Below are 52,203 nucleotides of genomic sequence, written 5' to 3'. Positions count from 1 at the left end.
TAAATACTTTCTCAAATTCACACCTATTAAAAAAATTATACCCATTAAAGAAAATTAGGATAAAAATTATACATAAAAAATTTATATATAAAAAATATTATTAAATAAATACAAATTACATTATACAACAAATATTAATTAGAAAATAAATTAAACATCATTAAAAAAATATGCAAAATACCCTATAAAAGTACATTTTTTTTTATATCAAAACAAACATTATTAAGAAAATTTTTCGTTCACGTAAAATAGAAATAGACAATGTATCAATTTACAGAATTTATGTACTACTTTTCCAAATAATCAATTAATGTATTAAAAAGTGTAATATAAACTTATTTTTTTCTTATATTTTTTGTACTGATATAAGAAATCGAGATATTTCTTTATGAAATTTTAAAATCATTTTTAATTTGGTAGTTTTAACGGATTATTGTTTTTTATTATTTTATTTTGTGTTTTATTTTAATAAAGTTGTTTTTGTTATTTTTTTAGTTTTTTTTATTATCAATTTTGAACATTATTATAAATTATTAATAAAAAATTATATAAAAGTCAAATTAAAATATTTATTAAAATTAAAATTAAAGGACCAAATTAAATATTTAAAACAAATTATATATATATATATATATATATATATATATATATATATATATATATATATATATATATAAAGTTAAATATTCAAATAATGAGTTTGTATTGGGCGATGAGTTGCGGAAAAGTAATTATAGGTATGCTTTAGGCTTAGGGTTGGAGAGAATTAAATGCTCTAATTTAAGGTAGCACAAGTCAATTTATTTTTAATGAATTTTGGATAAATTTAAATTTGATTTTATAATTTTGTACTAACCAAAGGATTTGTTCTTTTAGATTTATAAAAAATTTAAATAAAATTAATATTTTTTAATAATTAAATACTTATTTCATTAACTAAAATATTAAAATATTTTTTTATTTTTAATTATTATTATTTTTTTATTTTTAAATCTTTTTATTAAAAATAATTATGACTCTCTCAAAATCATCGATAATTATTATTTTTTTCTCCCTAAAATCAAAATTCAATAAAGAATTGATATTAAAATATTTGGTTGGTCGGACAATATTTGAATTCCAATCTTATTATATATTTAATAAGTTGTATTCTATGTTAATGATTTAAAATAAGTATTTAAATAAAATTAAATAAAAAATCATCAATAACAATAATTTCAAAGATTTTTTATTAAATAAAATTATAAAAATCAAGTTAGTATATTTGTAAAAAAATCGTTAATTATAATATTAATTAATATATTACTGTGGATGGATTGATAAGAATATTTGAATAAACCATATAATTGTTATTGTTATGATGAGATCAAAAATTAAAGCATCAGATATTTTTTTTTGAATCGTTTAAAGATTGAAAGGTTTTCAAATCGATTTAAGTTCACCATAATAAAAAAACTTAAAATATAACCGTTCTAAACAAAATTATTTGAAACAAGTTTTCTAAAAAGAAAATATCACATTTTACTTATTGAAAGATGCTTCATTTAATAATATTGTGAGATGCTTTTCATGATTATTAATTTAAGGAAATGACTCATAATCATTGTTCTATATGAATTTTAGAAATGAAGTATTGAGATTAAGAGATAAAATTTGTTAGATATGATATACAATAAATAACAGTAAAACATAATACAATAGCTTAAAAAAATAATAAAAAATACAAATCCCAATTATTATTACTTTTTTTTTAGATTTATTTTGAATCATGGTCCAAATTTTGGAATAAAGATTATATTTTCGTCGCAATATAATGTGACTTATTGCATCAATTACTAAGCGAGAGACAAGGGATCCTAACTCTTTTGTTGTGCTCGATTATATTTTGATCACAATGCCTTGATATTGTATCTAATTGAAGTAGTCAAACCCTTTAACAATGTTTTCTGACTCGACAAAAAACTTTAATGTTCTAATTCGGATTATTCAAACAATAGCTCGAAATATATGTGGTTAGCTCACGAAAAAATATTTTTATTTATAACTTAAAATCTGACAATACAACCCATGTTCGTTTATTCTAATTCATATTTCCTTTCATTGCAAGAACAAAATAATGTTAGAGATTAAAGATGGAAATGAGAGAATTAATATATATATATATATATATATATATATTAAATTTCCGACTGATGAGTGAAGATTAAGGGGAAAGATCATGATTAATGGGAGACAACGCACAAACAAATCAAGTAACATTCAAACTAATAGTTTGAAAAGGGGTATAATATTTAAAAAAATATATTTAATTAGCTTTAGAAAAATAAAATAAAATATATATATATATTAAATAAAAGGTTCGCGAGAATTCAGCTCGAATTCAATAATTTTAAACTCGAATCAAATATATATAAAATTGACACGATCGCGAGCGTACTCGATTTGTTTACACCACCTAAAGTCAAGTATGTTATGTTTTATGCATCATTCTTTTATGATATGTTCAAAACCGGAATGTTAACCTATCTTTATTGATTTTTTTTTTTTTTGGATCTAATGCAATTATTTATGCCAGGTACTTCTGTTAGGAAATTGTTAATTTTTTTTGGTGGTCATCAAACTCAAAACTACAAAAAGGCTGTTCATAGCAAATTAAAACAATAAAATACATGAACTTTAATCCTAAACAGAATTCAATCTTCTTACATAAAAAATACGTTACCGCGACTAGGAGAGTATCCCACAAAGATATTCATAGGCTTCCGAACATTGCCTGAATTTCACTACTGCCATTTCCTGCACGATCCCATTTCACCAATCCAATCACATTTTGTTTAATTTGATGTAGGATTATTTGAAAATAAATGATCAAAATGTTCTAGATGTGGTCACCTGCAAGGGGGAGCCTTCGTGCTTGTCAGGATTCCATTTCAAAGCCATTGAATAGAACCAATTCCATAAATGATATTATTTATCGTGAGTAATTGATAAACTCTTACATTTAAAAAAAGAAAACCATTACTTACGCTTTTTTGACATCGGCCATAGTTATATCACCTAATGGTGGTAGGCCAAGTACGATTCTTTCTTTACGAGATGAATTCTCAGTCCGCGGAGTGGTTTTATGATATTCATGATCATCGGAAAATTTGTGATTCCAATCTTTTTTCTGCCTTTAATAATGCTTTCGACGTAATTCTTTCATCTCGAAAAAAAAAATCATCATAGAAACGTCCATAATCCGTAAAAGTTGGTTGAAATTTATTCACGGGAAATTCATCTCCTTCTATATCTGAAAAATCTCCCCATCTTCTAGATCTTCTACCTGAAAAAATGTCCATTTGAATACATCATGTATTGTTTTAGTTTATGCATGCATGCCCATATATATATATAAAGGCATAAAAAAATTCTCTCACATTTCAATTTTCTCATTTTACGATCTTCTTTGCTAGCATAATATGACCTAGACCGGTGGATGGGAGTGGAACGAAAAGAGGCCAATTGGGAGGATGCGATGAACGAATTCTTCTTGAGTGGAAAAAAATAGTTGCGCCATCTTGTTAATAATGCTTGAAAATATCGAAAATAGTAAATACCTTACCGCAATATATCGAAAATATCAATTTATAAGGTATACCGAAAAAAATGTAAAGTATGATATAAATACCGAAATTATTGATATGGTAATGATATTTTTTTAAATTTTGGTATACGAAGATATAACGAAATAATATTTATAAATTATTATATATATATATAATACTTATAAGGAAATAAATAGATTTAATACTAATTTAATTACAAAAATATAATTTTTAAAAAACATATAAAAATATAATTATACTAAAATATTATTCAATATATGCAATCTAAATCTAACCTATTATATTTAATTTTTTTTACCAAACTTTTAATCTCTTAAATTATTATCAAATCTTTTAAATTATTGTCAATGATATTTTTGTAATATTATTGCTTTTGTAATATTATTACTCGCGAATGTTAGATATTAATTTTTTTTTCTTTGTAATATTTTATTCTTTTGTAAAATATGAAATAATTTATAAAAGTTTTTAAATATATATATATAAATTAAAAAAATAGAGATACCTATGTTTTATATACTCTTAATAGATATATAAATAAACCACAAATTATTCATATTAATAATATATATAGATATATATAAAACATATACATGTATTATATATATATATATATATATATATATATATATATATATATATATATATATATATATATATATATAACTCTCTCTCTATGATTTTCTCTGTTTTTTTTTTTAATTTATATATATATAACACTCTATATATATATAACTTTCTCTCTCTATAATTTTCTCTTTTTTTTTTTTAATTTATATATATATAACACTATATATATATATAACTCTCTCTCTATGATTTTCTCTGTTTTTTTTTTAATTTATATATATATAACACTCTATATAGATCCATATATATTATTAATATGAATAATTTGTGGTTTATATTTTTTTTATTTGAGATCTTCATAAAATATATAATTTATCTTTATTTTATATATATAAATTTATTATATATATATATATATTAAAAATGTATTATTTTTTACTATAATTAGAGAGGTGTATTATTAATTTTTCTGTGATAATATATGTAAATTTTGTGTTTATATTACATGTAATTTTATTATTATTAAATTAGTAAATTAAAATAAATAATTAGATATTATAATATTTTTGAGTTACTTATAATTTTGAATCCCATAATATTAAAATATGATTACAATTTACATGTAATTTTGTAGTTAATTAATTATAAACAATTAAAAATATTATATTTGTCATGATTTTATTATAATACTCTTATTTTAATATAAACTTGTTTATGAAAAGATAAATTTTATAAAATGTTTATTTTAGTTCTATAATATAATATATTTATTTATATGAAAATTTAAAATAAGAATGAATTAAATTTAAATATTCCTGTAATATCATTTCTATTTATACATAAAATTATATATATATATATATATAATAATAATAATTAAAAAAAATAAATTTATATATAATATCTTTTTATAAATTATTATTATTTTCATATTAATATATATATATATATATATATATATATACTCAGAGAATTTATATATTCCATCTTTAAAAAATATATTATGTAAAACAAAATAAAAATAGTAAATAAGTTATAAAGTTTGATAAATATATGTATACACATAAATATAAATTATAAATATTAATATATATATATATATATATATATATATATATATATTATAATAGAGTAATAAATATAATTACGAAAAAAAAATTATTATATTATAAAATGACATATATACATATAAATTAATGAAGATAATATATATATATATATATATATATATATATATATATATATATATATATATATATATATATATATATATATATATATATATATATATAAATACTACAAATCTACGTATCAAATTATAAAATTAAATTAATTATTTTAGTTTATTTTTGAATAAATAAAATTAAAATAATTAAACTCACGATCAAAACTCAATTAAAACAATTAATTAGATTAATTAATTAAAAAAAATGGTCAAAATAATAAAAATAAAATTATTTGGGATAAATGTTATACTCATTTATCTTAAAATAATTAAAAAAAATATGAATTAAAATAAATAATTTAAGATGAAATGAGGTACCCATTTTATCTCCCACAATTATTTATTTAACCTTAATATATATAAAAAATAAATAAATTGGAAAAATATTTGTCATATTTATTTTAATATTTTGTGTATTTAAAAAATCAAAATTAAAATTAGAAGAGTAAAAAAAAATTAATTTCAAATAAACCCTTAAACTTCAAAATTATATATATATATATATATATATATATATATATATATATATATATATATATAAATTGTGAAAAACAATTAGCCAGCGCCAGTACCATTGGATGAGCGCTTGATTGTCATCTAACGCTCACGGACTATTCGCGTGGCCCGCTGCAACAGAGGGAACACACGTCTGCACTACACCCGATATACTAATTAAACATTAGCCAGAACGCTAACAGAACGTTCGATCGCCAACGCCAAGACGTGCACGAAACAACACCAGAACGCTAAGGATGAAGATTTGTCTTCGATTTTGCCAACTTGAACTCAGCCGTTAGTCAACCATTTCGGCTGATTTAAATGATGAAATGATCACCCTACCACGGTAATCATTTCTCCTACCTCCATAGGGATGATTCATCCCTAAATTGTCAAGTGGCTGGAAGAATAACCAAAACGACATTAATGATTTTTGGCTGATTCGATTCACTTGAAGGCTCCACGACTCAAAGATGCTATAAATACATCCCTTGAGTCATTTCGAATGTAAGAAATCAACTCTCCACCTTCAAATCAATTAAAATCAAAAATCCGTTATTAAAGCTTGAAGTTTTCAGATTTTTCAAATTTTCTATTTGAGGCCTTAAAACTTAGATCTGAGCATCCTAAAAGTTTTCCTAAGGATCAATGAGTGTTCTCCAATCACCCTCTAATTCATATTTAAAGTTTGAATTTGAAATTTTTATATTTTAAATTGCATAAGCTTGCATGCTTGTTGTTTATGTTGTTTTATGGTTGGATATTGATCCTTAAATGATTTATGAACTTTATGAATATGTTATAAACAATCAATTAACCTAAAATAGAAAAACCAAATTTTGAATTTAAAAAAAAAACGTATTTGTTGTCCTTGTGATAATTCTCTTGAATCAAAGCCATAAAACTTCCCAACATGATTGTAAACATGTTGTGCAATTGTTTCGATCATGTTTATCCATCACAATCATTTTTTTTTTATCAAAATCAAAAATTTTAAAATAATTGAATGTTTTGAGTTCTTGATTTGGTCAAAACGAGCAACCCGTGTTCTTTTTTTGTACCAATCAATTATAAGAGATATAAGGAAGCTATTTGATAACTCTTTTTTTTCTCAAAACAACTTTAAAATAAAAAACTCCAATTTTGATCACAAACTGTTTTGAACGATTTGATCATCATCCAAGTTGATTGATACCTTGAGATGATGATCAATATATTCCTAGGATAGCTAGGGTTTGTCTAATTTTGATTTCTGACCCTCCCACTTTTGGGATTTTAATGAAATGATTTTAACCGCCCCCCCACAAAAAAATGTTCTTAGGAGATTTGTGAAGCTACCCAAACCCTCGGATAAAAAAATCCTTGCTAACTGTTTTTTACAATAACTAAAATTTTGTGTTATTGATGACTAATGCTTGTTAGTCTATGACCGAGAAATTGGACTAATGATTTTAGGACCGAAAAATTTGAACCTAGGATCGAGGATTTTGATAGGACCGAGAGGACTGATCGATGTTCTTGAGTTAGGACCGAGAGGTCTGACCCATTTTTTGATCTAGGACTAAGAATTTTAACCTAGGACCGAGGATCCCTGAACCTATGACCGATGAACTTAGTCCAAAGTTAACCCAAGACTGATGGGTTTATACACTCAGATCGATGAACTTAGCCTAGGGCTAACCCATGACCGATGAGTTTATACACCTGAACCGGTAATCTCAGTCAAGGACTGGGAGTTCTTTGCACCCAGAACAAGGGTGTTTTGACCCCGACCCATAAAACGGATCCAAGGCTTAGGACTTCAGTCCTAAGGCCTGTTTGGTTCCACTTTTCAACTTTCAAAATTATTTTTATAATTTTGGGACTTCAAATCATTTTCTAAATATCCCGAAAAATTAGAAAATATTTTAAAAATATTTTTGGAATATTTCCACAAAAATATTGTGATAAAGGCTTGTTTGTGATTTATTTCTAAATCCTAATGCCTTTAAAAAATTTATTTCTAAATCATGAAAGATTACATCTGGGGAACACAAGACAGAGGAGAAAAAAAGTCAAACGGGAGGATGTTTTCACTCCCGTAGAATAAGGCGAACTAGGAATAAAAAGTCGTGTTGAATGGAACAAAGTCCTCACCATCAGGAGCTTATGGGAGTTGGAGTAGAAAGCGGACTCCCTGTGGGTCAAATGAGTGCATACAAGATTTATGAGAGAAGAATAAAGTATCTGAACACGAAGCATCAATGAAAGAATGACATGGTCATTGAAGAAGATCCTAAAAACAAGAAAATATGTCTTTCAAATGGTGCAAACCACAATTGGAAATGGAAGAGGGGTACTATTCTGGCATGATGCTTGGCTGGATAATATTCCCATTATATTCAAAAAAGAAATGCAAGGAAGAAGTTAAAAGAGAATACATCAAGTACTCATTTAGAGACGTCTATGAAGGTAAATGTGATTCACTTCTAAGGCGTATTCTAGAAGGTGATAGAATCCTAAACCTAATGAGGCAAAAACAACTCAATGAAAGAAATGATGAAATATGCTAAAAAATAAAAAAACAACTAGAAGTTCATTATAGGAAAGACATGGAAAATGGTTAGAACAAGAGGACAAAAAGTAGATTGACATAATGTGGCATGGTCTTTAAAGATTATTACTCGTCACCAATTTATTCTCTGGATGGTATACAGGAAAATGTTGACAATAAAAGACATAATTCGAAAATACATAAACATTCCTGATATCAACTGTGTCCTATGTTCGGGAGTTAAGAAAAACATAAACTATTTATTTGGGGAATACTCTTATGTAATAGAAAATTGGAGGAGGTATGTTGCAAACATGAACATCATCAACTTTCCAAGAACATGGGAAGAAATCCAAGAGTGGATGAAGAATAAAACAAAAGAAAGATCCTTCTTTGTAAGTTTTCTGAAATGCTACTTTGGAGTAGTAATCTATAATATTTAGAAAGAAAGAAATTCAAGAACTCACAATGGAAGAAGTAGAACTGATGAAGATATTTGAGGAGATATAACTTCAGATGGAAATGCACTCATTCAATCTTATAGAGGAATCGAAAGGAATGAAGAGAATAGAAAGCTCTACCAGATATGAGATATTTCGTTTGAGAAAGTCACAAGTAGAATCAAAGTAAAAACACTATAGGCTAATTGATTGTTATCGTTGTTTGTAATTCAATTATTGTTTTATTGTCAAATATTGAAATTGTCTAGACCTGATCTAAAAATTTTGTATTTTTTTCCCTTCTTTTGAGATTTTTTTAATAAAATGGCACTAAGCTGTTTTCCAAAAAAAAAAACAATTGCAAGGGTGAATGATGTGGCTGAACATAATGTTGTAGTTTTTGTGTGTGGCTAATTTTAATGTTTAAGTTTCCTAATATTATAAAATCTTATTTAACAGAAATTTAAGAATTATCTAATCTTGAATGTTAGCCGATTTGGAGTAGGAATTCGTTAAAATTATATATGCACAAATTATATCAACCTATATTATTCCAACTTGTCAAGATAATGTAGAAATTTGTATGAATTCCTAAAATACATTCAAATTACCTTTGGGAGTAGGAAGAAGTATCACATATGGCTTGTGTGTGGCTAATTTTAATGTTCAAATTTCTAATATTATAAAATCTTATTTAACATAAATTTAAGAATTATATAATCTTGAATGTTAGCCAATTGGGAGTAGGAGTTCGTTAAAATTATATAAGCCCGAGTTATATCCGCCTATATTATTCCAACTTGTCAAGATAATGTAGAAGTTCGTATGAATTCCTAAAATACATCCAAATTACCTATGAGAGTGGGAAGAAGTATTGCATATGTCTTGTGTGTGGCTAATTTTAATGTTCAAGTTTTCTAATATCATAAAATCTTATTTAACAGAAATTTAAGAATTATCTCATCTTGAATGTTAGTCGATTAGGAGGAGGAGTTCGTTAAAATTATATAAGCCCGAATTATACTGGTCTATATTATTCCTGCTTGTCAAGATAATGTGGAAGTTCGTATGAATTCCCAAAATACATCCAAATTACCTTTGGGAGTGAGAAGAAGTATCGCATATGGCTTGTGTGTGGCTAATTTTAATGTTCAAGTTTCTTAATATTATAAAATTTTATTTAACATAAATTTAAGAATGATCTAATCTTGAATGTTATCCGATTGGGAGTAGGAGTTCGTTAAAATTATATAAGCCCGAATTATATCAGCCTATATTATTTCAGCTTGTCAAGATAATGTAAAAGTTTGTATGAATTTCTAAAATATATCCAAATTACCTTTGCGAGTGGGAAGAAGTATCGCATATGGCTTGTGTGTGGCTAATTTTAATGTTCAAGTTTCCTAATATTATAAAATCTTATTTAATAGAAATTTAAGAATTATATAATCTTGATTGTTAGTCGGTTGGGAGTAAGAGTTCGTTAAAATTATATAAACCCAAATTATATCAGCCTATATTATTTCAGCTTATCAAGATAATGTAGAAATTCGTATAAATTCCTAAAATACATCCAAATTACCTTTGGGAGTGGAAAGAAGTATTGCATATGGCTTGTCTGTGTCCAATTTTAATGTTCAAGTTTCATAATATTATAAAATCTTATTTAACAGAATTTTAAGAATTATCTAATCTTGAATGTTAACCGATTGGGAGTAGGAATTCGTTAAAATTATATAAGCCTGAATTATATCATCCTATATGATTCCAGCTTGTCAAGATAATGTAGAAATTCGTATGAGTTCCTAAAATATGTCCAAATTACCTTTGAGAGTGGGCCGATTTATCACATATGACTTGTGTGTGGCTAATTTTAATGTTCAAGTTTCCTAATATTATAAAATTTTATTTAATAGAAATTTAAGAATTATCTAATCTTGAATGTTAGTCAATTGGGAGTAGGAGTTTGTCAGAATTATATAAGCTCGAATTATATAAGCATGAATTATTCTAATTTGTCAAGATAATATAGAAGTTCGTATGAGTTCCTAAAATATATCCAAATTACCTTTGAGAGTGGGCAGATTTATCGCATATGACTTGTGTGTGGCTAATTTTAATGTTCAAGTTTTCTAATATTATAAAATCTTATTTAACAAAAATTTAAGAATGATCTATTGAATGTTAGCCAATTGGGAGTAGGAGTTTGTCAGAATTACATAAGCTCGAATTATATAAGCATGAATTATTCTAATTTGTCAAGATAATATAGAAGTTCGTATGAGTTCCTAAAATATATCCAAATTACCTTTGAGAGTGGGCAGATTTATCGCATAGGACTTGTGTGTGGATAATATTAATATTATGGTGTCCAAATATTATTAAAATCATATTTAACAGAAACCTAAGAATTATCTAATCTTGAATGTTAGCCAATTGAGAGTTGAAGTTCGTCAGGATTACATAAGCTTGAATTATATAAGTCTGGATTATTCTAACTTGTCAAGATAATGTAGAAGTTTGTATGAGTTCTTAAAATACATCCAGCACTAGAAATAACCTACCCCAATCATCCTCCAAAACCTAAAAATTTATACAACCATCTTCTGTGTAGTTGGCGACGACAAATCAAGGCGGCAAGTACTTCAGTCAACACTAGTTCAAGTCGCCCGATATGATAATCATACACTTAGGTAATTTCTTTTTGTCGTCTGCATATTTTCCCATCAAGTAGACTCACCTGTATAAATACTCTAGAATGATCTCTGTTTCCCACTTTAGGAAACCTAGATGTCTCGTATAGTTGATATTGAAAGAGATTGTTGTTTGGAACTTTTATAAAACAGTTTTATAAAACTACAGGAATGAAAATGAGTTCCATTCTAGTTTAATTAATATTTTGAATATCCTCGGCCTTGAGTTAGGAATTTTCTATACAAAGATGTTGCTCTTCGGAATTAGTGATGGGAGCATCCCCTACTTTATTTATGGTCTCTCTCAGCTTCTTATTTTCACCCATTTGTTTCTCCACTTTTGTTTTTAGAAGTGAATTCTCATGGCTCTCTTGTATGTTAAAGCTCACTTGAACAGTTGTCGGGTTAATTTTGTTTTATCCACTCCGAAATGTTTTGATAGCTTGCAAAATTGATGGTCCAAACTTATTGTCGGGTTAATCTTGATATGAAAAGTGATTAATTTTGTTTTATCCACTATGGCTTTTCTTAGATGATTTTTGGTTTATTTTAATTCTATTTCACCCCAAGTTTTGTGATTTTTCGTTTGAAAGGCTTGGTGTTCTTGCCTTATATGACACCATAAAACAGTTGTGATTTTGCTATTTTGGATACTTTATCTATATAATTGTAACCAAAAGAAGGTAATTTGTCTCTTTTCCGAAAAAAGAAAGAAAAAAAAATTGGAAAAAAAACCTTAGAAAAAGGCCACCTTGGAGTAGAATCAGAGTGGTGAAAATGGGATACACTTTTTCCCTTGAATTATCATTTTTTGTTCTTCATTAAATGGATTGATTTTTATTTGGAATATTTGAAAGTTATTAATGATTCCCTAATTAATAATAGTTCATACCATTGTTGACTGTATAAGATTAGTTTTATGTCTCTTCTGGAATGTAATAGTTGTGAGTGTGGCCTGGATTAAAAAGGTTGAAGGTTAGTGAAAATAGCATCATGGTAATTTAAGTACTTGTAAATTTAAATAATTTTTTCTTTATACCATGTCTTTTCTTTATTTTCTCAATTCCTTTGCTTGGCTGGATATTTAATTTGTTCGTTTGTATTGCTGCAGATGCAGTTGTAAGGATCTTGTAAGGATCTGGTTTGTTGAACTTTATAGTTGGTTCATAGAAAATAACATTTCCTTAATGATAATTTTTTTAATAGAAATGAGTTATGTTCTCTATTTTTAGTATCATATCTTATTATCTACAGGAATGAAAGTGCCCTGAGGTTTGGGTGGTTTTTCTTCTTCTATATGGTAAACACTACTACTAAATAGTGTAAATGGCGCTCAAATATTAATATACACTCTTAGTTATGTTTATATTATTCCTGGCTACAGGTTCATTTTATTTTCATACCCTATTAATGGGTCTGAATTGGTTAATTTAACTACTCAGATACTACATCAATCCTCCTCTCAAAAAAGTTATTCTTGCAGGTTAAGACTTCACCACTTTGGTTCAAAGCTGCTGCTGCTGCTTTCGCTTTCCATTCCAGGTATTACTACTTATTGACAAACTGTATAATTTACTAAAATGAAAATAATCACGTTTATAAAAGAGGATTTATGAACCAGGACGAGGGTCGATCCAAAAATAATTTAGAAAAATATTTGAGTGAAGGATATAATTTGATTTGATTATCCTATTAAATTATTAGTGTAGGGATATTATATATAAGTTAGTTCCTAAAAACTGAGCATTTTACATTCAAAATCAATGATATACTAAACTGAGCATTTTACATTTTACTTATATGTTATGCCTAGAGTATGATGGGATGAAAATTGACTTCTAAAATATGTATTTTATTAAATGAGCTCCCTCAATGCTCAAAAAAATGTTATGTACATTAAAAATGCATCTCAATGCAGATTGTTTTTGTCATATATAAGTTAGTTTCTGAAAACTGAGCATTAATAGGAGAATAAGTTGAATTAATGTTTCATTTTCTTATATGATTATGTTCTTATGCTTTAAATGCAGAGTGTTCCTATAAGCGATATGAAATAGATATATAAAAAAGACATTTGATTGTAGAAGAGGAAGAAGAAGAAGATGATTCTAATGCATCAGTTTCCATATCAGAATCGACAAGAACCGAATCTGACTTGGAGATTCGACGGGCACATAAAAAAACTAAAACACTAAAGGTCACTGATCCAATTTTAAAGTACAAAGCTGTTAGAAGGCAGCCCCCCGGGTACAAGTAAGGATGTGGATACCCTAGTGCAAACAAAAACAACACCACAGTTGAAACAACCAAGTAAGGAACCTTCTTCAAACAAAGTGAACACTAAGACAAAGGTGGCTGCACAAACTAGCAACAATGCCCCTACACTTGTAAACGATAATGTAGTGCATACGGGGTCTAACCCTAACGGTAATAAGAAGGAAACCAAATCGGGTAGAGACAATGCTAGACTGGCACAAACTTTTTTGAAGCAAATTAAAGAGGTGTCTATAAGGATAAAAAAAATACACAAATGATGTGCACGTAGTGAAGTTCAGAACCAAGACACATCATACAAGAACTTCAAATCCTACCATGGATGAGCAGATAGACTTGAGAACTAGAACAAAAAAACGAAAAGCAAGACATCAATCATGGATGGGATAACAAGGAAAAGGGCAAATGCCCCATCTAATGTGGAAATGCAGAATGAGCAGACAATGGTTATTCTCTCGAACACAGGGTTAACAGGGCAATCATCAAGGCCAAAAATGGTTCGCGTTCAACCAAACTTCCAACTCATTACTTCTGAAGGATTTGGAAGTGATATTGAAAGTGACCTACCATCCACAGTTCTTGAAACTCAACTTGACACAGATTTATCCTAACCACCTTTGGATATTGATGATCATCCTATTTCAACAACTGAAGCAGCTGAGTATAAGTGAGTAGGAAGACTACCATTTCATTATTTTATTGTTGGAATTATGAACTTACAAAAAATTTTTCAAAATGCAGCTTTGAGCCAGACATCACCCGAGATATAAATCGAATTATTACATCTTTATGGAGGGGTGCATATTTCAATTGGAACCAGGTCCCCCAAGACATCAAAGATGTTTGGTGGAGACATTTTGCGGTATGTTAAAAAACCATATTTCGATTAATAACAATTACATAAAAAATTGTATGAACCAGTCGTTTAGTAGCCCTGTTCACTACATTTGTATAACACTTTTCGATGGGAACCAACCATGGAACAATTTTTCAATAAACTATTTCGATAAAAAGTAAGTGCCAAGATTAGAAACTTCGTGAATCGAGCGAAGAAAAAAATAAAGAAACCCTCACACATAACAATCAAAGACTGGATTTTAATGAAAGTTAATTTCATGGAAAATGAGTACATGAAGAAGTGTACAAATGTGAAGACTCATAGATTGAAGTACATCAAAGAAGGTGGAGCAGCATACAGTGGGGGATCAATAAATGCCAATGAGCATTAGAAAAGATTGGTCGATAACTAAAACAATTCATTCATTACATTTAAAATTTATGGTGATTTTACTTTACATATACATTTATTTACTAAAATATAGGCTATTCAACTTAAAAGACAGCCCACTATCTTAGAGGTCTTCCGAAGGACATTTCAAAAGAAAATTGGGGGTTGGAGTGTTAAAAGAGCAGAAGAGTTGGCGGTTTGTATTCAAAAATTTATTATTAAACGTTGATTAATTACTAATGCATAGAAGAATAACATCACTAATTACTTTTACTGAAAATTATTGGATGTAGAAAAATTTTGAGCAAGTAAAACAAACTCAATAATCACTACCAGAAGGTGAACGAAAAAACGATTATGATCTTTGGATTGAAGCGGCTGGAGGTCCTACAAATGGAAGAGTGTTTGAACTGGGTTTTGTGGGGAAAAGTAGAAGTTGGAGCACGGGTCCATCAAACACTAAACTTTCTTTGGAGGTTTTCTAGCTGGAGACATGGAATGAAGAGAAAGAATCTTTAATTACAACACAAGAAGTGAAAATTGTAGCTCAAGAAGAGGAAATTAAATCTCACAAGGAAGAGATTGAAGCTCAAAAGGAACGGATAACCGCTCAAGAAGAAGAGATTGAGAATTTAAAGGTAAAACAAGAAAGTCTTACGGAATATAATAAAGAGCGTGACCAAAAAATGAATACAATGAGTGAGCAGTTGACAATGTTAATGAGGATATATGATAACTTAGGTGTATCCATGTTCGGTGGGTTTTCCCTTACTTAGGGAAATTAACACAAATTTATGAAATCATTCGGGTATGCTCTTAATTAACAAACTAATTTAAATTGTTAGATTAGTAATTCGTTACATAATTTGAAACATATCAATACCACATGATACATACTTTTGGCATGCATGAAAATCAATATTTGATGATGAAGGTTCCACTGTATATAATATGTTTGTTTATAAATGCATCCTTTGGACTTTTCGTTCATAATAAAAGTGACATGTGTTTTAATGTGTTATATAGGTTGATTTAGGAAGTAGAGAAAACAATCAAGGGGCACATTTTTTGGATGCATGTTTTGATGGCGATAAATGGATTAGTTTTTGATATGTTCTGGATTAGTCAAATATAAGGAGTAGATGCGTTTTGGATTAGTAGGGTAATCTATCTTTTTGAATTAGTACACTTTCATGTGTTTCTATGTCTTTCATGTTAAACATATTTTGGTTTTGGAATTTAAAATATGTACACGAATGATTTTGTTGTGTTCATATTTCATTGAATTTAGTTATTATAATTATTTTTGCTAAATGGTTTTGAAAAACAAGGAAGACAATTTCATAGTTCGTTCTTGCGAATCAATATACATATTGCGATTAAAATAAGAATATATAACCAAAAAGATAATTTTGAAACAGAATAAAGAAAGTCGTAAAATGAGTGTCTATGAGATTATTCAACGATATTCCAATATCCGTCGCACAATTTCAAATTTAAACGGAAAAATTAACGGAATACATAATTTACTAAATGAAAAAGAAAATTCTAAAAGTTTAACTAAAGTAATGGCTACTTTTCTTTTTTAACAAAAGGAAATGTGAAGCATTTAACTAAATTAATGACTATTGTTCTTCAATAACAAAATAAAATAATAAACTTGTAACTATCTTGAATAGCAAAAAGAAATAATAAATTTTTAACTAAAGTAGTGGCTACTTTCCTACCATGGTTAAAATCAATATTAAACATTTAGCTAAAATAATGGCTATTTATCTTCGTTCACAACTTGAAATATGAAAATTTTAACTAAAGTAATGGATACTTATCATCAATGGAAAAAGTAAATGCTAAACCTTTAACTAAATTAATGGCTAGTTCTCTTTTTTGGCAAAACGAAATATTAAAATTATAAGTAAACTAATGGCTACTTAACTTCAATACCAAAATTAATTAATGAAACTATACCTAAAGTAATGACTATACCTAACAAAACATTTTATTAGGTCAATATGTTAAAAAATAATTAGTGCCAAAATATAATGGTCATGTACGCAGAACAATACTCTAAAGAACAAGTCAGAGAAACAATTTCTAAAAATCGAGTCACAAAAAATTTTCTAAACAAATCGCACAAGTGATTGAAAATTTAGCCACGCGTGAAAAACGTTTCATTATTGCAAGGTCGCAAATAATAAAGGTAGAATGTTGTTCATCGCTAAACAAATTGTAAAATGTTCAATTTGATGAAAAAATAATGACAAACAGAGGGTGTAGCATTCCATTCAAATTTTTGTAGTGTATATTCCTATTCCTAAAATACTCATATTTCTCTAAATCACTAATTAATATATTAATTACACATATTTTCCACTAAATACATTAATTATTTTACTTTACAAATATAAATATATAAAATTAAAATTAATAATACATATATTATATAAATATTAAAATAATATATATATATATTATTATTATTTAATTTTATAAATATAATATAAATATTTAAAATTTTATAAATTAAATAATTCAAATAAATATTATAAATTAAAATAAAATAAATTGCATACACCTTTAATATTATATATTAAAATAAAATAAAATATATTATATTATATAAATATTAAAATAAAACAGATATATTACATAAATATTAAAATAATATATATATATATATTTTATTTTTACTTAATTTTATAATATAATATATAATTAAAACTAAACATAATAAATTAAATAATTTAAATAAATATTATAAACTAAAATAAAATACATAACATAAACTTTAAATACAATAAATCTTAAAATAAATTACATAAATCTTAAAATATATATAAAAGTATCCATTAAAAAACCTTCAAATAAAATAAATTACTTTAAGCCTAAAATATTTATAATATTTTACGATTTTATGTAATATATGTATTTTTTAATATTTATATAATATAATATATTTTATTTTAATATATAATATTACGTTTTATGTAATGTATTTATTTTATAATATTTAATTAAATTATTTAATTTAAAATGTTTAATTTTAATTATATTTATAAATTAAGTAAAAATAAATTATTTGTGTTATTTTAATATTTATGTAATATATTTTATTTTAATATTTATATAATTTTAATATATAATATTAAAGGTTTATGTAATTTATTTTATTTTAGTGTATAATATTTATTTGAATAATTTAATTTAAAATGTTTAAGTTTAATTATATATATTATATTTATAAATTAAAAAAAAAAATATATATATATATATATATATATATATGTTATTTTAATATTTATGTAATATATTTTATTTAATATATGTATTATAAATTTTAATTATATATATTTATAGTTGTAAAATAAAGTAATTAATATCTTAATTACTAATTTAGAGAGATACGTATTTTGGAAATGAGAATTAGAAAGTAAGTATAATCGGAAAATTTGTTTGAAAGATGGGTAGAACATGAATTGGTTTTGCAAAAAAAGTCCTGAATAATTTTCTTTTCATTTTAGATTTGTTTGAAAGATGGGTAGAACATTAATTGGTTTTGCGAAAAAGTCCTGAATCATTTCTTTTTCTAAGCTATATTCCTCTTTCTTTGTTGTTGATTCTTCAGATGGGTGTTGTAACCCCAGGAATTCCCTCTTGTAGCTTAACACGTGTTTGGACGACACATGACAATATGAGGGGTCGTGGGGTGGCTCGAGATTCAATACGTTTCAACCTTGGTTTGCGTCTAAGACATTTTTATTTTAAAATAAAATATTATTTCAAAATATTTTGAAGATACTTGAGAGCATTTGAAAATCAATCATGTAAGAATAATTATTTTTATTCAAATTTTAATAATTTGGGGATCAAATAATAATTTGATTAAAACCCAACTTAAATTAATTAAACACAACTAATTTAAAAGATTATTTATTTAAAAAAGAGAATCGCCAAATAATTTTATAAAAAATCAGTAAAAAAATACGTGTATAAACGTACTTTATACTACAATTTCTATGAGGGGTTCAGTTGGTTACGCTCGGGAAAGGGTTTTCGCGTAATGTCTTTCGCGTTCGTCAAAATATGATTTTATTTTATTAAAACAAAGTTTGACTTTTATAAGATTTGTTTCCTTTCATTAGTAGTTTGGGGGTCCTAAACAATGATAGATTTAGATTGCGTAGATAATTGTACAAAATTATTTAAAAGGGCGTACTTACGATTGCGTTGATATAAAGCTGAGTAAAAACCCTGAGAAATATCAGAAAATTGTTAGAATTTAAAAATAAATTTCAAATGGGACCTTAGCCAAAATATTTGTTTAGTAAATATCCCAAAAATATTTAAATATCATTTTCTGACCTTTCAGGATTATTTGAAAATGGATTGGGTTCCAAAATTATAAAAATAATTTTTGATTTTGAAAAGTGGAACCAAACAGGCATTAGGACCGGAGTCCTAGGGTCTGGGTCCGATTTTGTCGATATGGGCTCGGACGGGCTCGATCTAGACTAGGGTGGTCTAGATCTGGGCTCAGGAGCGTGGGTCCATGGATCTGGAGGGCTCGGTCCTAGGTTCGAGAGGCTCGATCTCAAACTCGGACTACTCGGTCGAGGGACCGGAGGGCTTAGTCCTAGAGTTCAGGAGGCTTGGTCTTGGATTTAGGAGGCTCAGTCATAGGTGTAGCTTCCTTAGTCGTGGGACCTGGGAGTCTTGGTCCCAGATTAGACCTCTCGGTCCTAGGTTAGAAACCTCGGTCGTATTCCTCAGTCTTTGCTCAAGAATATCGGCCCTAAATCTCGGTCCTAGCTCAAGAACATCGATCCTTGGTCTCAATCCGGACTCAAGAATATCGGTCCTTAGTCTTGGTTCTGACCGAGGATTCTTGGTTCCAGTCCTATAGGACTCGGTCGTCGGGGACCGAGTGTTCTTAAATTGGTCAAGAATTGCAAGTCTTGTATCTTTTGATATAGATCATTAAATCATGATCTGTAAGTTGCAATTAACTCATATGATTGTAGAGACCAAAATTCATAACCCTAATCATGATCAATCAATCTCTACAAAGATCAATTTCTCAAAACAGTTTTTAGGTTAAATTTGAGATCTTTTGAATTAGGTCATTTCAATGTCTGATTTTTGTTCCATTAGCTTTGAAATGATGAATATAGTCGAACACAACCAAAATAAGAACATCATTCAAGTTATGTAACAACTTTTGAAAACGAAATATAAATCCATTTTTTCTTAAATTTCAGTTTGATCGAACATGATCAGATGTTGTTTTAATGATTTGAAGATCATCCTAACATGTTTACAAATATGTTTAGACACTATTTGAATAAAAAAATTCAAGCTTAAAGCTCAAGGACATGAATTTCAAAAAATTCAGAATTTCAATCCAATTTTTCATGTTTTTTGTTTAAGGTTGATTTGATCAAAACTCTTTCAACATAAAATTCATACAACATCTAGGGAGTGATTCTAAACAAAGAAATCACATAATTGAACCCTAAAAAAGATCAAACCGATCAAAAGTTAGAAAAACCCTTTAATCACAAATCTAAATGCAAAGGTTTTGGATGCTTACAAATAGTTGGAGAACACTCCTAAGATGTATGTGAATTTTCCAGAAGCTTTGATCAAAGCTTTGATCGTCAGAAATGATTTTCACAAAAATCAATTTGGCCAGAATCTTTAATTCTTTGATTTAGACTATGATATGTGATAATTGTTTGATAATATTGAAGTTTAACACCTATAGAATATTTATACTAGGTTAAGTCGGTTGAGGAGGATGAATTCAAATTCATTTTTGCCATTTGAAGTTCTATCCCTAAGTCTGATCTTATCTTGGGCAGCCTAGTTCTAGGTTAAGGTGGAGATTCTAGTTATAGGGCTAATGATGACAAAGATAAGGCAAGCACATAGGCGAAAAATGGGAGGATAAACATGGTTGACGATTGAGCTGGAGCTTTTAGAAGAATCATCGGCGATCGATCGCGTTTCCGGAGATCCCCTACATCGATGAAAAAGACGTCTAAATGGCGTTATTAAGATTTAATGAATGAGTCGTTATGCATTTCGTTTGAGATCCATCCGCATTTGGGCGATCGGGCTAACGGGGTTAGCGGCCCGTTAATCGATCATGTGTTGACCGGGCGCGCGTTCTCTTAGCTACAACCAGCATGTGTGGCTGATTCCTGGGTGTTTGGATGAAAATCCAACGCTGATCTGATGGCTGAAATTAATCTTGGCTGCAACAATTAAATATAATTTCGGCCACACATGATTATCAATTTATATTTATAATAAAATAGTTATTTGAAATCGAATTGTAATCCCTTTCTTGCATTTTTTTTTATCAAAAATTTCACAAAAACATTTTTGAAAACATAATAAAAATTATGTTAAATTTTTTTTAAAGTATTTTGGGGTATTTGGAATATTTATTTATTTGTTTTAAGTCATAAATTATACATAATTTATGTTTAAAATCATAATTAAATAATTTCAACCCTTATTGGGTTTAATTTGAATAAAATAAATACAATATTTTAACCTCAAATTATTTTTGGATTTTTTATTTAATCTTCCTAACTAGGGTATAATTATCACAATAATTAACCCTAGTTTGATTTCTAATTTCTTTTTGGATTATTTTAATTTAAAAATCAAAAATATTATTTCAATATTATTATAATTTAATAATATTATTTACAAATTAGGAATATTATTTACAAATTAGGGTATGTGAAATTTTCATGCTTACAAGAAGTAAATAAACCCTGATTCATTTCTTTCAATGGAACGGATGGCCCGCAACAACGGTATATAAACAAACCATTTTTTCTCATTTTAGATGCATGCTAAATTCTTCTTCTTCTTTTCTTTGTTGTTGATGCATATTTCTCTTTCGTTGTTTATTGATGATTATGCAGAAAGACTCTATAACTAACAGAGGGAGTATGTATGCACCTACTACTAAATCCCCATCTCTTTCTTTCTGTATTTGTAGATGTTTCACATTTATTTTGCTTATTCCACAGAGTACTCCTATAATTATTTATTCAAACGCCGCAACAACGGTAGGTCTTTCTTTGTTGTTGATAATGGCAGTTGAAGTCCGTCTCAGAATTTTCAGATGGAGCTATACGTGTTGATAACGGCAACTGAGGTTCACTTCGAAATTTTCAGATGGAGCTATACGTGTTGCTTAGGTTTTCTTTGTTGATGATATATATTTCTCTTTCTTATGCAGATCTCTAACTTTATTGTATCTTTATTTTAGTTTACATTTTCATGATTTTTCGAAATAATTGGTTACTGATCATAAAACCTTCTCTTCAGGAATTAAAGTCCTTGCAGATTATGTACATGACAATGGGCTTGGTCTTTATTCTAGTGCTGGATATGATATATTAATTTCAATAGATCGTAAGTTTCAATACTTCATCTTATTCTGCGATTTCATTTCTTGAAATCTTTCGTGATGCATATATTTGTTTAGGTTATTTACCTGTGATGTACGTCATAGATCACTGAACCAAGAAAACGACAATACTGTGCTTTTTTGCATCATGGGTTAGTTTCTGAAAATATATAAGCCTATTTAGAAACACTCATGTCTCTAAAAACTGGTTAAATTCAATTTTTAAATGTGATCCCATCTAGATCCACCTCCCAAAGAGAAATATGATTGAAAATGTGACAAATACTTTATTTGTTTGTCAAGATTCTAAAAAGATAGCCCTAAATTTGGGTTATGTTGACAAAACTTTGTGTTTCTTTTTATCAAAACTTGTAAATTTCTTGACTATAAGATATCTTGTGTTTATGTTGGGTGTTGATTATTTGAAATATGACAACTGCTTCAACAACAGAATCAAACCAAAGAAAAGGTTCTGACTTGACTGATTCAATTTCAGAAGGTTCGAGTGGAGCATTGAAACATTTGATAAGTATACTCCATAACATATGATCACATTCACATTATTTCATAATACATACTAAAGTAACTGTCAAGGAGGACCAGAAGACATATATTTGGTTTGTACAATGAAAGTATCTATATATACCATCCCTCCTTAATTTGACATTCAAGGAAATAAAGGAAATTAATCAAACTAGGAGGAACCACGTGCAATGCATATGGATAAAAATATATTTTTACAAACGTCCCATGTTCATCAAATTTGGTGTTGAATTTAAATATAGAGTGTTATAACTTATTTGGTTAAAGAGTTATACTTGTTTTGTTAGGTCGCGAGTTCGAAACATACTGTTACAACTTGTTTCGTAAGGTGTGTTTATGGGTTTTTGATCTCAAGAATCAAGTTCTTCATCTTTAGGACCGGTGGAAATTTTATAATCAAAGGGCATCGGAAGGTTTTTAATAGAGAATTTGGGATGAGGGGATAGAAGAACCAAGGATGAGAAGAGAAATATTGTTGGTCTATACCAAACAGTCCATAGTAAATAATAATAAACATATGGGTGCGAAGTTCATATCTTCGTTATTTCATTCATGGGTCCTTGAAGAAGAAAGATCAGCATTATATAGGTGATGTCTTGCCCCAGAATATTCGGTTACAACTACTTAGAAAATAACATAATTCGGTTTGTAAAATAGAAAGGGAAAGCAAAACAAAATATTAAAACAACAAATAGAAATCTGGCCCATGTGCACAATAGGACCGAGAAAGGGTGCTGGAATTATTCTAGGACCGAGACCTTGATTTGTAGACCCTAACACATACCTATATCATTTTTAATTTAATTTTTAACTGTTTTAAGTTTATAGGCGGGTCAACCCAGAATCCGACCCAAGTATCCATTTACTCTCACATATATATCCAAATTAACTACATCTCTCACCCCGACAATCCGGACACTTTCAAAATTAAGCATCATTATATATAGAGATATGCAATTAAAGCAATGGTAACCTATATATCCTGGTATGTGGATTGCTCACATATATTTTTATATTTTATGCACTCCCCTTAAGTTAGGTTGTTAATGTTATACATTCTCAAGTTAGGTTGTTAATATTGTATATTCTCAACTTGCCATGTAACTATTCAAAGTTGATTAATTGGAATGCATGAATATATCAACTATTTGTTGTTGTGATGGAATATATGTATGTCCATATTTTTTTTCGCTGCACTATTGAGGAGTCCACTATTGAAGAGAAGGAGTCGGTGACAAGAAGAAATTTGATATTTTGCCTGCAATTAGTTACAATACGTAGTAGTTATTAAGTATGACTTTTTAAGAAAGAAAGTAGAGTGAGTTTAGCTAATAAGTAGAAATATAATAGAATACACAGGTTTGTTAAAAGTAAAACAGCATATATATTGTAAAAGATAATATATCAAACCAGGACTAAATGTAGGAGGAGAACAATTTAACAGAATTTTTTTTATTAAATCGACTTAAATAACCTACTCAAACATTAATACATAATATTATAAGATTGTAAAAGTTTGATTTTTATCTAAATCATTCCATCATTTAAAACATAATATAAGATTGTAATTTACTTTCTCTTTATCTTAAATAATTAATGATGCTATAATATTATGAAGAAGTTTCAATTTATAGGTTATTTTTAATCATAAATACGGATGAGAATTAGTGCATGGACATTGTTACATTAATATGAAAGCTTGGACTTAATGTTACTTATTATCTCACATGGTTGATTATAAAACTATTGAATAAGTAAACAATAAAATTTTAAACAATTTTATAGATTAATATAATAGTAGTAAATCATTTATATTTATTTGAGGTTTCTTATTTCATATTGACTCGAAGTTCATATATAAGTTATTATTATGTTTTTATAATTAGTTGGTGATAAATAATGAATGTATGAATGTTGCAGGTTTTCTGGATAATGTTCCTTGTTCAAACCGTTCGGGACAAAACCACACTATCAGTTAATGGTGAAAGCCGAACAAAACCACACTATCAGTTAATGGTGAAACGAAAATATATTTTCAAATAAAATTCACCGTTATACAATTTTATCCACAATTTTATAATTACAAACAATTTTACAACTAAACAACCAATAATCAATAAAAATAGTGTATAAGATATATAGTTGTAATTTTACCTATAACTTAATTATGAATCTTTTATCTCATAAGCTCATTAGTCTTTTATAATATTTTTTTAATTTAGTAGTTATTTCTTTGCACCATGAATATTGCAAATTTGTCTAATTAAGCATGCAAGTTAAATGTGATATTAGAGGCGAAATATGTAACTTTGTTTGGTTGAACATTTATTATTAATAAATTTTTAAATTTTAAATTTATTGTAATTTTATCTTATTTTTTTACTATTTTTCAATCTAAAATATAATTGAATTCAAAGCTAGTTTAAGAAAATGATAAAGAGAAATGTAAACAAGATATAAAAAAAAAAAAAGTGTTCCAAAATTATTTTAATTATTATTTTTGAATATTACTGCATAATTTTATTTTATAATATAACTAAAAAATTATACGATTGAATTCTTGAAAAGAAATATTGAAATAATATTATCTAGGATGCATGGGTGCTTTGTTTCTGTAGCGCACTGCGCACTGGGTGCTTCAGGGTGCGGGGTGCGGCTGGGAGTGCGTACGGGATGCGCCACGTGGCGTATCCCAGAATCGAAGGTGAGGAGTGCAGGGGGTGCGGGAATGACATATTCAGTAAATATGAGTTTCAAAATATTAAAAAAACTCCAAATTAAAAAAAACCCCAAATATTAAATATGACAATGAGCCCCTAATCCCCAAATTAAAAAACATAATCTCTACGGTGCGAAATTGGAGCACATATTCCTTTATTCACTCAATTCAAAGGAATAAGATACTACCAAAACGAGCGAAAGATAGTTTTTGTGCACAACAATCTTAGGCTTCTTTCAAGAACGAATGAACATTACAAACAAGGGCAATCAAGGTTGTGGGATGTAGGAGGTGACCGATTTGATCCGCTTGATGGTGCCGAAGAACTTGAAATATCTAGCATTTCACTAAATGAGCCGGAGTTTGAAGCAATGTTTTTACAAGATGATTAAGACTATTGGCAATATGGAAGTCAGATTGTAACTTTGTGTACTTATAATTTATATAATTATATTTTATATGACGTATCCCCGCACCCGAATCCTTGTTTTTTAAATTTTGCCGAATCGGCATATCCCCGCACTGCGCACCCGCACTCACGCACCCGTATCTGTGCTTCCTAGAATATTATTAATTGAAAATTTAATATTTACATTAGTTAATTTATTTATAATTGTAAGTTAACTAATAAGAAAATATTTAGGAATTAATTAATATATAAAACCTAATTAATAGAAAATAAATCATAAATCTCTCTGTTTAATACTTTATCATCTCTTTAAACAAAAAGGAGAGACACAAACCGTGAGTTTGATACGTAAAAGAACAAATCGATAAGAAGCAAGACATTTGTGAAAATATCAGCCAATTGATCTTTAGTAGGAATGTACTGAATTTGTTTACGAGCAATTCTTTCTTGAACAAAGCAAGAAATACCGGGTTGGCCGATAAGAATGGATTATTCGATGCTACCAGTACATGCACTACCTGTATCTCACTCATGAAGTAACACTTATACACAAAAGTGAAGCATCACCTCCCTTTTGTTGATTTTTTCTCTTTGTACATGTGGCGCTTTCTCAATGGATAAATGTAGTGCATGTACTAGTAGCATCAAACTAACCATAAGAATGCAACACTAATATTATCATACAATAAATTTCTCTCATTTGTTTAATACTTGATTATGCGATTATGCAGTAATTTTATTAAACCCTCTGCTGCAAGAAGAACCATTTTTATCTTCTCTTCCCGCTCTTTCTCAATCAACCCATTTCCCAGAGCTGAATCCAACCTCTATGCTCGTCTCCAACTCTCTCATTTCTCTTCCTCATCCTCAAATTCCATTTCCATAGCTTTTCGACGGCACGAAGAAGAGAGCAGAAATGTCAGGGTTTCAGTATGGTGGGACTTCGAGAACTGCTCGCCTTCCGCCGGCGGGAACAACTTCAAGATCGCTCAAAACATTACCTCCGCAGTTAGGGCCAGTGGAATCAAAGGACCGATTCAGATTACCGCTTTTGGTGATATGATGCAGCTTTCGAGGACTAATCAGGAAGCACTTTCTGCTACTGGAATTAACCTCACCCACATTCCTCACGGTAACTAACTGCATGCTCTTTTTTCAGTCTTGGGTTACTGTAATACTTCTTCAGTCTTCTTAATGAAATTTTTTCATCAATTTCAGGAGGAAAGAACAGTGCAGATAGGTCTCTTCTTGTAGATCTAATGTATTGGGTTTCTCAAAACCCTCCTCCATCACATATTTTCTTAATTTCCGGGCGATAGAGATTTTGCCAACACTTTACATAGGTTAAGAATGAACAATTACAATATCCTCTTAGCTAGCCCAGAAAATTCTCCTGGTGTTCTTTGCAGTGCAGCAAGTATTATGTGGAATTGGAATTCCATTGTTAAAGGCGATAATCTTACTGGAAAATACTTCAATCAACCCCCGGATGGTCCATATGGTTCTTGGTATGGATACTATAAGTTCCCTCCTCTTGAAGATCCATTTGCAGTTCATCAACAATCATCTTCACCTTCACCTTCCACACAATCAGAAGAATTGTCAGATTCTTGTCAAGAGCAAAATCTCCTTCCAGTACCGAAAGCTGTTTCAAAGCAGGTTCGTCGGATATTACGTGGCTATCCCAAGGGAATACACATTATCGAACTTCAGGAAGAATTGAGTAAAACTGAGGTTCCCTTAGACAAGGACTTGTATGGTTATAAGAATGTTTCTAGGTTTCTTTTGTCATTGCCAGACATAAAGCTTTCTGGTAGTGATGGCTGTTTTTTTGTGGGTATTCCTCAAAAATTGTGTGAACCTGCTGAAGGGCCTTTGTTGAGTAACTCTGATGATTTAAATCTTTCTGTATCCACAAAAGGGAATGGTAAAGATAACAAATTGTCTATTTCTACTGATGCACCAATGAAGGAAAAAATAGAACAGAAAGAGGTTGAACCAACTAAAGAAGAAGGTGATAATAAATTAGATATGAAAGTGGAAAGCAAAGTTAGGCAATAGTCTTGAAGGAAATAGTGCGAATTCAACCGCCGAGGAGACGAATGTTAGATCAGTGAATCAGGATATTGCTGCTCGGCTAGTCCCTGCTTCATCTTCTTTGTCCAACAATGGAGAAGCTAAGGATGGGAAGGTTTCTGAGCCCGGTTTCTTCAAGAAGTTCACAGATTTATGTTTTAGATATACTGAATGAAGATTCTTGCAAGACTCCAAAGAAGGCTTCTGTTGATGATGATCAATTGAAAAACAAAACATTCTCCAGTGATACTTTCTGGACTGAAATGGAAAGATTTCTGGATACATCTCATGGCTCAGACATTGTTTTACTTTCAAAGGGCAGGTACCATTTGTTCCTTTTTTCCTGAATTTTGGGGTTATACAACTTTTCTGAAAATTGTCAAAATTCGACTTGTAGCACATTTGTATTAGATAGATACCTTTCGCCCTTCATATAGGCATAGAAGTACGCCATTTGGAAACACGTCGATTTGAATTTTTTGAATCTGTATGACTAAGTTTTGTTTACAAACCTGATCTCAACTGAATCCACATCTATACAAAATATCTATTAGAAAAAAGTTTCAAATTTTTTTTATAGACGGTTACAGATGCATACATTGTCCTTGTCCTGTCTACTGTTTAACTTAAATGGGTATTTATTGATTTCTGTTGTGCCATTTATTCTTGTAATTTGTAATCTGAAACACTATTACATTAATATAGGGAAGAATTTGCAGAAAACCTTAAGAAAGAAGGCCTATCAATTCTTAACTCTTTGTCTACCAGTGATCTTCTTCATCTATTGCACCTGATAATAACAGAAAAGAAATGGGTCCAAGAGTGCATTTCTCAAACTTATCCTTTCAAGCTCGTTAAACCCATCACAACTCCTTCTCATAACACATCTAGTTTAAACGGGCTGAGTTTGATGTTCACGAGCCCGTCGAAGGAATCAGAGTCAGACAATCCAAAGCCCTTGGAAAAATCCAGAAACGATGTGTTAGCTGATTGTCAGAAGCTCGCGGATGATATCGTGAATGGATACCCAGACGGATTCCAAATGGGCTCATTCAGGAAATTCTTTATTCTTCGGATAATGCCGGGAGTAAAAGTCGAATCCAATGTTATTTATCCTTTAAATAAAAGAAATACAAACGGTAAATTATCAGATTCATTAAGGAAGGATGGTAATGATATCGATTCACAATGGGAGGAGCTCGGTCCTGTAGCCGCCAAAGACAGTCAGACAACTGACGATTACAACAGCTTGGCAGTAGAACTTATTTCGGATGATTCCGAGGAAGAAACAACATCTTCGTCTTTAGTGGAATCGTCGGAGAAGTCAGGTAATAGTCTAAATAAGGAAGATAGCTCGTTGATAAAAATACTCGATTCTTGGTATTCTAAGAATGGTGACGACGGAAAGAGTGGTGGAGCTGAAAGCCTTGGAAATGTTGATGGTAGTACGAAAGATTCGCCAGCCTTCACATTTTTTGGAGGGAACAGTAGTGGAAGGAAGCAAAGGCCGACGAAGACGTACTCTTTTGTTTCGGAGAAGGAAGAATCTTGTAGTAGGGATAAGCTTATTGATGGGATATTGGGAAGCTTGAAGAAATCAGGTGAATCTAGAATCCATAGCAGATAGTTTTGATGAACTCCCTTTTTTTTTTAGATTAGGGTTTTGGAAACACGATGAAGCCACCCACTTAAATAAATGTATTTTTAATGAGAATCGGATTTGAGATCTTTTCAGTATATCTATACTATGGTTCCTTACCAATATTTACGGATCCAAGTACCAGAAGATGCCATAAGCTCACACAAGACCTTGCAACGGAGCAGCGGCAGATGAAGTAAAGCGGCGGCCGGAGAGGAATGGGGATAATGGGTGATGAGTTTTTATTTTGGCAAGTTTAAGAGAAATTGGGTGTTGCATTTTGGGTCTTTGTTTATGGATTTATGATTTCTTCCACTGTTGTTCTTCTCTGTTCCTAGATAGATCTCCTTATTCTAAATTTTGGGTACTAGTTCAAGATAATGGGAGTTGATTAGTTTGGAAATCTGGATTCAGGATAGAGTATCTTTCAATTAGTTTGATTCATCTCATAAGGTTGTTTTTGTTTATTTTAATATGTTTGATTGTCAATTGACTCTAGCATGACGCCAAAGTCAAGTATTATATATCTTTTGCATCATTGTTTCCTGATATGTTCAAAAGCAGAATGTTATGATCTTTGTTGGAAAAAAAAAACTTGTGGATCCAATGCAGGTACTTCTGTTAGGAAGTTGTTCATTATTGAAGAATACTTTATTGTCTTTTCCTTCTACTTTTGTTTGTGGTCACATCAAACTCAAAACCACAATTAAGGTTCATAGCAAATTAAAACAATAAAATACATATAAACTTTAATCTTAAACAGAATTCAATATAGTTTTTGCTTCTTACACAAAAACATAAAAATTACCTACCTTAAGCCAACCGCGACGAGTGTATCCCACAAAGATATTTATAAGCGTCCAAACATCGCCTGAATTTCTCTTCTGCCATTCCCTGCATGATCCCATTTCACCAATCCAATCACATTTTGTTTAATTTGATGTAGGATTATTTGAAAATAAATGATCAAAATGTCCTAGATGTGCTCACCTGCGAGGGGCCTTGGTGCTTGTCAGGATGCCATTTCAAAGCCGTTAAACGGAATCTGCAAATGATACTTATCGTAAGTAATTGAGAAACTCTTATATTTAAACAAAAAAATTAATCATAGACTTACGCTTTTTTCACATCGGCTATAGTTATATCACCTAATGGTGGTAAGCCAAGTAAGATTCTTTCTTGACTAGATGGATTCTCAACTGGAGTGGTTTCATCATCATCATCCGAAGATTCGTGATCGCTCTCATTCCTCCAATCTTTTTGCCTTGTATCATGCTTTGGAGGTTCTTTCCACTCGAAAAAATTATTAGTATTTTCAGTAAAGAAACCGCCATCACCCACGAAGGACCATGTATAACATTTATGCCCAAAAGTTGCTCGAAATGTATTCCCGGGAAATTCATCTTCTTCATCTGAAAAACTCCCCCGTCTTTTTTTACCTGAAAAAATATCCACAAACGCGAATTACTATTAGATGATCCTATTTGAAAACATGTAATGTTTTAGTTTATGCCCATAAAGGCATAAACACATTATCTCACGTTTCATTCTCTTTTGATGAGCTTCTTTGTTAGCACGATGAGCAGAAAAAGACTTAGCCCGGTTTCTTCTATTAGAACTATTTGCATTATCATGATCAGAAGCTACACTTCTTGTATGATCCTACATTACAAATCAAGCCCGAGCATATTAAACCATCATCGTTTGTTTAATTTCAGGCAACTACTTCATTTCAATGTTTGTTTACCTGAAAAATAGTTGACCTTGGTGACCCACCATTGAAGAGAAGACTCTTGAGGGCTTTCTTTGTATCAGCTCGTTTTTGCCGTGTTTCAAAACGAATATGATCCTGTTTTAGTAATGATGATGGAAAAACTAATAAGTTTTGAGATCATGGAACAAATAATGGAAAAGTTAACACAAATTTGCTTACCTTTGATGGCTTTTCTTCTCTTCTAGCATCCTGCAATGGTAAGACAAATTCAGGTAAAAGGAAATGAAACATATTAATCAATCCAACTGTTGCCACAGAAGGCCGATTATCAGTAATAATTTTAAGCAATCCTAATAATATAACAAGAGGAATTGAAGAGAATGAAGGATCGAACAAAATGATTCAATTTAACGTGAGGCTTAATTACGAGCGACTTACATTGTTCCTTTTATTCTTCTGGAGAAGGATGTGAGTGGAATGAAAAGAAGCCAATTGGGACGATGATGATGATGCTGTGATGAAGAAGTTGCGCCATCTTGTTAATGCTTGCATTGAAATCAGAAATGTTGTATATATTATCGATGAACCCTAGCTAGCTTTAGATTGACTCGTGCAAGTATATATAAATAGGTTCCGATAAAGAATGGCGATTACTGGTCGCTGGTCAGGATCATTAATATATCAATCAATCAAAGTACCAAAACTGTTTCAACTCTACCGGCTGATCGGACGGAGGATGATCGGAAAACCTCCTCCTCAATTCTCTCTCTCTCTCTCTTCTCTTTGGGCTTCAGCATTTGCAAATTAGGGCTCAACTCCCATTTACAATCAAATTCAAAATCCTAATTACAATCTCAATCAGATATCAATCAATGACCCTAATTGATTGAGAATCATTTAACTAATGGGCCAGGAGGTGAACTGCTAGAAGATGGGCCTGAAGCTGTTCTCATGAGCCGCGGCCCACTGTTGCTGATATCTCTAGAGCAAAGCTGTCAAACTCGCGAGTTAACTCGTGAACTCGTTCGAGTTTACGAATTAACTCAAACAAAACGAGTCAAGAGTTTAAGAAACTCGGTCAGTAGTAAAATCGATCTGAAATCGCGAGTTTAAATCGGTAACATCGACCCCCGATTTTTGTATTCTTAGCTCTTCTCCTCTCTTGTTGAATGCTCGTCTTCTTTGAAGATAATAGAATGTGAAACAAAAGATAGTTAGTAAAAGAAGAAAATCAGAAAAAATGAAGGAAGAAAAGTGAAAGTAAAAAGAGGCGACAATGGAGGAAACAATGAGAGAGAACAATGGAGGAAAGGGTACTTAGAGGGAGGCGGTGAGATAAAATATAATTGGAAAGGAAGCAATTAGGGTTATCATAATAAATAATTAATATATATATATATATAATAAATTATCTGGAAAGATAAAATAATTTAATTATTAATTTTTATTTTGATGAGTAGTTTATAATTGATTTATCTATATATATATCTAATAACGCTTAATTTAAAATTTAAAAGGTTAGAGATATATTACACGCTTTTTTCACAATCATTCCCAAATCAGGTAATTTCTCTTCCTTAATTTATTTATTTATCTTAATTATTTTCTCTCTCCTAATATATATATATATATATTTAATATTTTTTTTCTCATCTTACCATATAAATATTTATATATTTTTTTCACACTAATAATATAAAATATTTTTTTATCAATAATTTTTATATTAAAATATATAATATTACATAACATATTTATTTTTATATTTAATAATAACAATATATATAATAATGCTTAATGAATTAATATGGAAGTTTATATACAAACTCATCGTATATAATATTACTTTCTCTCCTACTTTATTTTTCTTAATTAAATTATATTAATATTAATTCAATTTTTTCATTAAATATTAATTATAAAACCTGCAACAAAAACAAAAACGTATAATAAAATATTAATTATAAAACCTCACAGAATTCTCATTAATTTAGTATTAAATAATAATTATAAAACCTTTGCAATTAAACCAATTAAACCATGAGACTTTTCATTTTCTTCTCCACCCAAATATTTTTTCTACTTATAAATAATCTTATATCAACAAAGTCCAACTGCAACAACCACGTCAACAACAAACACTAACAACCACGTCAACAACAAACACTGATATTCTTACTCTTCTTTTCTTACATCCGAGAATATTCAGAGCACGATTGGATCCTCCGATTCTGGCCAATTACATTGGAAACTGCGTAAAGTTTCAGATAACAACGATAAAGGTTGCATCTTTGAAAGGGGAGAAGGTTTGGCGATGGCGTCGACTGCGATTCTAGAGGCGATTGTAAGATTGGCTAAAGAGTTGTAAAGGGGTAGACAAATGGTTATGTGATGTAGATTCAGCCTTTGCCGGTCTAAAATTGTATGTCATTGATGGGTTGATGCGTTTTGAGTTTTATATGACGGATTTTGAATGGAGCCGGCCGGTGAAGGTGGAGATGGTTTCCATTGACACGTCTAGAGTTTTCTTTCTCTGTGATTCTAGAGATGACCAAGGCGGGAATGTTTTTAATAAACATAAGATTGAAGTCAATCTTCTGTGAATGGCTTGAAGATATTGATAATATTTAATAATTTAATTCTCCAACTTATTATAATTATGAATTTTGTGTTATCCTAAATAAATTTTGTATAAAAAAAATTTTTCTGTTTATTATTTTAGTTATTTGTTTGATGAAAATATATACATATAAATATATATATATATAACTCAATCTTAATTATGTTTAATTAGGTTGTACTTTTTTAATTTTTTTAATTTAAATAAATTGTTTTTTTTATTATCTATTTTTAATGTCTTACACTTACACGTTAAAGGAATTTGGTGAGGGAATGACTTGGCATCACCCTTCATTAGTTTTAAAATGTAAAAATGGGAGGAAAGAAAAAAAAAACCCTTCATTGGTTGTAAAATGTAAAAGTGGGAGGAAAGAAAAAAAAAAGAGAGAAATTATTTGATTTTTTCAGCAATCCTTCACCAAATTCCCTCACCAAATTCCTTTACTCTATCACTCCTCAATTATTATTTAGGAAAAAAATTTGTAATTATTTCTAATAATCATTTCTCATAGTAATTATATATATAATAATAATAATATATATATCTTCTCTCACCTAATATAATTAATAATTTTTTTTTGTTATTTCTCTCTTTCATATTTTATATTAATTATTTTCTCTCACATATTATATATATATTTTTCTCTTTTACAAATATTTATAATAATAATAATCCCTAAAATTTCTCTTATAATAATTACTAATTTATCTCTCCTTCTATAATTACTATTTTTTTTTCTTAATTAATATTTTTATTATTTTATCTCTCATATATATATATTATCTTTTTTTATTAATTTTAAATAAACTTATTAATAATAAATATTTATTCATTTTTATATATAAATATTTATAATATACAAAATAGTATCATATAATATATATATAATATCGTAACTAAAAATCCACATCAAAGTATAATTTATCGTTACTTTCTCTCCTAATCTATTCTTCTTAATTAAATTATATTAATATTAATTCAAATTTCTCGTTAAATAAATTTACATTAAATATTAATTATAAAACCTTCAACAAAAACGTATAATAAAATATTAATATAAAACCTCCAACAACATAAATTCTCATTAATTTAATTTAGTATTAAATATTAATTATAAAATTTTACAATTAAACCTGACTTTCATTTTCTTTTCCACCATATAATATAATATATATATATATATATATATATATAATAACTTTTAATATGATTTATTAAACTAACCATAAAAATTCACAAAGTATAATTTAAAGTTATTTTCTCTCCTATCTATTTTTCTTAATTAAATTATATTAATACTAATTCAAATTTCTAATTAAATAAATTTACATTAAATATTAATTATAAAACCTCTAACTAATAAAATATTAATTATAAAACCTACAACAATATAAATTCGCAATTAAACCAATTAAATCAGCTTTTATTTTTTTCTCCACCTAAATATTTTTTGTATAAGAAATTTTTTTTCTATTTATTATTTTAGTTATTTGTTTAAAGAAAATAAATATATATAAATATATATATATATATATATATATATATATATATATAACTCAATCTTAATTAGGTTGTACTTTTTTAATTTTTTTAATTTAAATAAAATAATTTTTATTATCTATTTTTAATGTTTTACACTTACACGTCATCATCAATTATAATGTCATTATATCATATAAAATTATAAATTTTTTTCCTAAATAATAATTATATATATAATAATAATATATATATCTTCTCTCACCTAATATAATTAATAATTTTTTTTTGTTATTTCTCTCTTTCATATTTTATATTAATTATTTTCTCTCACGTATTAAATATATATTTTTCTCTTTTAATTTCTCTTTTACAAATATTTATAATAATAATAATTCCTAAAATTTCTCTTATAATAATTACTAATTTATCTCTACTTCTATAATTACTAATTTTTTTTCTTAATTAATATTTTTATTATTTTATCTCTCGTATATATATTATCTTTTTTTTATTAATTTTAAATAAACTTATTAATAATAAATATTTATTCATTTTTATATATAAATATTTATAATATACAAAATAGTATCATATAATATATGAGATATATGAGAAATGATTAGGTGAGGGAATTTGGTGAGGGAATTTGGTAAGGGAATGACCGTGGCATAATTTTATTCGCTGAAAAAATCAAATAATATCTCTTTTTTCTCTCTTTCCTCCCACTTTTACATTTTCAAAAAACCAATGAAGATGATGCCACGTCATTCTCTCACCAAATTCCCTCACTAAATTCCCTCACTAAATTCTCTCCCTAAATTCTCTTCCTCTATCACTCCTCATAATATATATATAATATAGTAAATAAAAATTCACATCAAAGTATAATTTATCGTTACTTTCTCTCCTAATTTATTCTTCTTAATTAAATTATATTAATATTAATTCAAATTTCTCGTTAAATAAATTTACATTAAATATTAATTATAAAACCTCCAACAAACGTATAATAAAATATTAATATAAAACTTCCAACAACATAAATTCTCATTAATTTAATTTAGCATTAAATATTAATTATAAAATTTTACAATTAAACCGGACTTTCATTTTCTTCTCCACCATATAATAATATATATATATATATATATATATATAATAACAATTTATTAAATTAACCATAAAAATTCACATAAAATATAATTTAAAGTTATTTTCTCTCTTATCTATTTTTCTTAATTAAATTATATTAATACTAATTCAAATTTCTAATTAAATAAATTTACATTAAATATTAATTATAAAACCTCTAACTAATAAAATATTAATTATAAAACTTACAATAATATAAATTAGCAATTAAACCAATTAAATCAGCCTTTATTTTCTTCTCCACCTAAATATTTTTTCAACTTATAAATAATCATAAATAATCTTAGATCAACAAAGTCCAATTATAACAACCACATCTACCTTTTTTCTAAATAAAATAGTTGGTGGCTCATATGACTTGATTGAGATTTGACCTTATATCTTATAAAAACTTCGAGGATATAAACAGTAAACGATCCACCGAAGATTATGAGAATTATTTGGATAAAAAAATTTCGAAATAAAAAACTTGATCCGACTAAGATGTCACATCAAACAAAATATAACATCAACTCAAATCTAAGTAATTTAAAAAAATATGACACTCAAGTGCTAAAGAAGTCATCGAAGGGCCAAGAAAAAATGTTTTTTCAACTTCTCTGGAACTTTATTCTAGAGAGAAAAAAAAGAAGTAACTTGGATGAATTATTTTACAATTACCTGTAAGAACATTTTAATTTCCCATACAACATATGGTATCCTACTAGTTTTTATAATGTAGGTATTTAGTTTTTATATTTTAATTTTCATAATAAATATTATAAATGATTATGATATTTTATATTATAATAATTTAACAACAAATATTTTAAATACAATAATTATGATACATAAATTTTATTTATTTATAATAATAGTTTGTTAATATATTGATTAATTTTTAAAAATAATTAATTATTTATCTATATTTAGATGAATTAATTTTATTTTAAATCAATTATTTGCTTTTATGTAAACTCTTACGATTTTGCGCAAACTCTCGATTTTACAAGTTTACTTATATAAAACGATTTTACGTAAACTCTCGATTTTGACAGCCTCGATTTTGATGTTTAGGTCTCTTTATTTCTTTTCTTTTTTAATTATTTGGGTGTGTATTTAGCTAGTTGGGATTTGGGAAGACAATTATAATCCGTGTTTCTTTCTATTTGATCTAAATTGTTCCGTTTTTTTTTTTTTTTTTCCTTGTGTGTCCCGTACCCCGAATATGTATTCGGATTTTGCAGGAATTCACTGAAACTGAACATGCAAATGGTAATAAAAAGAAATCCTCAAATAAAACATGGTGTGGATTTTTAGATTTTGAAAAAAATAATTGCTAAAGTTAATACTGAATAATGATTTCAAATACATAGTAAATTCAAAACTTATTGCACTGATTCTTAGTTGGAATCACTCTTACTGCTTCTTGAGTTATCTATTTTAATGAATCCTTTAAAACTAATCTATTTGAATGTCTCATAAGATTGTAATAATATATTAGACCTTCTCCAACTCTACTATAAACTCAGTGTTTTTACTCCAACCCCTCCTGCATCCTCAACTGCATAAGATTTCATTAAAATCACTCTCAATCAAACCCATAAACGTGGGTAAACGGTTCAAAAACCCAAAAAAAATCAAACATTTAATTTAGTCCTTCAACTTTTAATTAAGTGAATTTTATATATTTAGATTTTGTTTTTAATTTTTTTATATGTTTAATTTTTTTTAATCTTATATATTTTATTAAAATAAAACTCAAAGATAAAAAATTTGAATAAAAAACTAAAAATTAACAACAACAAAAAAACAATTTTATTAAAATAAAGACAAAGATGAAAAAAAAACAATAATCGGTTATAAGTTACACAATTGAAAAAAAGACATTTAGATTCCTAATTTAATACTCAAAAAATCAAAATTACATTTCTAATCGTGTATTTTTTTTCTCCTGTAATTTGCGTTTATTTAATGATGTTTAATTTATTTATTTATTTGGATAAATTATTGATTTATAATTCATTTTATCATAATTTTCTTTAATGGATGTGAGCTTGAAAAAATATTGGGGTTTAATTTGTAAAGTGAATAAATATGTAGTAGTATTAAAAAAATAAAAAATTAATATAAAAAAATATTTTTTTGAGTTTAAAACTAAAATTTTGAATTGAATATAATACTTACTGCATCAAGATCTGAATTTGAGAATTAATTTTGAAGTTAAAATAGCCTAAGCAAACTAAAAAATCTTGTTTTGATACTAACGAAAATCATGTCAACACATTAATATAGTATATAAATTAACAATTGTTATATAATATAACCTAAAATTGAGTTAAAAAATAAACATAAAATATTTTAAAATAAAATAATAAAAATAAATAAATCAATATATTTTATTCAACAAATTTTGTTTAAATAAAATTAGTGACCCAATGACTACGAAATTAATGATATAAAAATCAAGGAAATTTTGACTAATTTAAGTGTTTTAGTGCGCACCATAAACATGAGTTAGAAAATTAATATTATAAATTATTATAATTATACACATGAAGTACAATGTTAAAATAATACCGCAGTCACACTTCAAATCATTATTTGATTATCAAGTCGTTTACAATTTTTTAAAATATAAAAATGAATTACCCCTTATATCCTTTCTTAATTGCATCACTCACGCACACATATTTTCGTTTAGAATATGAAAAACTTATTATTTAAAAGTATAATATAATTTATATTTTATTTATACCATATATCATTTAAAAAATCTTTCTATAGAAAAAATCATATTGTTATCGTACTATTATTTATGTATACCAAAATTTAGGTATATACTAATAGTTTACTGATCATACTGAATAGACGGTATATCGCAATTCTAGTAAAATATTGATAATATATTGGTAATGTCGAATAATATTATGTATTTGAGATTTTTATATTTAAACTAACATCAATCTCTTTAAAGAAAGAAAAAAATATATATATTAAGATTAAAGAGAAATAATAAATACTTTTAGAGTTCATCTTTAAATTTATTTAGATTGATTCGTTGGTTATCGTTTGATTTTGTTTTTGTTGAAAATTTCATAACGTTTGTTTAAATTTAATTTTAAAATTAAATTAAAACTTAATTATTTATAGATATTATATATATAATTTTAATTTATAAATGTTATTTGGTATATAGAGTGATATATCAAAATTTTGAAATTTTCGTACATTTATTTTACTAATAATTTCGATATCAAAAATATCAGTGAGATTCTCTCACAATCTCACCTATGGGTCAACCAATGTTTATATTTCATATTTCGAATCTTCATTTTGAACTTATCAAATTTATTTATAAATAAAATAAGAGAAATTTTTGATATTCCATAATAGCAGTTCACTCTATAATCAATATTTTGAACTCTTTTTCAAGTATAAAATAATTTAACTTATATATTTAAATATTTTATCATTTTTCAAATAATTTGCACATATAATTTTATTTCTCAAATTTGCATTCATGTATATCAAAATCTTCTATATTTAAATTAAAATTCTTGCTAATTGGGATTCAATCTTATCGACACATATAACTCCCTTAAATTTGCACTGACATATACAATTATAATTTTTAATTTAAATTATTTTTTTTAAATTTGTGCTAAAGATTTTAAAAAGTTGTCTCTAACGTAAAATATGAACACTTTAATCGTTATAAAATTTATAATTATTAAATTATATTTATAATTTTGTGTATGAAACTAACTAGTTATATTAAGACTCAAGTGACAATAATTAATGTCTAAAATATCAAATTTGACGGTTTCAATTTTCACTTAGAGCATGGGTTATGATATCGGTTGTCGTTGATTGTCTGGGTTAATTATGACCAATTGGTTGGTCATTCAATGACCAAAACCACAATCAGTTCATTGCGTCTTGTTTTTTTTGTCAAATTTTGACAAAAATTAAAACTAAACTCATCCAATAAAATGCTGTCATTTGTCGGCCTCTGATTGGTTGCCAAGATTTTTTTTTTATCTCTTATTTTTAAAACTCAATTTTAGCATTATTTATAATTTATAAAAATAAATAAAATATACCCAAATTCATAATTTTTCGAGATCTATAAAAAATGGGACAACGAATTAAGTATGTAGCCCGCAAACACACTTAATCATTTAACCAGGCGCAGAACTTGCCGCCCGACGGGCTCAAACCCAGGAACTTAGGGTTGGTATCCGTCTCTTTTTGCCGCTAGGCTAGAAGAGGGGATTTTTCGAGATCTATAAATAGAGACCACTTTTGTTATATTTCGGAGCACAAAAAAATCACCATCTTCTCCATTTCTTACTAATTATCCTCCTTTATTTACAATTATCCATAATTAATACTAAACTATTATGGATAACTACAACAATAATCCAAACACTTCCGCTGATTTTGATCCCTAATATGAAAGTTTTCGACAGTTCAAGCGTAATAATCCAACCAGACGATGTTGCAGATAAAAACACGCACTTGCTACTGAAATCGGACTTGGTCGAAAACATATGACAATTATATGGAGCGACTGATATGCAAAATATGGTTGTTGGTGTTGTTCTCTTAATTATCGTCGTCTGTTTTAATTTCTACTATATTTAGTTTGTAATTTTCGTTATGTTAACAATGTATTTTAATTTCGTGTTTGTTATCATTTAAAAATTAATTATTATTTTTAAAAATTAAAAAAAATTATTGGGTATAAAAATTAGAAATTAAATATTATTATTATATTTTAAAATTATTTATTATTTTTTTAATTTAAAAATAAAAATAATATTTTTTAATTTATGATCAAGATTTTTTTTTGTCATGAATAAGCATTCACCGCACGGTGACCAAAATCTTAGTCATAAAGTTCTTTTCATGATATTGCTATGATCATTATCAAAATATTGATTATTGATAGAGATGCCCCTTACAACCTTTTAAGTTAAAGCATATGTAATGATTATTGCGGTAAAATTAGTTTCCAAAATAAATAAATAAAAATATGTATAAATATGTATTTTAAAATATTTTTTTAATGTAGAAAACTACCCATAACCTACCCAAACATTCTTTCATTTTTATTTATTAAGACTAATTTGTTACTAGCAAATCATATTATAACAAGAGAGCACAACTTGAACTTGCATTAACTATTATTATATATGTAATAAATCATTGATAATATATAATATATTTGATACGAAAAATTACTTAATGTATTTTATTTATTTGATTGAATAATTAGAATTAAAATATGAGTGTAAAAAAAATGGTAGTTTGAGTGTTAAAAGATTTTATTTATGTTTGATTCTCACTCAAATAAAACACTAATTTAAAGAAGTTATGGTTACCCTTAAAAAATAAATCTAATCATAGACAAAAAAATAATAATAATGTTTTTAATATATTTTCTTCTCTTAATGTTACTAATTTTTTATTGTACATTCTTGTTTAGTAAGAAAATCAGAATCAATTAAAAGGACAATGAAAGCAAGAAAATCAGAATCAATTAAAAGGACAATGAATAATATTGTAATAATTCAAGGAGACAAAAATTGGTGATGGCATGATATGATCTAATATAATTTATTTCATGTCTATAATAATAATAATAATGCACTAAACATGAGTTAGACATCTTCATTTAGATTATCCTTTCTTTCACTACAAATGGTCTACTCATGGGGACCTGTTCTCTCCTTTTCTTGTAAATCTTTATATTATTGAATTGGTCAATTTATCCCTACTTTATAATTTTTTTTCTCTTTTTTTAATTCAAAATTATACATTTGTTATTAATTCTCTATCTTCAATTTATTAAATATATATGATTAAAAAAATAAGCTCACATTTACTAGAACTTTCTAAATTGATTTTTTTTTCTCTAAATTCAAGTTATCATCCCCAAATATTATAAACTTACAACTTGACTTTGTCTTTGAATCTTACATAGTTGTTTTTTCAGATATTTTGTTGCAATTTTACAAATATATAGAATTAGAATCAATACTCTTTTATCACCCACATTCTTTAGCTGGCTACTAGTAGAATATAATTGGATCACATATAAGATAAGGCAATGGTGGCACAATTATTTCAAACCATAGTTATGTTTAAGACTATAGTGAAACTCAAATTCTTTTTATGTTTCCAATTTATAAGGTCTTGTTTGATTTTGTGAGTGATTATAATCACACAATAGATAAATTTCAATTTTTTAAATAAGAGAAAGACATTATCTCAATTTTTCTATGCTTGTCTTCCTTTTTCACTTATAATGGTCCCAAAATAAATAAATAAATACAAAATTGAATTGATTAAACTTTAAGATAAATGTATTTTGTAATTTTTTATTTTTGTGAATTTATACTCGTGGATAAGTTGCATTATTCTAAGATCGAATACTTTTATCGTACCGGTTTTTTTTAACGCTGGGTTTCGCTCCTTTTATGAAGTCCGACTAATCTCCGCGGGTTAAGCATATAACCCGCAAACACACTTAACCATTTAACCAGACGCAGAATTTGGCGGGCACATGACTTTGCGTCAGATGGGCTTGAACCCATGATCTAAAGAAGGCGAGGAATATCCGCATAACTTTTAATGATATTCACCACTTTTATCATACTTGTTTGTTACTATTTAAACTACTTATTCGTGTTATAATGCATAAAACATTTTCAAAATAAAATAAAATAAAAAATCTAACCAAAGAAGATTGTGATAGGAATCAATTCCAAACAAGACTTAAAGGATGGGCTAGAAATAGAATAGTTGGTTTCCGAGACAACTCACACACGTTGGAGTTGAAACTTTCTTATGGGTCCATGTTCTTCTCTCATGTTTCAATTTTAGCACGATTTTATGTTCTTTATGTTGTGTTTTCTTTTTATTTATTTATACAAATTATTATTTTAACTTAAAGAATAACATGTATTATAAATAAAGTAAAATTCACAAATTAGTTTTGGTGCACCAATTGAGTTTTGATTTGTAATTTGGCTGATTTGGTATCCAATGTTTTTTCAGGACCATCGGATGAAAATGCTTTATTTGTTTGGATAGTTTTTTTTATACCGAAATACACTCATAAATCGTTCACGTCAATTTAAAAATCGGTATCGATTAATTGATCGATTAAAATATGAGATAGATCAATTTTATTTGTTCGCAAAAATTCATGCTAAATAATATAAGAATAAAAAAAATTATTTTATACAATTAATTTTTAGTTGAGTTGAGTTTAGTCAATTTTTCTTTTAACTTAATATATATATATATATATATATATATATATATATATATATATATATATATATATATATAATATTTTAAAGTTCACATACAAAAATAATATGATAATGATTAATTTATCAAATGGTGAGAATCGTCGTTAAAATTTTTTTTTAGTTTTGATAATACTTATTAAAAATACAAAATAGTTTTAATTTAAGCCTCCATAAAATAAGCTAATTGTCCCTTTTGTGTTAAGCATGTTGAATAATATTGTAACCAACGTGGTCCAATCTTCCCTGGCATTCCATCATTATATTCTTTGCATTTATAAATTATACATAATGATTTATATCTTCATGAACAATAAATTATAAATTTTAACAAGTGTAAAAAACATTAAAATATAAATAACTTCTTTCTAAAAAGTAATGAGGATTTGAATCCCCACAATAATTATCCCCATTTCATAAATGGTATTTTATAATAAAATAGAACAAACAAAATTAACTTATAAAATTTAATAATCATGATTAAGTTGTAATCTAGACGTAGCAATATTATATATATTATAATAATTAACAGTACATCATGAATTTTCATTGATTTGAATAAATATATCAATGTAAATAAATGTGAATAACTAGCTAGTGAGTTAAAAATTATATACAAAATCTAATATTTATATTATAATGTCACTATCATATTGAATACCAGCTCAAATTAGATGAATTTCTTTACATTATCATTTAGAATATTTATGTAATTTATTTTAATTGATCGAGTTAGTTTTAAAAATAATATTACCATATTTTAGAAAATGATAAGAGAAAATGTAAGCAAGACAAAAAAAAAAATGGTTTTCCAAAATTACTATGTAGCATACTAGTTCCAATATTATTTTAGAGAGATATTTTTTTTTTTTGTAATTCATTGAAAAATAACAATTGTTTCACCATTATTAATTATTATTTTAAATTATTTAAATAATTAACTAAAATATATATAATATTATTTTTATAAAATTTTAAAATTAATAAAAATAATAACAACTTGGATCATTTGAATAAATAAATTATATTTATAATTTTAAATAAATTGAATTATTTAAAGTTCGAATTAAAACTTTTTCTAACTACAAAGTTTGAATTTTAAAATACATTTAAGGCTCGAATTTGTATGAGCTTTTGACCAAATGAACCATCTTTATAAATTTGACCCAAGTATCCATTTATGGGCGGGTCAACCCACAATCCTACCCAAGTATCCATTTACTCTCACATATATCCAAATTAACCACAGCTCTCGACCCAGCAATCCGGACACTTTAAAAATTAAGCATCATTATATATATAGATTAGTTAGTTAAAAAGTTGAACTTATATTGTTAAAATGTCACGCGTTTATCAAATTTTTGGTTGAATTTAAAATATAAAGTGTTATTAGCTTAGTTGGTTAAAATGTTGTACTTGTTTTGTTAGGTTGCAAGTTTGAACCATACCTATAGCATTTTTAATTTTATTTTTAATCGTTTTAAGTTTATGGGCGGGTCAACCCACAATCCGACGTATCCATTTACTCTCACATATATCCAAATTAACCACAGCTCTCGACCCGGCAATCCGGACATTTTAAAAATTAAGCATCATTATATATATATAAAAAATTATAAAAAAAGAATCAAAATTTTTATATTAAAATAATTGAATCACACTATATAATATATTAACGGTTTCCATATTGTGTATATATTCTTTCACATTTCTAATTTTATTAATTCTTTGTGAATTATCTAATCTCAAATTTATTATAATTTTTTTTATAAAAACTTTTTTTTAAATACAACTAAAATAAAATAATACAAATATGGTCATTTATTCAAATATTTAGTTTTATCCATTCTATTAATTTAATTTTAAAAAAATAACGCGAATTATCACATTATCTTAAATTGGCGAAAATAATATTTGAGAAAAATATGTTTGTATTTTTTTCTCTTGTGTGCATAATTATTTCAGTTTCTATTATATTCTCTCAAAATTTTCGAAAATATATTATTATACATTAAAAGTCAAAATATTAATTAAAATATATGTGAAATATCTATTAAAAAAACAATATTGAATCATCTTTTTTTATGTCAACACCATAAAACTCTTTAAAACTCTTGTTTCAAAACTATATATATATATATATATATATATATATATATATATATATATATATATATATATATATATATATATATATATAATTTTATTTTGGTTAAACAATAACATTAATTATTATTTTTATTAAAAAAAAATAGTTCAATTTTATAATATTTTATATAAAAATATATATATTTATAATAATATTATAAATTAAATTAATAAATATTTATCAATTATTTAAAACATATCAAAATATAGAATTAAATATATTTTGTATTATTTATATATATATATATATATATATATATATATATAATCTATTTATTATATTTTTGTATTATATATATATATATATAATAATTAAAATATTAATATTATTCATTAAAATACAATTTTATTTACAGTTTTATTACAAAATATCTTATTAGGTTTTGTTATAAAAAAAATTAATAATATAAAAAATCTAAATTCTTGGAGACAGAGAATTATCGAGTTCCTCTTGATTTCAAATCCTCGTCTTCTTTTGCTTTCCATTTTTCTTCAAATCAATATCGAATATTTTCCTCTAGGTCTCTCTTACGTCGTCGTCACCCTCCTTCGTCGCGTCGTCGTTGCCCACCTCCTCTTCTCGTGCTACTTATACCTAAGGAGAAATAAGAGTCAATTTAAGAAATACCTAGACCTAAGGAGAAAGGAGAGACGAATTTGATAAGAAATTCATATAAAATGTGTAAAAATAAAAAAAATAATTATTTTCTTTTCTAAATCTACGGAGACAGAATACTCGTCTTCCTCTTGATTTCGAATCTTCGTCTTCATCCGCTTCCCATTTTTTTTCAAATCAAGATCGAATATTTTCCTCTATGTCTCTCTTACGTCATCGTTGCCCTCCTCCGTTGCATCATCGTCGACCTTCTCCGTCACGTCGGCGTCGCCCTCCTCCTCTTTTTGTGCTACATATACCTAAACAGAAAGGAGGTAGAGAATCATCGACTTCCTTTTAATTCAAATCCTCGTATTCATTAGCTTCTTGTTTTTTCTTCAAATCAAGATCGAATATTTTCTTTCCTCTGGTCTTTCTTCCGTTGTCGACACTCACCTCCTATTCTCGTGTTAACTATACCTAAGAAGAAATGAGAGTTGATTGAAGAAAGACATAGACCTAAGGAGAAAATAGAGAAAATTGTACCGCGAGAATTTGATGAGAAATTCATATAAAATGTGTAAAAATTTGGTAGATATCATCCTAAATTTTTAGCTTTAAACATCATTATATATATTATCTCCGTTTACATAGAGACTCACACATGCCATCTTACCCTTACCTTTGGTCTTCCCCATCAATCATAAATTCACATAGGGAATCTTCACATCGACCACAAATTCACCCACTCATATTCACTACGTAGGGACTCACACATGTCATAACTTTTGGTCTTCCCCATCAATCACAAATTCACCCACTCATACCCACTAATATAAAATGTGAACACTTTAACCATTAGACCACTTATTTAAATACATTTGAATTTAATTTAAAGTTTTATGTATGTATAAATATTTAATTCTTGTTAATTAATAATAGATAAAATATATAATGAATAAAAGAAAATTAATTATTTATATAAATAATAAATATGTGAACACTTTAACCATTAAACCACTTGTATTGTTTGAATTGAATTTAAAAATTTATGTATGTATAAATATTTAATCCTTGTTAATTAATAATAAATAAAATATATAATGAATAAAAGAAAATTAATTAATTAATTATATAAATAATAAATATGCATAAAAAGATAATAGGAAGAAAAAAAATATATTTATATAAAATTAATGATAAAATATATTATATATAGAATTTAGGAGAGAGAAATGCTTAATATTAATTTTTAAATAAATTAAAATTTTTATTTTATTAAAAGATTATAAAAATGATGTCTAAGAAAATATGAAATATATATATAAATGAGGAAAAAGAAAATAAAAAATAAATTAATTATTAGTGTTATAAAATCTAAATTAATTAGGAAATATATATTATGAATATGAGAGAGAAAAGAATATAAAAGTAAAATTTATAATTTTATTTTAAATTTAATAAATTATTTAAACGTTATTATATATTATATATATATAGTATTATTATGTATATTATATATATATATATATATATATATTATTAAATATAAGTTTATATAAAATTAATGAAGAAAAATAATATATATAATTAAGAAAGAAAAATTAGTAAAATAAAATAAAAATTAATTAGAAAAGATAAATTAATAATTATGATAAGAGAGATAAATTAGTAATTATTAATGGGTAATTATGACAAGAGAAAGAAACGGTTATAAAACATAATAAGCCTATACGATATACGAGATATGGTGAGAGCGTGAATATCACCCTACATTTTATTTCTTAAGCATCATTATATATATATATAGATATGTTCTAACTAAATATTTAACTCGTGATTTTTAGGCTCTTAAACACCGACTTTTAACACTTGAACTATCATAATGGGTTAGACGAATGTCTAATTTATTTGATCAATTGTTCCATATGATCCGACTTCGAGTTTTAAATAGTAATTCGGTCTAACATGAAGTTCTGTCCTAAATTTTTTCTTTAAATTATGTTGAAGCCTCCTAATTTTAATTTTTTTTTTAGCAATGTTCATATTCAAGAGTGTTAGGTCTCCATTTGGACAAGATCGGCCAAACAAAGATGGGAATTATAATTTTGCATTCCAAATTCCCAACTTAAATTATATCTCTAATCAAACAAACATTGTATTAAGAAGTTTGCCACAAATTTATAAATAATAAAAATAATAAATAAGGAGAAAAGATGTAGGGAGCTTACTGGCATTCCACTTTAGCTAACAATTGGAGCCGAGCTGCTCTGCTCTGGCTTCACTACTTATTTTTCTTATTAAACTATTATTTTACACTTTTTGAATGTTTAATAATAATATTGGAACACAAGCTTTTAATTATTGATTAGTCTATTTTATGTTACAATTATTTTAGTTTAAAGTAGTATTATTATTATTGTAATATTTATAATATAAATTAATTATTGAAAACCAAACAAATTATGAGACTTTTAAGACTTTTTAAATTTTAAATAAAAATTCAGACTTAAACAATCATTTATTATTAATGATAATATCATGTTTTTTATAATTAATCAATCATATTTTATTTTGTATGGAACGTTTAAAAAATTAAACCTAACATTTATATTTTTTTTGGTATATAAATACCAAATTACAATTTTGTATAACAATTATTAGTTTATTATATGAATTTTATATACAGTTGTTTTTGTTGTACAAAATAAATTATACCATATTATTATATATTGTTTATAAATTTTGAAGATTCCTAATTCATGGTGTCTGAAACGAAATAAAAAATTCAATACAACACCAAATGAGTTTATTATTTTTTTTAAAATATATTTAAACAATGATTTATTATTAAAGATAGTCTCATGTTTGGTTGTGTGCTTAGTTAATGATTTTTTTTCTTCTATGTGAACTTGCCATTTTTAAAAAAAGTAGGTATATATATATATATATATATATATATATATATATATATATATATATATATATATATATATATATATATATATATATATATATATATATATATATATATATATATATATATATATATATATGAACCTGAACTAATTACAATTTATTTACCAATTTTTAGTTTATTATATATATATATATATTATACTAATATTATTATTTTTAAAAATTACTTACATAAATTATATATATTAACTTTTTTTTTAAAATATAAATAAATAAATTTTACAATTTCTATCATACTTTGTAAAAAAATCTAAAAAATGTAGTAACTAAAAATATCTTACAACCTTTTCAATTATATATATATATATATATATATATATATATATATATATAAACCTATAGTATATTTTTTATTGAAAATAAAATAAAATAAATTGAAAAATACACCAAAAACTAAACTCAATACATAAAAACAAATTATATATATAATAATGCTTAATTATATAATACTAACTCCTCGAAGTTATGTAAGTATAAACGGGCAATTAAACCGTGCAGGATATTTGGAGTGGAAAATCTGGAAAGAAATACATTTAATTATATTAATTCAATATTCTAATCAACTAAATTAAATATTTATTTGTTAAACCTAACCTAAACCAACTACCTTTAAATTATTAATAGAATAATATAACCAATTAAGTTGTTTTAAATTTAATTTGAAAATATATATATAATAACACTTAACTACAAATCATCGGGTCTCGCACCGCAACCTACCACCCGTTATATGAGTGTAAACGTGCCGAGTTATTAGTTACGAGTTGATAATATAAGTTTTAAACTTGAAATATATACATTATATTTGCAAAACTCTAACAAACTAAGCTAAAATTAACTTTTATATTTTAAATTTCATCAAATATTTTTATAACCATACGGTTGATGAATCTACTTTAATGGGAGTGATGATGGTATACATGGAGACAGAACTAGAAGTGATTAATTTGGTCATTTTGTATGTCCAAAATTAATAATAAACATGTGACATTTAAGAAATTAAAAAATGTCAATTCAAACAGGTATGTCTAAAATTTTATATATGCCGGAAACAAAAAATGTCCTCGTATTGAAATGCATGACACCAACAACTAAATTTGTTGGATTTATTATTATTATTTTGTTAATTTAAATTTGATACACAATATAGGTTTTTTCAAGTTTACCTTCTATATTAACATAAAAATATAGAATAATTTTTATTTTATTTTGCAATTTAATTCGTGGATCAATATAAGGATAAACATGTATGATCTAAAATATTTTATTTTACAATTTAACTCACGAGTTAATACACGGATAAACATGCAGGTCAAAAGTTATTTACAATATATATATATAATCAATAAAAAAACAATAATTACAAGTGGTATAATGATAAAAATGTTCATTTTTTTATGATCGAGATGTATATATATAATCAATAAAAAAAACAATAATTACAAGTGGTATAATGATTCATTTTTTTATGATCGAGACTAAGGTTCGAATCCATGTGTAGTTTGATAGTGTAGAGTGATGTGGTATATATGAGTGTAAATTTGGATGAATTATATAGTTTAAAGGGATTGTAAATTTGAATAAGTTATGTGTGAGTGCAAATTTGAGGATGTAAATACTAAAATTTATCTCACCCGATTTATAAAAAAATTCAAATAATTCTGAGTCATTCAAGTAATGTTACAAAAATTTAAAACGCATTAAGTGATTTAAAATATATTAAATAATTATTTAGTAAAAATGTTGTATTCATTCATTTCAAAATAATTAAAATTAAGGATAGACATAAATTAATAATTATCTTGGATAAATATTGTATTCATTTAATCTAAAATAATTAAAGTGAAAGCTAAATATAAATCAAATAATTGTTTAAAGAAAATGATATAACAATTTATTTCAAAATAATTAAATTTAAGGACTTAAATAAATTAAATAATTATTTTAAAAAAATGTTGTACCAATTAAATCCCACAATAACTAAATAATAAAGCCTTAAAATACATACAAAATAGAAAGAATAAATTTTATGCCCATTAATTATTTTTGTGTATTTTTTTAAGTAATAAAAAACAATAAATAAGAAATGACAAAGGACCAAACGGGGCTAAAGCTGTTTGACCCAAATCAAACAAGACCTAATTAATATGTTTGCACCAATCATAGCGCGCCAAGAAGGATAACGCCTAAGGCTCGGGGCGCTCAAGGCAGATGGAATGTATGCGCCCAACGTGCATCTGCGATAATCTTCATGACAATGTATATGAATAGATTACTCATTTGAAAATAAGTTAATGGCTACCTTTATCATTTCTCAATCAA

At 26.7% G+C, this 52,203-nt stretch overlaps 1 protein-coding gene and 1 pseudogene across 1 annotated transcript; one reads left to right on the top strand and one right to left on the bottom strand.

Annotated features, from left to right (window-relative positions):
• Positions 1-26,889: 26,889 nt before the first annotated feature.
• Positions 26,890-29,875, top strand: LOC124937694 (annotated as a pseudogene).
• A 631-nt stretch (positions 29,876-30,506) lies between these two features.
• LOC124922448 lies at positions 30,507-32,451 on the bottom strand. Its single transcript, XM_047463175.1, has 7 exons — positions 32,040-32,451; positions 31,821-31,850; positions 31,635-31,736; positions 31,429-31,549; positions 31,005-31,326; positions 30,878-30,932; positions 30,507-30,781 (listed from the first exon to the last, which is right to left on the bottom strand). Exons 1-7 carry the CDS (start codon positions 32,151-32,153, stop codon positions 30,701-30,703), a joined length of 825 nt encoding a protein of 274 aa, XP_047319131.1. The 5' UTR covers positions 32,154-32,451; the 3' UTR covers positions 30,507-30,700.
• Between the last annotated feature and the right edge of the window lie 19,752 nt (positions 32,452-52,203).

Source organism: Impatiens glandulifera, chromosome 1 (assembly GCF_907164915.1).
Source record: "Impatiens glandulifera chromosome 1, dImpGla2.1, whole genome shotgun sequence".
In the NCBI taxonomy this organism is placed as follows: Eukaryota; Viridiplantae; Streptophyta; class Magnoliopsida; order Ericales; family Balsaminaceae; genus Impatiens; species Impatiens glandulifera.
Note: the sequence above shows the minus strand (reverse complement) of the source record. Positions and strands in the feature narration are given on the sequence as shown.

What these genes read in the sequence shown, in the direction of transcription:
- LOC124922448 (XM_047463175.1), bottom strand. Translation starts at nt 32,153, where the DNA reads ATGCAAGCATTAACAAGATGGCGCAACTTCTTCATCACAGCATCATCA. An exon ending in TCATCAAAAGAGAATGAAAC is followed by an intron (nt 31,327 to 31,428) that starts GTGAGATAATGT and finishes ATATTTTTTCAG; the next exon opens with GTAAAAAAAGACGGGGGAGT. An exon ending in AGCACCAAGGCCCCTCGCAG is followed by an intron (nt 30,782 to 30,877) that starts GTGAGCACATCT and finishes GGGATCATGCAG; the next exon opens with GGAATGGCAGAAGAGAAATT.